General features: G+C 34.6%; 4 protein-coding genes across 4 annotated transcripts in view; 1 reads left to right on the top strand and 3 right to left on the bottom strand.

Annotated features, from left to right (window-relative positions):
• The window catches only part of LOC125838564 (uncharacterized), a 7,282-nt gene extending 772 nt beyond the window's left edge, over nucleotides 1-6,510 (top strand). The window contains exons 1-10 of the mRNA XM_049517616.1: nucleotides 1-7; nucleotides 181-273; nucleotides 554-655; nucleotides 1,362-1,594; nucleotides 1,854-1,985; nucleotides 2,216-2,338; nucleotides 4,384-4,512; nucleotides 5,094-5,311; nucleotides 5,672-5,825; nucleotides 6,009-6,510. The exon at nucleotides 1-7 is cut by the window's left edge and continues 772 nt beyond it. Of these exons, the coding sequence (XP_049373573.1) occupies nucleotides 1-7; nucleotides 181-273; nucleotides 554-655; nucleotides 1,362-1,594; nucleotides 1,854-1,985; nucleotides 2,216-2,338; nucleotides 4,384-4,512; nucleotides 5,094-5,311; nucleotides 5,672-5,825; nucleotides 6,009-6,227 (1,410 nt within the window). The 3' untranslated portion in view covers nucleotides 6,228-6,510. The remainder of the gene's footprint in view (nucleotides 8-180; nucleotides 274-553; nucleotides 656-1,361; nucleotides 1,595-1,853; nucleotides 1,986-2,215; nucleotides 2,339-4,383; nucleotides 4,513-5,093; nucleotides 5,312-5,671; nucleotides 5,826-6,008) is intronic.
• An 801-nt stretch (nucleotides 6,511-7,311) lies between these two features.
• LOC125838578 (floral homeotic protein FBP1) lies at nucleotides 7,312-11,246 on the bottom strand. Its single transcript, XM_049517634.1, has 7 exons — nucleotides 11,044-11,246; nucleotides 10,872-10,938; nucleotides 9,681-9,742; nucleotides 9,255-9,354; nucleotides 9,131-9,160; nucleotides 8,487-8,531; nucleotides 7,312-7,726 (listed from the first exon to the last, which is right to left on the bottom strand). The coding sequence occupies exons 1-7, from the start codon at nucleotides 11,223-11,225 to the stop codon at nucleotides 7,580-7,582; spliced, it is 633 nt and encodes a 210-aa protein (XP_049373591.1). The 5' UTR covers nucleotides 11,226-11,246; the 3' UTR covers nucleotides 7,312-7,579.
• A 9,832-nt stretch (nucleotides 11,247-21,078) lies between these two features.
• Nucleotides 21,079-63,180, bottom strand: LOC125838556 (endoribonuclease Dicer homolog 3a). The gene is made up of 25 exons (XM_049517603.1): nucleotides 62,966-63,180; nucleotides 62,700-62,880; nucleotides 59,580-59,693; nucleotides 58,379-58,513; nucleotides 58,198-58,267; nucleotides 48,352-48,416; nucleotides 48,108-48,239; nucleotides 46,155-46,307; nucleotides 41,776-41,905; nucleotides 40,331-40,436; nucleotides 40,032-40,224; nucleotides 39,753-39,913; nucleotides 39,451-39,669; nucleotides 37,755-38,014; nucleotides 36,268-36,539; nucleotides 35,648-36,168; nucleotides 35,460-35,554; nucleotides 27,635-27,867; nucleotides 27,348-27,557; nucleotides 26,333-26,809; nucleotides 25,937-26,197; nucleotides 25,424-25,750; nucleotides 24,458-24,686; nucleotides 21,668-21,779; nucleotides 21,079-21,569 (listed from the first exon to the last, which is right to left on the bottom strand). The coding sequence occupies exons 1-25, from the start codon at nucleotides 63,079-63,081 to the stop codon at nucleotides 21,362-21,364; spliced, it is 4,980 nt and encodes a 1,659-aa protein (XP_049373560.1). The 5' UTR covers nucleotides 63,082-63,180; the 3' UTR covers nucleotides 21,079-21,361.
• A 4,696-nt stretch (nucleotides 63,181-67,876) lies between these two features.
• Nucleotides 67,877-68,500, bottom strand: LOC125838623 (uncharacterized). The gene has a single exon (XM_049517673.1). The coding sequence runs from the start codon at nucleotides 68,498-68,500 to the stop codon at nucleotides 67,877-67,879; it is 624 nt and encodes a 207-aa protein (XP_049373630.1).
• Between the last annotated feature and the right edge of the window lie 3,589 nt (nucleotides 68,501-72,089).

Genomic DNA, 72,089 nt, shown 5'->3' with positions numbered 1-72,089 from the left:
TCCAAAGGTTTGTGATGCATTCTGCATACTATGGTGTTGGAAATTTGAGCTAAAACTGATGTGAATTGGAAAAGGAGATGAAAAAGATTGTTTTTAAAAAAAAAATATGAAGTTGATATTGATGTGTTCTCCATGTTATGTTCTATTGCTAATTCTTGTTTCTTCAATATGTTATACCAGAAGCTAGGAAGCAAGTGATGGAAGCAACAGAGAGATTAGGTGGAAAATACAGCCCGCATTTGCACCCTCAATGTACTCATCTGGTGGTTCAGATATCCTTTTATTTCTGCATTTCTTTTTCCTTGATCACTATTTTCCATAGCCACTTTCTGTTTCCAAATCTAGTAAATGATACTTTTTTTATTTTTTCCAGTTGACTACTTATCTTTCGCATACTTAAACAAGCCAGAGAAATGAAAATAGGATAGGTGGATCTAGTTAAATGTTTATAACTTGCTCATTAGATCCAGGTTATCGGGTGATTCAGGTCTAATGGTTGTGTTTTTTGGTTAAAATTTGTTGCTTGTATTTTTATTCCTTAATGTCTGCTACAGTTTTTCTGGACGAAAGTTTGAGCACGCCTCGAAACATGGTTTAAAAAACGGTCTACTTGTCGTTTCATTGGCATGGTTTGTGGATAGCGTGAGAAGGAATGGTAAGAAATGTTCTGTCTTGTATTTTGATTAGGGATGGTGCAGTAAGCTTCATAACTTGTTTTCTGTATTACTCTAGTATTCCAGGTTTTATGATCTTGTTCAATTGATTAATCTTGTTATTTCTTTTTTCTTGAAATGGACTGTTGAACATGCTGATCCTTCTTTTATTTTTGGCAACTTTTATTTCTTTCAATCTAAATAACTTGTCAATTGTGGTTCTTAATAGATTCTCTCCAGCAAATGCGGATACAAATTCTGCTTCCACTTCTCTTTTATGGCAAGGGATATGACTTGTGAGCATAATATGAAATATATATTTTGGAAAAACTTTCAAATACTTGTACATTGTTTAAGCAGAAGGAATATATGGGCTAGCTTGAATTACCTTAACTGAATGCATGGCGATTTGATGTTAAAATGAGTGAGATAATTACCATTATCCTTCATGTTTTTAATTTAGTGAGAAATAAACTGCTGTTGTAATTTCTTGAAGTTGAATTGTCATTCTTCTGATTAAGATTTAATACATGGATTGTCAATTGAAAGAGTTTCAAACATTGATGGTTAACTAGAATTTGTTTCCTTATGTTTTCAAGGTGCAACCCATATTTCTGCAGGTTCTTTTACAAAAGGTTTAGGGAATTTATGTCTTTTATTTTCTTATTTTTTCTATGACTAAGACAATATTGGTTATGTTTTCTCCAGTGAGACTGAAAGAATCCCTTTATAGTGTTAAAGGTGTTGGACAAGGTGGTTTCTCTGTAGATGATATCAGCAGTCAGCATTCATGTCTCCCTGTTGCATTGCCTGAACATAGCAAACCACCTGACATGGTTGAAGAGCCATTAATTCATGCTGAAAGAGAACCTAAGCGAAGAACTCTGTTTGGCCATACCTTTTATGTTGATACTGATGTTTCTGATGAGCTGCGTAGTAAGGTAGGTTGACGTTCTTATAAAAAGGCTCAAAATTGAATATTATGTTCAATTTATACAGGATTGTTTTGCTGTAGTACTGCTTATCTAAGTCTTATATTTGTTTCACTGAAAATCGGTGCTATGCCACTTGGTATTTTTCTTTGTTTGTTACAACAATATGAATTCCAATATTGCATCATATCTGAAGCGTATGCCATCTGAATCAATTCAAATTATTAAAGTTGCTTTGACTATTTCTCTGACTTGTTGTAAATTTTAGGTCATTGAGTCTGCAGCAGCAGAAGGTGCTAGTTTGGTCAATCAGTGGTTTGTTGGTTGCAGTGCGAGTCATGTTGTCTGCGAAGGAAACTCAATTCGGAAATACCTCGGCCATTCCTCTAAAATTGTTACAGTAAGTGTTCATTTATTTAGTGAGTATGCCTGAATTCTTTCTCATGTTTGCAACTTAATTGGAACTGAAAATTTAAGTTAGGTGAATTACATTTTTCTGATTCCACTTCTTGTCCCGGGCAAGAACTTACATAAGTCCTTCTATTAGTATCTCCTCGAGGAATGTTGTATCATTCCCCTGCCTCCTTCTTCATTGGAATTGCTTTTACAAACAATAAACCTTTTTGTCAGCCGCTCTGGGTTCTGAAGAGTGCAAAGGAAAAGCGCCTGCAAAGGCTTGTTCATATGTCTGCTGATTTGGCTAGGCAAACTGGAATATTACTTGATAACATTCAGAATACAATTTCTAGCAAGGTATGTATTCATGTTCCTTCTGTTTGCCCTCTTCTCTCCTCTTTCACTATCCCCGTCTTCTAATGGTTATTGATGAGCTTTCCAAGGTGCTTTCTCTATCATCTTAAAGATTGTTTTAGAATATCTTCCTCTTGTTTAAATCCAAGGATATTAGCTTTGTGGTCTCTATTACAATGTTCCATGAGAAAGAAAATTGATATATATCATCAGATAAATAGACAAAGTGTATTTGTCTTGTTCTTTTTCGCACAAGGACACCATACAAATTGAGGGATCTGGTTAATCTTTCTTTTGAGGTGGGTTCCACGGTGCAGTATATTCTCTGTAGTAGACTTTGGTGCTGTATCTGAGTTCATATGGATGTATGTGCCTGAAGGATTTTTAGTAAGGTATAGATGTGAAGTGACAAAATTCCCTCCTTTTTGGCAGTAAATTTATGCATTGTCTTTAGTGAAAGCTTATATAGTGTCTCATATGATCTTGTTCTAGTAAGCCTTTGATCCTAGATAAGTAGCATGTCTGTCACATCTTTTTCATAAGGCCCACTATCTTATCCAGAGATCAGATAATCTGGCTTTAATTGGGTCGGTGGTCCAGAGAAAATTTGTTAACTTTGGTTCAAGGATCCTGGCCTAGCATTTTGTCATTTGGACCATATGCTAGGGGTTTTAACTGTAATTTGGACCATGGCCTACTCATTTTTCTGGTTTTCCCACAAATCTCAATGATAAATACACATCATAAGGGTGTTCTGGTAATTTATCCAATGTCTTAAGGGTTGTCTTTTGATCAACCTAAGAACTTCAGATAGACCAGTATTTTTGGTTATGTACCTGTATAGGGTTTCCTATTGATGTTGCTATATATCCTTTCCCTTGACTATTATTAAGCTTGATCTCGGAGTAGTTACAGAATTTTGCAATTGGATCTGAGCTAAACTCCGTGAGATATTCCAAGTAAGGGGACCAAACATTGAAAATGAAGTTATTTACTCTTGCAACAACAACACCAACAACTATGCCTCAGTCCAAACAAGTTGGGATTGGCTATATGAATCCTCATTTCTTCATTAACCCAAAAATAGAAGTAATAGGAAGCAATCTTTTTTTGTTTGCTCTAAACTGATTACCACTATCCTTAAAGGAAACCTTCTAATACTTCTTACATAATACATAAAGTTCAGCGGGACCCTTCTTATACTCTTTTCAACACAACTTTTCCTCTATACTATTATCTCAAAAAAAAAGAAGAAAAAAGAAGCTAACTTGTGAGTTCACATGTTTAATCAACAAATATTGGTAATTCTCCATTTCAGACATATTCTTGATAGTCGGACTGAGGAAAAGGTGGACTATAATAATGGATGACTAGAGCAATTTATATTTAAAGAGAGTGATTCTTGCTTCGTGTGGCTATTGTAAGCTTCTCTGGTCTTTAGTTGATTGGAGGATATTTAGTGAGGCTGTTGGTTGTCGTTTAATACCTCGAGTACCTCTCTTGACCTGAACAACAGATATCATAGATGGATGCTAGGTGGGCGTAAGGCGATCAATGGATGCCAATGTAGGCGTTCCCTGGGTTTGTCATCATTTACCTTTCCTAAACTCAAGGTGTTATACCCAGTTTCTCTACTAAAATAAGTACTAAATGAATGATGTTATAATCTTGGATGGGATTATAATCAACTTTACATGAAACTTTTATCCTGCAATTTAGTAATGTGGATATTGTGTCCAGTTGAAAGGTGCCACATCTAGACAATGCTTGAAATTTCTCAAGGAATTGGTAGCTTTACCTGTTGAAAGCTGTCTAGTTTCTGGGGCTTTCTGTTAGAATAGATTTTACCATAAAAAATTCTGACAGTGTAGCAAGTGATTAGTTGGATGGGATGGCCTCCAGTGGCTGATCTCAAATTGGTCACGCACAGATACACATATTTACAAGTTTGAGTTATCAATTTATATATTTAATTGAATTTTTGCATTGTAGCACCATCTTTTGATGATTTTCTTGCTACAGTTCAATATTATATTTAATGAATATAGGAAGTCAACACTGGTGCTTATCATCGAGATGTAACAAGTTCTACACCTAGGGTGAGCCAGGAAGAAAGGAAAAATGTTGCTAACGTGGCCAAAGAGGGAGTTAGGAAGCGTCGTGGTTGGCGTATGCAGGTAAAAACACTTCCACTTGTCGTCATACAGCTAATTTTTTTGTTTAAATGATGCCACCAAATACAAATAGATGCATGGATGGTTTAGGCTTATAATACTTTTTTCTGTTATGGCTAATATGTCACTTGGCAATATAGTTTAACTATCTGTTGTGACATAGCATAACTCTCATTTTAGATTTAACATCTTAATTCAAGTTGCATTGTAATGAATTTCATGTTTATCTTCTCAATTGTGAGTGGTTTGGCCCAAGGTTGGGGCACTTGGTGTGAATCCCAATCTGCCATTCCAAAACACTTTTAGAGGGGAACAGGAATTGGGTACTTTAATTCTCATAGTCTTGGCCTGATTTTGGTTTTAAGAAATTATAGTTCACTGGTAGATTGCTTGTTCTTAGTGCTCTACCAAAATGATAATTAAGCATTGCCAGGAGTCATGAGGGTTTTAACTTAGTTAATTCTTTTCACTCCTGTTCTTCTCTTATTTGTGTGTAGCACTCAACCAACTATCAATTATGATCTTGTAAGTATATGACTATTTTCTATGAAAAATTTAATTGTACTTACCCATTTGATTTGCAGACTTGCCAAACCCCCCTACGTCACCTATCTCCAAGCAGCCTTCTAGATTCCATCTGCTGGTCAATATCTGATCCAACTTCGACTGCTTCTATTTACATGGATTCTTCTAGTGTGGAAGATACAAACCAACAGAACACATCTGTGTTTTTTGATGCAAAGGACGATCACAAAGCATCTGAAGCTTCATTTGTGAACCTATCCCGACCACTTTCAGAAAGGTTTGCCAGATTTCTTACTTTCAGTGACTGTTACAGTTTCAACTAGCAGACTTAAAACTTTTGAATTCTTGCTCATATCATTGTTTCGCGGAGCATATCATGTTGGTTCTTTTTGTGGGCAATGAATGATCAATCTTTTTCAGAACTGGTAATTGATTGAAAGTCATGTGTTGGTCATGTGCACTTGTTGGAATTTAGCATAGGACAATTCAAAGACCAATATCAAACTATTAGGTTACTATTGGCGGAACTGGTACACTAGGGACAGAATTGCTACTTGGCTCAATTATTAAGGAGTGTAGATGTAATTCACTTTTTTTTTCTTACTTTGATTGTCTTTTTGTGTTTGTTTGATTGCAGTGAGAAAGCTGAGCTGATATTGAAAAACAACTTCGTTACCATACTGTTTCCAGTTGATCGATTTTCCGAAATGGGTCCATGTTCCAGGACCTTTTTTAGTGAAAAAGGGTTCACATGTTTACAGGTGTTGGATTACATATATGCATTTTATCAGGTATTGGATTTATCCTTTGCTAGATTCACCTACTTTTATTCAAGAATGGATAATAACAGAAAGATTTCGTTTCCTTAAGTGAATTGGTTCAGTTTCACACTTCACTTTTACTCGGGCAAGTTTAAAATGCTCTCTCTAATTGAATTTGTTGTTCCTAAAACATTACATTTGTGATATTTCTAGGAAAACATGTCCCGTGGAGAGGTAGAGGTAGCGATTCACACAGATTCAAGGAATGCTGACCGACTAAGATCAGTTTATTGCAGTAAAGAGACTAGTGAGCGTGGTTGTGTAGAATTCAAACGAATAGAATTTCTTGGTAGCCGTAAAAGTTTTGAAATGTTGAAACGTGTTTCGGGTGATAATAACTGTAACGTCTATGAGTTATTGATCAGAGCATAAGTTCATAGGAGGAAACAGAGTTGGACGACATTCTACTTTGGTTTCGATTTGGCTGGTAACATACCTCTGGTCTTCCAAGTGCAGACTTGGATATGATGGAGAAGGTAAGTAAACACTGAAGAAAAACTGTACATATTCATCATCAAAAATCATTTTTGCAATGTGATGTTTTGTATATTTGTAAAGAAACAAAGGTTTACATACTAGCCAGATGTATTTTGATCTTTGTTTGGATTGGCTTATGACATATAAGCCAAAAGCCATAAGTTGGAAATTCTAACTTATGGCTTTCGACTTATTCATGTTATTGTGGCTTAAAAACAAGTGCTTATAAGCATTTTTTTTTTTAATTTACCCAATCACTATAAAACTGTTTAAGGAGGTGCCGAAGTGATATATATCTCGGGAAATTAGTGGAGGTGAGTGCAAGTTAACTTAAACACCATGATTATCACAAACACAAATTGAACTTTTAATTCTTTCGCTAGAGTTAATTACTCTTGACTGTGTGTTGTCGCACAGTATTTTTTTGTTGTCTTATTAAATACAAAATGGAATAATTCTTATTATTTCTATTTAATCTTACACTTGTTTATTCAATCAAATCAATAGAAAGATTTTTGTTTTTTTTTATGATTCCAAGATATTCCAAGAGCTAGTGGTGTAGAGTTTGAAATTCAATGGATAATGAGTCTCCGTCTATTCTTCTCTACTTAAATATCATACTTTTATTTGCGGCAAAGTATAAAAGCATTTTTTATTTAAATTAAAAAACACTTGACTTTTATAATAAAATATTACTATTATATAATGTGACCATTGTAGAAAGATTTGATCAAATATCTGGAGAATCTCAAGAAAGAATTTAGTGAGCTATGTTGTCCTATTGCTTGCTTTTCTACAGGAGAGATCATGTGGTTCGCAAATAACATTATCTTAGGATTATAATCTAGGGACTATTGATAAAATAGCATAAAGTTTGAAATATAAATTTATTTTCAACCAAACAAAATATAAATTTAAACCTGAGATATACACCTTATCTCATGAACCAAACCACCCTTCAAGATATGCATAATATATTATATATATAATGTCACTTAAAAGCATAGAGTAGAGATAAGTATTGATATTACACACCAAAGTTTGTTGAAAGCACAAACTAGAACAATATTACTAATAAAAGATGTTTCATTGATGAGCAAACATAGATATAGGTAGGGGGCAGGTCCATTATCCACCGTGTTTAGAAGACTGTGATTGGTTCAAAGGGCGGGTCACAGATGGATTTTTCGATTATAAAAAAAACAAAAATAAAACATAGATATAGGTAGATAGATGGGAGGTTTGATTTAGAACCTCTGGTGCAAATTAGGCTGCATTGGTTGGACTCTGAAAGCAAAGGGCATTTGCCCATAATCATGATTTTCCCTTGTTTGCTCAAACACTTCACCTACTTCTCCCATGTTCCTATTCATGCTTGCTATCTCTAGTTGTCTCTGTCATTAATTTGTCCAAACAAACTAAATATTAGTGAAGGTTAAATCACCAAATTAATCTTTGAAACTATAGATGTTAGAAATCTTGAAATGTGAATGAAAGGGTACATAGTTTGGTTGCTGGTTAGGAAGTGATGAGCTATTCATGTATTAAAATCAGCATAACTAGTACAACGTTTGACAACATTATAGTTGCATGCTACATATAAAGTTCAACACACCTAATTATGCGGTGTTTGGTTACCAATTTATAAATCTACATAACTAATGGAGTACATGTTGTATAAGTTAGAGTAAAATCTAGGTAAAAGATGAAATAACCAAGAAGTACATGGATAATTAAACTTACTTTATATAACTAATTCATACAATATTTTTAATACATGCATAACTAACCAGCAATCTAACGACCTAGGGATGTTCAATCTCAAATGTTTAGGAGCATATCTAAAATATATAAACGAAGTACGATTTACATCTCTTCATTCACAATTGTTCTCAACAAAACATCAAGATTTTGAGAAAGCTAGGTTATACATATCTAAATTCTTCGTGAGTCAACATATTATAGAGCTTTAGAAATATAATGCATTGATCAAGGCGAAATAATTAATTTGAATTCATAATTTTATCAGTTTAGTGCTAAGAATCTCGAAGATTAAACCTATCAAGTTCAAATTTTGGATTTGTCCTCTTCTGATGTAAAAGAAAAAAGAGAGCAAATATATGTGTTAAAATTAAGTTAATATGATAACCATACCAATTGACAGTTAAGTTGATCTTGCTCCTGCTCCATATTTTGAGTCTTGAGTAATTTCCATCCAAACACCACAGTAGGTCAAAAAAATAAGAAAGATATAATATACAACACATGATATAATTGAACATTACAGTAAAGTTAACAACAATATTATTTTTTATTAAATAAGAAAAAAACAAGAGGCTACTCCATCTCTCAAAAGAAAATAGTCACTCCCTCGATTAAAAAAAAAAGATCTAGTTTGATATGACATGTAGTTTAAGAAAATAAAGAAGATTTTTCAATTTTATGGTCCTAAATTGAAGTTATGTCAAATGTACCAAAATGTCCTTTAGTCTTGTGGCCTTAAACATGCCACGTGAAAAGCTAAAACCAAAGTGTTTCCAAAAAAGGAAAACGAACATTCTTTACGAAACAGACTAAAAATGAAAGCATGTCATTCTTTTTGAAATGAAAGGAATAATGTTTTTTTTTTCATTCTAAATAAATTTAGTTATTTTAAAAAATAATGTATACAAATTTAATAAAACGATGATAGTTTTGAAAGAAACACGTAATAGTTTAAGTATGAATACCGAAAACGATGATAATTTATGTATTAAAACTCATTGTACTTCAAACAAATTACATAGAGTTGGACATACCTTTTTCCTCACCATCCTTATAAACTCATTCTGTAACACAATCAAGGTGATAAATACTATATAAGAACACATTAATTATTAAATTCAATTAAACACATTACAAAAATATAAAAATTGTAGGTACCTGTTTGTCACGGATACCAGTGAGTCCATTTTCAAGAGCATCTTCCAATATCATGAGTTCTCTATAGTTCAAAGATGATATGTCTTCACCCTTTAGGTGCCTGAAATTAAACAATTCAACAATGGATAAACCATTAAACAAAACTTCTTTCCTACTACTAATATTTTGTTTTTTCTTTTACACTTTTTGCTTCGTTTCACTGACCTCCCTTCACGTTTTGCTTCGTTTCACAGACTCTTTCCTCACATTTATTTTGACTTTTTTGTAATATCAGTGAAACGAAGCAAAACCTTAGAAGTCTTTGAATTTTATTTTTAAATTATTTTTTTGGGAAAAGGGAGGGAGCGGAATCCAATAGCTTTTGCTCAAATCCGTATTAAGAAATCTTTTAAATATCAATAAAAGAGAGAAGTTTAATAAATTTACCTGAGTTCTATTTGCATGTTGTCATTGTCTTTCTTGACTTTGTTGATTTCATTGTCCAAGTTCTGTTTACAATCCAATCAAAACTAATCAAAAACTTTAAATATTTTATTTTTTAAAAAAACATAGAAATTAAGCTAGTTAATCAATCAATCAATATTGAAGACCATATAGGTAGCTAGCTAGTTTTGGGTGCTAACAACAATGAAAAGACTTGCAAACAAAAGGAAATAAGAGGGAAGAACTAACATTTCATTTTCTTGACTAGAAGAATATAACCATCACTCTTCCTTGTTAACAATTTTGACTAGGGATAACATAGCTAAAAAAGTACATGCTATTTTTAGATCTCTTCATAGAATTGATGTTTCTAATTTCTAACAACAAAATCACCCTTTTTTCCCAAAAGGGGGTCAGTCAAAAACCAGTTAAAACATTGATCTTTCATGTCAAAGGGAGGAAAACCCTAATTTTATTTTTCTTCCTAAAAAGAGAAGCTAAATAAGAAAAAACAACTTGCTTTTTCTAGATCTGTTCAAAGATTTTATGTTCCAAGTGAACTAACATTGTTTTTAGCAAAATACACATGTTTCTTTGTGTTTTTTTTTTTTTTTTGCATTTTAAAGAATAGGTTAAAGAAAATATGGAATTTGATCCAAGGGTTTGTTTGATTTTTTTTTCTTTTCCCCTTTATCAAGAATATGTAATTAAAAGATGGAATTTGATCCAAGGGTTTCTTTGATTCCCCCCCCCTCCCCATTTCAAGAAAAATATGGAATTTGATCAAGGGTTTGTTTGATTTTTTCCACCTTTTCAAGCATAGGTAAAAAAAAAAAGAAAAAAAGAAAGATGGAATGCTTCTTTGATTATTTTTTTTCCATTTTTGCCCTTTTTTCAACAATAGGTAAAAGAAAAATATGGATTTTGATCCAAGGGTTTATTATATTTTCTTATTTTTTTCCCTTTTTCAAGAATAGGTAAAAAGAAAAGATGGAATATGATCCAAGTGTTTATTTCAAGAATAGGTAAAAGAAAAATATGGAATTTGATCCAAAATTTGCTTGATTTATTTTTAAAAAAAATTCCCTTTTTTCAAGAATAGGTAAAAGAAAAGATGGAATTTGATCCAAGTGTTTCTTTGATTTTTTCCTTAAAAGAAAAAAAAATTGTTTTTTTAAAGGGTTTTAACTTTACCTCATGCTTAGCATCCCACAATCTTCTCCCAGTAAGCTTGTGGTATTGATCCAAAATATCAACCAAACTTCAAAACAATCACATCAAAATTTCTTAGACAAAAAAAAGAAAAGAAGGTTGAATAATATGATGATTAAAAAATAAACAAATTAAAGGAAGATATATAACATACGGAGTAGATGAGAACTCATGCATTTTTCCAGAAGTAGCAAAAATGATAACAGAAACATGAGCATCACAAAGAACACTAATTTCCTTAGCTTTTTTCAATATCCCATTTCTTCTCTTTGAGTATGTTACTTGTCTGTTGCTTGAGTTTTCTATTCTCTTTATCTCTATCTTTCCTCTCCCCATTTTTTTTTCTTTTTTCCCTTTTCTTCTTTGTATGTTGTGTTGTTTTTACCTTTTAGATGAATATATTGAAGTAAGTATATAAGAAGAAGAAGAAGAAGAAGAAATGAATGGGAGTGTCTATTAAGGGATTGACAGACTATCAACTTTCTTAAGTGGCAGAAAAAGTTTGTATTTTTTAAGGCATTTGATAATGCCAATCCATCTGTATCTTTACTTGTAACTTAGCACTTCTTTTAAACCTTTCTTGCATCTTCTTATCCTTTGGTTTTTCTCCATCTTCATTTCTCACTTGTTGAGCAGTATTAAGAAGTTGAAAGTGAAAAAATTTATTCAATATGAAATTATGATTTGAAATCATAATAAGATTCAGTAGATGTTTTGTTTGTACATGTAATTTGGACTTCTTATGTGGTATGTTTTCTTACAAACAAAAAAATTACATAAGTTGTAAAACTATTAAAATTGTCTCAATTCTTTATACAATCTTTACCAAATAAGCAAAAGTTTATAAAATCACATAATATACTATCACAAAGCTATTCTAAAAAAAATATACAACATTTATTGGACAAACATTAATTCAATAAAGAAATAAATTGAACATAAATTATAGTGTACTAGTCTTTAATATAATCCTCTCATATAGTACGAGCAGTCACTTGCATTTCTCGATCATATATGACCGAGAAGATCACAAACCAACGTTGTTACTTTGAGCCATTTGTTGATAAATAAATTTGATAAAAAAATGGTGGATATAAATGGTAAAGTAGGAATTGATTTGAAGTAATAATAAATTTTATGTTGGTGAGAATAATCGCTATATGAGTATAAATGGTTTAAAAAGTATAATGATATGAATCATTTTACATATGAAATAAATGGTTAGTAGATATAAATGTGGGGTTATTTTTACAATATATAAACTTTTGGGTCAGATTTTATATTTAAAAAATCTCAAATCATGATTTGAAATTCCCAAATCATGCTTTTTTGGAGAATTTGAGATTTCATCTAGGGGTGTCAAATGGGCGGGTTGGGTTGAAATTGGAGATATTAAAATGGGTTGAAATAGAAATCGGGTTGCGTCTTGACCTGCCCAAGTTTACTTTGGGCTCAAATGGGTTGGGTTCAAATGGGCTAAAAATGGGTTGGGTCTTGACCCTCCCAATTTGACCCGATGAATCTCAATAATTTTAACATAGTGATATTTAACTTTTATAATCACAATTCAAATTTCAGCTCAAGATTTTTTTTTAAAAAAGTAACAAATGGATAGATAAATCCTAAAGATGTTAAATAGATAATAATTCATACCTTTAATATATGAACATATCTTAGTAAAGAGTTTTAAAACGGGTTGAAATTGGAAATTGAATTGGGCTTAATTGAGGATTCTCTTAAAATAGGTTAGGCTTGAATGAGTTGAGATTGAACCCAATTCAAATTATCTTGAGCCCAACCCTTAAAATTCTGGACGGATTGGGCAGGTTATCTATGTTGGGTTCATTTTTGACACCCCTAATTTCATCTCATGATATGAAATTATGAGATGAAATCAACGTGAAATCGCATGTCCAAACGCTGATTTCATTTCATGATTTTACATTGCGATATGAAACAACATATCCAAACACATACTTAGATTTTCAAAACGGTATAATTAAATTTCTTCACGCAATTTAAGAGTAAGTGCGCTGAATTGACTAAATAATAGGACTGCAAAGAATTAACTTGTATGGAAAAAGTCCTGATATACCCCTCAATTTTATCATTTAGAGCTGATATGCCACTGGTTACAAAAGTGGCTCATATATGCTCCTACCATTACAAAATTGGCACACGTATACCCCTCACCGTTACAAAAGTTGTTCACGTATACCCCTACCGTTACAAAAGTGATAAAATTAATTTATATTTTTTTTTATTTTTATATTTAAAAAAATTATGTATTTGATCTTGTTCACACATAAATTATTTTTTGACTCTTTTTATTATTGTTATTTGAGTTTCTTATTCTTATCTCATTTTTTTTCATTCTTTAGTGTAAAATTTGAGAAATAAAAAGAAAGAAGTGTGAATGAAAAAAAAAAGAGAAAAGAAAAGTAAAACTATTCTTTTTGTTATTGTAATTAATTTAATATTTATATCTGTATTTTTTTCCGTATATCTATAGTAAAGATTATAAGAAAATAAGTCAAAAGAATAAATTTGACCATCAAAATAATAAATTCAAATTAGCCGTTGAATAAAAAAGTAAAAAAAAAACGCATGAGAAGGATAAAATATATTCCTATATGGATTATTTCTTTTAATAAAAAAATTAATTTAAAACTATTTTTTTTTACTTCCGTTAGAGGAAAAAGGTATATCATGTGAGCCATTTGTGTAACAAAAGAAATATATATATGAGCCACTTTCAGAACGAGGAGTATATCAACTCTAAATGACAAAGTTGAGAGATATATCAGAGCTTTTCCCAATAATATATGTAGAACAAATTATAATAGCATTGAGTTTCGAGAAAGTTAGCTGACAACAACGTTAGAGAGCGTAATGCTGTATCGTGTGGACAATTACTAATTTAATAGCTTCGAGAATTTTAGTATAACCACTATTTATATAGCTAAGTTAATTAATTATAAGAGACAAGATCCACAAATTATGCCTAAATAAATCCCATTTAAAGCCACATTATTACAACTAATTGTAACTATTTACATAGACTCATATATGTTTGATTTGTCTTCTTGCTATGTATCTCCCTTTAGTTCATCCATCTATCAAGTTTGAATTTTATCCTATAATGATGAATTCCTACTTATCCAAAACATATTTAAATTGTGTTTTCTTCCATTTTCTCTTACTTAATCCCCTCAAACTCGAATTGTCACAACTCTTGATCCTTTCCAAGTTTTTACCGACAGAAAATATCTTTGTCTTCGAGCTAGGATATATAATGTCACTTACAAGCATAGAGTAGAGATGAGTATTGAATATTGATCATATTTACACACCAAAGTTTGTTGAAAGCACAAATTATTAGAACAATATTACTAATAAAAAGGTGTTTCATTGATGATGATCGAGATGGAGGTTTGATTTAGAACCTCTGGGGTAAATTAGGTTACGTTGGACTCTCAAGGCAAAAGGCATTGGTTGTTTGCTCAAATACTTCCCCTATTTCTCCAATGTTCCTATTGATGCTTGCTATCTCTAGTTGCCTCTGTCATTAATTTTTCCAAAACAAACTAAATGTTAGTGCACCAAATTAATCTTTGAAAATATATAAATGTATCGAGGACGTTAGGAATCTTAAAATGTTAATGAAACGGTATATAGTTTGGTTGCTGGTTAGAAAGTGACGAGTTATTCATGTATTAAAACTAGTATAAGCATTGTTTGACAACATTATAGTTGCATGCTATGTATAAAGTTCAACACACCAAATAATGCGGTGTTTGGCTATCAATTTATAATTCTGCGTAGAAGATGGATAGCTAATAAGGAGTACATGAATAAATAAACTCTATATAACTAATTAACTAGCAACCTAATGACCTAGGGACGTCCCATCTCAAAATGTTAATGAGTATATCTAAATAAACGTACACGAAGTATGATGTTCATTAGTACTTCATTCAAAATCGTTCTCAACAAAACATCAAGATTTTTGAGTAAGCTAGGTTATACACTGATCAAGGCGGAATAAGTAATTTGAATTTAGGTCTATAAGAATCTTAAAGATAATTAAACCTATCAAGTTCAAATCTCGAATTTTCCCTCTAATATACATGTGTATTATGTCTTTTATGAGACATTTAAAGTGTTAAAACTGTGAAAAAGAAAAAAGAGAGCAAATATATATTTATGTTAAAATTAAGTTAATATGATAACCATACCAATTGGCTGTTAAGTTGCTCCTGCTCCATATTTTGAGTCTGTGGAATTAATTTCCATTCAAACACCACAGTATGTCAAAAATATAAGAAAGAAAATGTACAACACATGATATAATTGAACATCACAGAAATGTTAACAACAATGTTTTTATTAAATAAGAAAAAAAAAAACAAGAGGCTACTCCCTATGTCGAAAGAAAATAGCAATGTTTTTTTTTTTCATTCTGAATAAATTTAGTTATTTTTAAAAATAACATAAAATGGTGATAGTTTATAAGAGAGAAACACGTAATAGTTTAAGTATGAATACTGAAAATTAACGATAATAGTTTAGCTAGGGAGAACATTTATGTACTTCAAACACATTACATAGTGTTGGACATACCTTTTTCCTCATCATCCTCAAAAACTCATTCTGTAACACACAATCAAAGTGATAAATACCATATAAGAACACATTAATTATTAAATTTAATTGAACACATTACAAAAATATTACTCATTGTAGTACAAACCTGTTTATCACGTATACGAGTGAGTCCATTTTCAAGAGCATCTTCCAATATCATGAGCGCTCTACATGAGTTGAAAGATGATATGTCTTCACCCTTTAGGTGCCTGAAATTAAACAACTCAACATCAATAAATATTAAGCCAAACTTCTTTCTTACTATTATTTGTATTAAGAGATCTTTTAAATAACTATAAATATATAATTATGAACTCATGAGTTGTTGGTGTGAAGGTATAATAATCCTGATGCACGACTATTTTATACTGCGTTTGATTGAAGGTATTAGGCCGTCCTGGAATTATTTATTCCACCATTAATATACTTTAGTGATTAGATAAGTTATCTCATATACATGATGAAATAACGTATCCCGAAATAATTAATCCTATTATAACTTTTTTCCAATCAAATGAACTTAAAGGTCGTCCTAAGAGCCTAAACTAATAAAGTAAAGAGAGAAGTTTAATAAATTTACTTGAGTTCTATTTGCATGTTGTCATTGTCTTTCTTGACTTTGTTGATTTCATTGTCCAAGTTCTGTTTACAATCCAATCAAACTGATCAAAAACTTCATAATTTTTTTTATAAAAAAAACATTTAAACCAGTACTAGAATAATAGTACTCAAGCTACTTAATCAATCAATCAATCAATATTGATATATATTGAAGACCATATAGGTAGCTAGGTAGTTTTGGTGCTAACAACAATGAAAAGACTTGCAAACAAAAGGAAATAAGAGGGAAGAATTAAGATTTCATTTTCTTGACTAGAAGAATATAACCATCACTCCTTCTTGTTACAATTTTGACTAGGGATAATATAGCTAAAAATGTACATGTTATTTTTAGATCTCTTCATAGAATTGATGTTTCTAATTTCTAACAACAAAATCACCTTCTTCTTTTTTCAAAAGGGGGTCAGTCTATAACCAGTTAAAAGATTGATCTTTCATGTTAAAGGGAAGAAAATCCTAATCTCTTTCTTTTCCTAAAAAGAGAAGCCAAAGAAGAAAAAACAACTTGCTTTTTTCTAGAACTATTTAAAGATAACCCGTTTGGCAGGAAGTATTAATCAAAATAGTTCCTGTGTTTGGTTACTTTATTTGAATTAATCCATGAATTAGTTAAACCTCATACAAGGTCTTATTTATCCCTAGAAAAGGGAGGGATAACTAATCCAATGTTTCACAAACCTTGGATAAGACCCCTAAATGACTAAACTATCCCCCAAACTCTTTTCTTAAATTTCTTTTGTAATTTAATATCCTTTTTTATTTATATTGGAATAATTATAAATGTTCTTTTTAATTTTCCAAATCCGCTCAATGTAATTTGATGATTTCACATACTAAATTTTTTTTCTCCATGTTTGATTTGCTATATTGTTTTTTTTTTTTTTTTTTTGGGTTTTTTAAAAATGTAGTTCGTCCATTGACCACTTGAACTATTTTTATTTTTTTAAAATAAGCTTTGTGTATTTGAATAATTTAAGTAGCCTTAAATTTGTGTTAAGTTTAAGGTATATTTGACCAATAAAAAATTTGAAATATACCATGCTATCAAGGATCTCTATAGTGGCACATCACACCTCAAAATTAATATTAGTATTTAACTTGACTATTAAATCAAATAGAAAATCTCATAATAACTCAAAGGTATAATAGGAAAAAAGCATTTTGTAGAGTTTTTAAACCAAATACAAAATAAGGTGGGAATTAAGTAATGAATCAAACACTTAATAAAAACTAATTCCTATATTATTAAACACTACATTATTAAATTATTAATCTTTGTACCAAACGGCCATGTTTCAAGTGAACCAACTTTGTTTTTAGCAAAATACACATGTTTCTTTAATTTGTTTCTCCCCCCCCCCCCCCCCCCCCCCCTTTTTTCCCAAGAATAGGTAAAAGAAGATGAAATTTGATTCAAGTGTTTCTTTGATTATTTTTTTTTCCTTTTTATCCTTTTTCAAGAATAGGTAAAAGAAAAATATGGAATTTGAACCAAGGGTTTGTTTGATTTTTTTTTCCTTTTTCAAGAATAGGTAAAAGAAAAGATGGAATATGATCCAAGTGTTTCTTTGATTTTTTTTAAATCTTTTTTTTCCTTTTTTAAAGAATAGGTAAAAGAAAAATATGGAATTTGATCCTAGGGTTTGTTTGATTCCCCCCCCCCCCCCCCCCCCTCCCTTTTCAAGAATATGTAAAAGAAATGATGAAATTTGATCCAAGTGTTCCTTTGATTTGTTTCTCTTTTTTTTCTCCACCTTTTCAAGAATAGGTAAAAAGAAAAGATGAAATTTTTAAAGGGTTTTTAGTTGACCTCATGCTTAGCATCCCACAATATTCTCCCAGTAAGCTTGTGGTATTGATCCAATAATCACACCAAAATTTCTTAGACAATGAAAAAGAACAAGGTTAAATATGATGATTAAAAAATAAACAAATTAAAGGAAGATAACCTACGGAGTAGATGAGAATTCATGCATCTATCCAGAAGTAGAAAATATGATAACAGAAACATGAGCATCACAAAGAACACTAATTTCCTTAGCCTTTTTCAAGATCCCATTTCTTCTCTTTGAGTATGTTACTTGTTTGTTGCTTGAGTTTTCTATTCTCTTGATCTCTATTTTTCCTCTCCCCATTTCTTTTTTTCTTTTTCTTCCCTTATATGTGTTGTGTTGTTTTTACCTTTAGCTGTAAGTATATAAGAAGAAATGAATGGGAGTATGTCTAGTAAGGGATTGACAGACAATCAACTTTCTTAAGTTTAGAAACAGTTTGTATTTTTTAAGGCATTTGACAATGCCAATCCATCTGTATCAATAGTATACATCATTCTACGCTGCATCTTTTAATGATGCAGATTCAGATATTCAAGATCGACAACAGACACATCATTAGGATCACCTTCATCCAATTTTGGTGAGACCTCCTTACTTTCGGAGGGCTCATGTTTATCTTAAGTATTTATTAGTTAGCATATGATGTTAGTAAAATATTTAGATTGCCTAGGATTTTGTCTCAGTAATAACCTATCTTTAGTAGGTTAGAGAGGCTTCATAGACTAATAAGTTGAGTTATGAATATCACCATTGTTTTACAAGTATATACAAAGTATACATATATCAAATTTTCAACAATAAAGTTATTGAAATTGTTTTCTAAGTTATTGCATTGCATGCTCATATTTAAAAATTTCCGCATTAGTTAGTATTCGGTCTTATACTATGCCAGAACAAGGGTTCGCTAAGGCCAACAATGATTCAAAGGGCCGAAATTTAACCCCTTGTCTAAGTCCTTGTCTAAACCTTTTGAATAGATTCATCATCATCTTCATCACCACTATCGATTGAAGCACCAATTCAATTTCGAAAGCTTCTTCTAGGAGAATTTTTTTATCCTCCATTAGGCTATGCACTAAGAACAAACTAAAGCAACAAAATTCATGTAAGAAATCAACGAGATTCAAAGAAATGTTGAAATGAGAGTTAGTCCGGCACCAAAATGGACACTTTTTGAATCATATACACCAAAATGGACCCTCTCTAAAAACACACACCAAAACGGACAGTTCCCCCATTTATGGGCGAACTACAATTCTTTTTGTTAACCCTCACCTGAATATATATATCTCTTACTTCCTCACGTGAAACTATATCTCTTTCTTTAACAATAAATATGGGTTATTCACTCCACATTTTCTCATTCATCTTCTACTTTTTTATACTTTATATTTTGATTTTTGACATTTGATAGTCATGTCTCAACAATCCGAAAAGTCTGTATATTCAATTGAACAAGATGATTATAAATGCAAAGAATATTGTAAAATAAAAACATCGAGGACTCCAAGAAATTCCGGTCGTAAGTTTTGAAGTCGTGCACGTTTAAAGGTAAGAAAATTAGGTTGTTCACTTACAAATATTTGGATATTCACTTGATTTCTTGTTTTGTTATTCTAGAAAAATGATGGATGCGATTATTTTTTGTGGGCAGAAAACATGCTCATAAATGAAACTAACACCATTCTTTCACGGGTGAGGAGTCCCTCTTTCGACGGTGATACAACACACACATCAATAAGAAATTTGTAGAAGATAGAGATCTTTTAAGGAATTCATTTTATCAAATATATCAATTGGTGTGTGAAGTAGCTATATCACCGTCGAAGGAGCGTCTCCCCATCCGTGAAAGAATGATGTTAGTTTCGTTTGTGAGCGTGTTTTCTGCCCACCGAAAATAATTGCACCCATCATTTTCCTGTAATAACAAACAAGAAATCAAGTGAATATCGAAATACTTTTACGTGAACAACTTAATTTTTTTTTTTACCTTTGGACACGCACAACTCCAAAACTTATGATCGGGATTTCTTGAAGTCCTCGATGCTTTCATTTTACCAAACTCTGTGAGTTTACAAACATCTGGTTCAATTGAATATATATACTTTCTTGGAATGTTGAGACATTGCTATCAAATTTCAAAAATAAAAAAATATAAAGTATAAAAAAGTAGAAGATGAATGAGAAAATGTAGAGTGAATAAATTGTTGAAGAAAGAGATATAGCTTCATGTGAGGGAGAAAGAGATATATATCCAAGTGAGAGTTAACAATAAGAATTGCAGTTCGCTCGTACCTTTAAGATTTGTGTAATATTTATTTGGGTGAATTTGGAGTTAACGGAGACTACGACGTTAAAAGATGGAAGATGTAGTTCGCCTCTATCTGTTTTGGTGTGTATTTTTAGAAAGGGTCCCTTTTGATGTTCAGAATTCAAAAAGTGTCCATTTTGACGTCCGACTCAAATGACAGTAGAAGGATTAAGCCAAAAAAACCCTTAAAATGTAGAAAGAGTGTAGGAGATGATGCGCGGCTCTTTTCCCCCAAATTGGAAAGTGTTTTAAAAAAAATAAAATAGCATGTATATTTTCCCTATTAAATAAAAGTATTGTAACGTATCGCTATAGATGATACTAAAATAATTATAAGTTTAAATGTAATGAATATTAATTTAAAGCACCTAGTAATTTTTCCTTAAATATTTACCTTTGATCTCAACTGACAACTAAACACTCAAACTTGTTCCTATTATGTTTCATGGACATCCGACATTGATGCATGACACATACATTTTAGAGGTGCCTAGATAATCATTTTACTAGTTGGAGTGTTTATATGACTCGGTTAAGACGAGTTGAGGTGTCTAGATATACATACTCAAAGTTGGAAGTGTTTCCTGAGGCCAAGCTTGAGTAGCGTATGAAGCAACTTAAAAAGTGGCAACAAAGTAAAATGTAGAACTGCAGGAATCCAACTTCAGACGATGTAAGAATTGAACTTCAAACACTGTCCTAGAGTTCACTAGGTACAGGTTTTGAACTCTAGGACACGATCCTGAAGTTTCACTTGTAACATAAGTGTAGCACATGAACAATGAAGTCCCAATAGATAAGTTAAATCAAGGTTTAAATAGGGGACATAAGAACGATCCCCGTTATACACTTCAAAAAGTTCATCCCTATTTTCAATTGGATTTCCAATAATGGCTGGAACAGAAACCATGCCCGCCTGATACGCAACTATTAAGTTTGTTACTACTTTTCAATGCAAATATACACTGCAATTTCTGGATTCCCTTACCGAAGAGACCTAAAATGCTAAAAATTTTACGCCTTAGAGCAAGATTGTAAGAATTTACACTCACGACAATTCATTGATTTCCAATGGCTATTTTTCCCTGTCGTTCTAGCTCATATAACATGTGAAGTGCCGCTGAATCAAGTGAACTTTTCTTATCAGCTCTTTCATCCCCGGTAAGCTCTATCAAACCATAGTCAGGTATTGTCAGCGAGATTTGAGATGCAAAAGTGTTGTAAACCTTCCTTTTATCAGAGCCTTCACCACATTCAATAAGTGATCTGGCCAGAATTTACACTCAATAAGCAACAATCTAAGAAACAGTTTGATAAAAACTAGAAGGAAAGAACTGGTTAGCACATAAACTGGTTTTACTTACTTGGATGTACGCTCTATTGATTCAAAACTAGGCATTGGCCACTGCAGTTTCTTGCATAGTTCAAAGAGTGATATGCGAGGTCCACCCCTTTTCATGTTGATTGGCCCAATTACTGCCAAGTAAAAGAGAGAAGACCATTAGATCCAAAAGTGTTTCAGGTGATGCACATCAGCAGACCTTCTGAAAACTAACTTTTCTTTAATTATCTAACTTTGGCATATATTCTGTCAAATCAAAAGGCGGGGAATGGTTACAATGGCTTAAAAACATATTTATGAGTTTTCATGTTCAGAGAACTATGTACATTGTTAAAAAGGAGTAAGATTCAGGAGCAGAAACTCAGGTCATTCTGAACCACACTTTCCTTTTCTAGGAAATGGAATTAAGGTGAAGCAGTGTGGATATTCAAGGTTAAGAGACTCAGAAGCCCCATTATGTGTTGGTGAAACTTATCGAACTAGGTATTCCAATTACTTCGAACTTTCAACTTCAAGGACTTATTTTCCCTCATTATGCAACACTTCACTGGCGAGGGACTGATTATTTTACCGAAAGAGTGACATAAAACAAAGAAAAGAAGGAAAACAAACAACCATAATAAAGTAATGCATGGTTACATTAAAAATTTAAATCTCTAAGATAGATAACCATTATTTTTACACAAGGGAATTATAAGATTCTGGAAACTGCCTCGACAAAAGTTTCAATCCAAGTTTTTGCTGGATTCACAAGGAGACAGGTGCAAGATTCACCAAGAAGACAGGTGGATGCTGGGGCTTTTCACATTGTCACAGAAAGAAGTTGATAGATAGCTGAAAAACAGGAAGCTCTGGAGAGGCTTAAGGGAAAGACTTTGAGCACTATTGCTTCACGATTCTGCTGCTCAGAGGAGCAAATGGGCATTGGTACCTATACCATGTGCCTCAGATTGTGATACTTTGGGAAGGGACTCTCATTGGACAAATCTGACGAAGAAGACTGATTTGAGAGGTAAGAGGGAGCAAAGTATTCGTAAGGTGAAATATTTCGAGAAAATGATGAGGAAACTGGGAATGGAAGGACCAAGGCAAGTATAGAAATAAGAGGTAAAAATGATCCTGGGAAGCAGAAATTGACCCATGACTAATGAGCTAACCTTTTGATATCCATGCAAAATGAAGAACAGCAAGGGAGACGAGTGAGGGTATTGAGGGGAGAGACAGCATCAAAGGGAGATTGAAATCTCAGGAAAAAGGTATTAGCAAATGGTTTGAAGCACTTGTGGCAGTCTAGTTAATGCAGATGTTTGTCAACCTTCTGCAAAAAATAGGATACGTATATTCTATACTTCTGTATGGATCCTTTAGGCAGGAAATTCTCTCTTCAATCAATAAGTCTTATTACCTTGTAAATAAAAGAAATGCATAAATAGAAACTTTAGCATATTCAGAGGAAGTCACTTCTCAGCATATAATGATCTAAACAGAAATGTAGCAAATTGTAATAGAACTATAGGAATTATCGCTTGATTTTTATTGACAAAGCTATAAATCCTCAACACTTGATATATATTCAGTTGTGACTAGAAAATATGATCACTCTCTACTACTATGCAATCAAAAAAGGTTTCCTTTGCTAAAATTATGTCATATCACTTTTTTTGGGAGGGTATATTGTCTGAATAGTGGAAGGTGTAAGAACAAGAGGGGACGACCTTGGGTAGGATTTGAACACAACACCTATATATACAGGGCAGAGCTGCGACTATTAGGCGTCAACGTCAATACAATGCATCATACTCCCTCCATCTCAATTTGTTTGTCTTACTTCCTTTTTAGTTTGTTTCAAGAAGAATGTGTCTAATTTCAACTTTCCACATGATATGTTTAAGATCACAAGATTAAAACACATTTTGGTACATTCTATGTATCTATAGTTTAAAACCACACGATTCAAAAGTTGTTGTCAAGTCAAAACCAGACAAACAAATTGAAGCGGAGGGAGTACTTGATTTCAAATCTGATGGACTTTTTCAAGGATACTGATTGTTGTTTGTGAAGTATCATCTTGCCACCATATTAGAATGGTAGTTTATTCCGCTCTCAAACAAGATAATAAGTGTAACTACAGAATAATATGTACTTCGCCATTCTAAAAATATTTTACTTAATTACATATAGCCCTTTCCAAAAGTGTTTGGCCCCTTCTCCTCAATTACATATAAAGTTAAAATAATAAAACCTGACTCAAAAACTTAAAAAGTTCATCTAATGAGATTGAAATAGTGTTGCGCTGAATTTGATAAGTTGATATAATGATATTAAAACAATATTGATTGGTTGCAGTGCTTGACATTTAAGAAGACACCAATTTTATTTTATTTTGATCTTTTTATAATGACATAATAATATATTTTACAAAATGCAAAAGGTCTGACCATTTGGGAGACTTAGAATAATCAATAATGAGAGAATTAAAATAGTGAAAGGGGAATAAAATAGGTAAATATAAGAATACTAATGTGGGTTCATGATAATCGCTAGGATATAAATGAGACAACAAAATAGGTAGTCACTTAAGAAAGGATGCTACAATTAATTAACTACTATTCCATTTCTCAATTATTACAGCAACCCACCCATTAAATGAGGTAAAAAGTTACTAAATTTTCCACCCAAAAAATCATTTCCAAATTTATCAATACATGCGATTTATATATATAAATAATACATCTTTAGAAAAAATGGCTCCCCCAATTGTCATAGAAGAAATAAGAATTTTCGTTTTGCTACAGTAACTTCGAGCACATACCTTGGATGTCCTTATTTGTATAACTAGCACTGGTGGAGCAGTCACTGGGAACAGGTTGAGCTTCATCTGGCTTTAAATTCAAATATACTTTCTTTCGCTTTTTGCGTGAAGCCATATCAGGACACGAAGTATTTGCTTGGATGCAGATGTCACCATCAAAGTCTAAAGATTGTGGCACATCAACAAAGCTGGCCTCTTCTTTTTTCTTCTTGGATGAAATTCCTTTTTTCTGTTGTTAGAAAATGAGGGTCAATGTGAGAAATAACTCAATTGAAAGCTTGGATAACCGGCAATACATAATTGAAAAAGAATTCACCCAGTCAATTCTAGATGGGAACTTCTAAAATCTAGTTCAACATTAATTGTAATGGTCATAACAGAGAATAAAGTAGTGTTATCAAGCAAGATCACACCATGTAATACAGATCTATGGTGAGTTAGTCACTGATCTTTCAGCAATATATAATGCATGCAAGCACATAAATTATTATCAACAAAAATTGTTAGCAACTCAAGGGAATCCATTAAACACAGAAAATTCTCTTTCCAAATTAGGAAAAACTGCAAAGAATAACTTCCTTCATAAGCTAATTTTGATTAAAAAATAATAATTTAAACACCTAGTTATTTCCGCATTCTTTTTCTAGCTATAGTACTTCGATAGACATCAGATGACTTGGAAGGCAACCAACTCATTAGTCTCCACTTGAACCCAGAAAAGAAAAATCAATTTCAGAAACAAATGATTAAAAAAAAGAGAGAATGGCCTGCTGACAAGAAAGTTTAACATTACAACACCAGTAGTTGCAATGGTAACTTTCACGAACAAAAGTACCAAAACGCCTATCATGATTTTCTTTCTTCTCATCTTTCTAAGGATGTTCCTATCACACGAATTATGGCCCATTAATGTCAGAAAAAAGTACCATACATAGGATGAGAATCATCTTCCTGGCTATGACATACCTCTAAGTTCTTCAGTAACTTCAGAGCTGCTTGCGCCTTTGCATTTTTTCTAGTTTGTCCAGATCCCTCAGCGACCAGCAGATCATCTTTCAGCTGTAACCTAAGCTCAGCATTCACGGTATCCCCCTTCACCACGCAATGTTCTTTCCAGAAGTAGCCAAGTGAGTCACATAATTCTATGAGCTCACGCAACGGAGGTAGTTCAAGCTTATCAGGAGTCACGATGGGAGACAATAGTGGCTTGAAGATCTTCCAAACTTCATCCAGGTCAAGTTTGGTATCAATAAGTACTGCACCAGCAATACTCTCCACCAAGTCTCCAAGTACCTATGACAAATTAATATCCCATGAATACAAACAGCCTGCTCTAAGCATGTGACAGATAATAGTGGATTAATGTGGCATATGTTCAACAATGTTGTATCCTAGGGACACATTCCAAGTCTACAGTTGGCATTGAGATCAATAACATATGGTAACAGTGACATGTCAGTGGAGCAACAATAAAAGAACCTTTGGGGCTTTGTTTCCTTGGAGTGAACAAGAATTAGAGACTGACTTCACAAACAATGATATTTCACTTTCAAGATATCCAGAATGATGTTGAAGGTGGACATGAAGATTCCTTCTCACAGCAGCATAAGCGAAATTATCATTATTGACAGAAGCAGAACGCAGATCTGTTAGTTCCCCAGGATCAATATCTTTATGCTTCTGGTAAAGGTACCAGGTAACGAGAATGTCCAGTACTGAGTCGCCAAGAAATTCAAGCCTCTGTCACAGATTTGACAAAAAGAAAAAATGTAAGCTGACAACAATGTAATTTCTTAAGAGAAACATGTTTAATATGATGTATAATCAGTATTACTTGATAATTATATCAAAATTAGGGATTACTCTTCAACTAACCTGATAACTGTACCCAGCGTCCAGCTCTTGCACAGTAGCATGTGTTATAGCTTCTAGAAGCAGTCCCTTAATAGAAAATCTATAGCCAAGTTTCAACTCAAGGTCTTCAATATCTTTAGCTTTAGGGGTATAAGAATAAAGAGATGCAGTATTGATCGCATCCTCTACTAATGAAGGTTCTAGCTCAGCTTTAACACCAAGCCATTTCATCAATTTGAGGGCAGCAACAAACCCACCACCAACGTAATATGCACCTATTAGCGCTTCAACACAGTCAGATATTGTTTTTGAACCCATCCATCTGTGTCCTCTATCACAGTGCTTCCCAACTACTTCTTTGGGATCTTCAGTCAGAAACTTCTTGTCCAAAGGCACTTGTGAAGTTTCAACCCCGTGCTCACAAGGACAAAGCCGCAGGGAAAGCTGCCCAGGAGCAGTCCATCGGCGTGGATCAAATGCACCATCCCGTATATAACCCTGTAATTAGACAGGTAAAGCATGATTAAAAGCAGACGAGTGTAAAAGGTAAGCTTCAGTCAAGTGGAAAGGATACAACATCCACGTTTCTTTGAAGAATCATCAACAAAACAAGAAGGATTCCACTAGCACAAGCAAAATAAATGTTGCCGTTGAAGACTATCCACGACTGAAAGAATGAAATGTTGCCAACCATCCACATTGAATTTGGACAAACTGAACCAAACAAAATAAGTTATACTCCTCGCCCCACACACACACACCAAAAAGAAGAACCCATCTCAAACAAGCCTGATTTTCAGTAAGTTTGTTTGCACTACCTGCAATAGTGTCGTCAATATCTTATACTCATACCATACATCAGTGACCATTTTAGCTGGAGAAGGAAATATATGACACCTAGTTTCATTTTTACCTCAAGAATAAAGTTAAAAAATGAACTAGTTAAGATATTATATATTTACATTCTTGACTGGATTTAAGAAATTGTCTTCAAGTAGTTCTTTTTCCTGAAGTACGGAGGCAAAGCTTTACATACCTGCAAATGTTGATTAGTTCCCAATTTATGGAGGGCTGAGTTACTAATAGCCTGTGAACGTTCATTAGTTAGCTGCCCTTCATGCTTCTTGGGATACTTAAGGAAGAGGTGACAACTAACAGCATACTTCAGAACTGAATCTCCAAGCAACTCCAGACGTTCCATGGAGAAACTCTCATTGCATCTGAGAGTTGTAAGAGCTTCCAGAATCTGACCGTGAAAGACATTTAGTTAGAAAAATGCCAAATGTAAGTCATCTAATTAGCTGAGCAAATGATAGGACGAACCAATGAGCTTGATATATGTAAGTCGCCTGAATGGCTTGATATCTCTTTCCTCAACTGGCTAGCCAACATCAGGGACTCCAGGCGGTGCATTAATGATGGTAGCAAGTAGAAGGATTTCAAGATGTCTAACCGAATGTCAAAACAGACCAGAAGTTCTGGTGGCATGTGAACATTATTCAGTGGCTTTTGAACCACCATTGTACTATCTTTTGATTTCGGTCCACATGAAATGCCTGCTTAAATAATCTCCGAATATCAGATTCATGTAATCCGAAACATTTAGCCCAGTGCACTCACTAGGTAGCTAGCAGTGACAAGTTCAATGTAGATCAATTCTTTCTAGAGAACTCAGGTAGAACTTTAGCAAGTTGAGCTTGAAAGGTTATCTTCAAGTGGTGAACTTTTACTCCCAATTAAAAATGTAAAATGTATGATTGTAGAGATGTTTTAACAAGAAGTTCTGTAGCAGATGTTTACAAATTACTAATCACACAAGACTTTTCAGCAGAAAGTCCACAACTGCCTAAAGTAAATTCAGTTGGATATACTACAAGACCTAATTTATTTAAATGATTAAAGCTTTAGTGACAACGGCAAAAGAATAGTAATATCTAATATATAGAAAGAGATTATGAAGGATGCATGATAATGTCTTTTTGCAGTTGCTGAATTCAATTAGCCTATTTGCAAGCTTCTTCCACAAAACAGCAAATGCACACAGAAGAGTCAACAGTCAACACTGTTGATAAGATTAAAGTCTGGGAGGAGCTAGTGACAGAGCCTGCTGAGATACAAAAGGAGATCATAGAGTACTATGAGAAGTTATATGTTGAAAATGAGGACAGGAGACCAGACTTAGAAATGAGAGAGTATCCTATGATTGATGAAAATGACAATAACCAACTGATGGCCCCTTTTGAAGCACATGAAATCCTGGAAAGCATCAAAGCGTGTGCTGGGGACAAGGCCCCTGGCCCAGATGGCTTCTCCATGGCTTTCTTTTGCCAGTGTTGGGAGTCATCAAAAATGAAGTGGTGGCAGTAGTTCAAAATTTCTATAAGGTAATTGAGAAGAGTATAAACTACTTTTGTGGCCTTGATACCCAAGAAGACAGGGGTTGTGGAACTAAATGACTTCAGACCAATTAGTCTAGTAATAGGAGTGTACAAGATAATTGCAAAACTATTGGCTGACAGACTGAGAAAGTGATACATAAGCTAGTGGACAGACAACAAATGGCTTTTATCAAGAATAGGCAGATCATAGATGCAGTATTGATAGCCAATGAATGTGTTGACTCCAGGGAGAGAGATAAACAATCAGGGATCTTATGTAAACTGGATATCCAGAAGGCATATGATCATTTGAATTGAAACTTCCTGATGAATATGTTGAAAAGGATACGATTTGGACCAAAATGGCTAAAGTGGATTAGACAGTGCATAAGCTCAGTGAAATTCTCTATTCTGATCAACAGAAGCCCATGTGGCTTCTTCTCATCATACAGAGGTCTGAGACAAGGGGACCCTTTATTCCCTTTTCTCTTTATCTTGGCCATGGAAGGGCTGAGCAACCTATTTCAGACTGCAAAAGTCAAGGGCTGGATCAGAGGTTTCCAAGTGGGGAATAATACAAGTAACAACCAAGAGATTACTCATCTACCGTATGCAGATGACGCTCTAGTATTTTGTGATGCAGTAGAGGAGCAGATGCTGATTTTGAGGGTCATCTTCAAAATTTTCGAGGCTATTTCAGGTCTGCACATAAACTAGAGCAAGAGGTTCATCTATCAAGTCAACACAATGATAAGTATTAAAGACTTTAGACAACAAACTAGAGGGAAAGTGGGTGAATTACCAACAACCCACTTGGGAATGCCTTTGGGGGCTAAAAGCAAGTCAACAGAAATATGGAGTGGAGTAATTGAATGTGAAAGGAAGCTAGCAAACTGGAAGTGTCAATATTTATCTTCAGGTGGCAGACTAACTCTAGTTAATAGTGTCCTGGATGCCCTTCCCTCGTACATGATGTCATTATTCCATATACAAGCCAAGGCGACCAAGAGTTGGATGCAATTAGGAGGAACTTTTTATGGCAAGGAAGCGAAGATAAGAGAACGTACCATTTGGTCAAACGGGAGGAACTGCTGTAAGTAAGAGCGGGGGTGGACTCAATATCAGAGAGTTGAGTACCCAAAACAAGAGTTTGATGATGATTAGAAGAGAGTTGTGCAGTGCAGTGTATGCTTCCTGTGATACTGTGACTAGAAGAGAGTTGTGGCAAGAGTTGAGCAACATCAAGGAGGTATGTAGTGACCCGTGGGTATCTTGTGGTGACTACAATGTCACAAGGTACCCAAATGAAAGATCAGAGGGGCACAGAATAACAGGGGACATGCAGGAGTTCACGGAATGGATAAATGCGATGGAATTCATGGATCCCCTTCTTCTGGGGGATTCTTTCACTTCGAGAAGAGGAGATGGCCATAGCTCAGCTTCCAGAACTGATAGGTTTTTGTATTCATCTCAATGGGATGAGTCCTTCACTCAAATCAAACAGAACTTGTTGCCCAGAATAGGTTCTGATCATAACCCCATCATGCTTGATTGTGGGGAATTGAATTCGAACAAGTCATATTTCAAATTTGAACAATGGTGGCTGAGGGTGGATGGTTTTGCTGACAAGGTTAAGGAATGGTGGTTTTCTTTCAATATAAATGGCACAGATTCTTACATCTTAGCTACTAAACTAAGGATACTGAAACAAAAATTGAAAGAATGGAGACTGACACATAGAAATGATTGGAAACATAAGGAGGAGGAAATCTTTCACCAGTTAGCAGAGATGGAAAAGACTCAAGAGCTGAGCTGAGATTACTCTCAGAGGATGAACTACTCCAAAAGGTTCATGTAGCTATGGAATTTGAGGAGGTTACTAAACAAGAGGAAATAGCTTGGAGAGAAAGATCTAGAATACAATGGCTTAAAAAAGGTGAATAAACAAAAAATTTCCATTGGGTTGCGACAGCTCACAAAAGGTTTAATTCTATTGACACTTTGGTAGTGGAAGGAAACTCTATCTCAGATCTAGAAGAGATTAAAGGAGAAATCATGATAAAAAGTTGTACACAGAGACTGAACCGTGGAGACGGAGTTTAAGTTGCAAGGCTTGGAAACTATTAGTGAGGAAGAAAGAGATTGGTTGCAAACTTACTTTGAGGAGGCTGTAGTTTAGAAGTGCATCAAGTCATGTGCCAGTGACAAGGCTCTTGGCCCTGATGGCTTCCCCATGTGCTTTTATTAGAGTTTCTAGGAGGTGCTTAAGTTTGCTTTTATGAATGCAGTAAACCAATTTCATGAGAGACACGAGTTTGAGAGGAGCCTCAATGCCACCTATGTGGACCTTATTCCAAAGAAGCCATGGCAACTGAACTTAGAGACTTTAGACCAATAAGTCTTATTGGTGGAGCTTATAAAAAATTTGCCAAGCTTCTGGCAGAAAGAGTGAAAAAAGTAATCAGCAAGCTAGTCAACAAACATCAATTGGCCTTCATACAGGGCAAATAGATCCTAGATGCAGTGTTAGGACCGAAATAAGCAGGTGTAATGCGGAAGCTAACAAAGCGAACCTCGAAAGACCATGAGTAAGAAGACACATGAGAAAACACACCAAAAGACACAAAAATTTAACGTGGTTCGGTCAATCGACCTACGTCCACAGAGGAGATGAGCAATCCACTATAAATATGAGAGTACAAAATATAGAGAGAAATAACCTCAACCAATTCACTCGGAATACAAGGAGGTTCACAAATTCTCCCCTATAACCGCAACTCTCAAAACCCTAGGACTACATTGTGAATGTTGATTAAGTTAGAAGGAACAAACCTATATTTATAGAGTCCTAAAACCTTTCCTACAAGAAAAGGACTAGTAAAATATTAAAACCTTTTCTTAAAAGGAAAACTTATTTATGATAAAAAATCAGGGCAAATAAAACCCAACATGCAGCTCTAATAGCTAGTGAATGTGTAGATTCAAGGATTAAAGGTGAAACCCCAAGAATCATGTGTAAGCTTGATATTGAAAAGGCCTATGATCATGTGAACTGGGATTTCCTTATTAACATTTTGAGACAAATGGGGTTTGGAGAGAAATGGCTGAAGTGGATAGGATTTTGCACTAAAACTGTCAGGTTCTCTATATTGATTAATGGAGAACCTGCTGTTTTTTTTTCCCTCGGAAAAGGGGTTGAGGCAGGATGATCCTCTTTCTTCTTTCCTCTTTATTCTAGCTATGGAAGGACTTAATAGCATGATAAGGGTGGCCACTTAAAAGAAATGGTTAAAAGGGTTCAAAGTGGGCAACCAAGCTGAGAAGATCTATAAATTTGCCAATTACTGTGATCTTTTGTGAGGCCAAGGTTGAGCAGGTGTGTTTCATCAGAATAATATTAGTAATCCTTGAGGCAGTGTCAGGGATTTTTGTGAATTGGAGAAAAAGCAGCATGTTTCAAGTCAAGGAAGTAGCTAACATCCGGTGTTTAGCAATATTTTGAGTTGTAAGATAGAAGATCTCCCAACTAGATATCTGGGGATGCCACTGGGTAACAACCACAAAGAATTAGAAATATGGGATGGAATTGTGGAGAAGATTTGAGAAAAAGTTAGCCTCCTGGAAGACACAATACCTATTTCTGGGAGGAAGAATAACAATGATCAATTTTGTCTTGGATGCTCTCCCTACTTATGTTATGTCTCTCTTCCCCTTACCTACTAAAGTGGAAGACAGATTAGATAAACTAAGGAGAGATTTTCTTTGGTTGGGCAACAAGGAAGGAAAGGGAACTCACTTGGTCAAATGGCAAACTGCTCAACTAATCAAGAAATCGGGTGGTCTTGGCATTAAGAATCTAGGTCTGCAAAATAGGTGTTTACTGTCAAAATGGCTATGGAGGTTTTGAAAAGAGGGGCAGGCTCTGTGGAAGGATGTTATCGTTAGCAAGTATGGACAAACAAATTCATGGACCTCCAACATTGTGACCAACACCTATGTGGCCTCAGTTCAGAGGTCTAAAAAAATGTGGCCAAAACTAGCTAGGAGCTACAAGGTGGTTGAGGGGACTAGGATCCTTCTATGGAAAGACAAGTGGATAGGACAGAACTCCCTCATGGAGAACTTTCCAGATTTGTACTCTTTTTGAAACAACCCTGGAGCATCTATTGTTGAGATGTGGTCTCGGCAAGGGAGGAATATAAAGTTTAGAAGGCTCTTAAATGACTGGGAGGTGGATGGAGTGGCCAACTTACTGCAAAGGTTGGAAGATTTTCCGGGACTCAACACTAATCCTGATGCAATCAAATGGAAACATGATAGGGATGGGGAATTTTCTGTTGGAAGAATGTACCAAAGAGACCTGGCAACACATCCGAGGGGATTTTTGGACCTTGAAAATAAATCTGGAAGTCCAGCACTCCAACCAAGATAAAGTGTTTCACATGGTCGGTGTGCAGAAGAGCATGCCTAACTCGGGAGAGACTGAAAAAAAGAGGATTTCAGATTGTTTCTATGTGCTTCTTCTGCCATGAAAAGGAGGAAACAAACAACCATTTGTTCCTTCACTGTAGAGTGACTGCCCACTTATGGTTTAAGTTTCAAAGCCTTATCCAAGATCCTTGGGTGGTGCCTGAGCATACTGCAGACCTACTAAGCTGTTGGATGAAAAGAGGGGGGAGTAAAACATAGAAAAGTGGAATCTAGTTCCATCTTGCATATGGTGGTCAATTTGGAAGGAAAGAAACAATAGGTGTTTTAAGAATATTACTAACCCAATGCAGAAAGTAAAAGAAAACTGCATTAATACTCTATATTTTTGGTGTAAAGAAGAGGCTATATATGAAGTAGATCAGTTACTAGATTTCCTAGGCTCTTTGTAATCATGACTACTTTGCCTTGGAATTTTTTGTTTGGTTGCCAGCATACCCTCATTGCTGATGAATACAACTTTACCATTCTCAAAAAAAAAAAACAACAAGAGTTTGATGATGAAATGGCTGTGGAAATTTGTCTCACCAGAAGTATCTCTATGGAATGTAGTAATAATAGAAAAATATGGCATAGAGAATAAATGGATGACAGAGGTGGTGACCAACCCTTACAATTGTAGTGTATGGAGGTCTATCAGGAACCTATGGCAACTGGTCAAGGAGAGAAGAAGTTGCAAGGTGGGCAATGAAGAAAAAGTAGCCTTTTGGAATGACATTTGGTGTGGACAAGAGGCACTCAAACATGCTTTCCCTATACTACATAGTCTGAACCAAGCACAAGAAGCAACAGTGGCAGAATTATGGACAGGACAAGGGTGGAACCTGTTTCTGAGAAGGAACCTAAATGATTGGGAAATGACAACCATATCAAAATTTCATGACACAATGCATACGGCTACCAATCTGACAGGAGAGTAAGATAGACTAGTATGGAAGGGGGAGAGAGGGGGAGAGTTCACTGTAAAATCAACATACAGAGAACTCAGGTCTACAGAGGTGCAGCATGCAAGATGGCCCTGGAGGATGATCTGGAGAACAGAAATTCCCTACAAGGTGAATTACTTCACATGGCTCTTGGAAAAGGAGGCAGTCTTGACACATGAGAACTTGAACAAGAGAAAATCCAATCTATGTTCTAGATGCTATCTATGTGAAGAACAGGTGGAGACAGTTAACCTTCTCTTTTTACACTACAAATGGACAGATCAATTGTGGCAGATGTTCATCCACAAGAGGAAGATCAAGTGGACAAAGCCTGGGAGAATTATAGAAGTCCTACAATGCAGCCATGCAGGAAAAAAGGAGAAAAGATGTAGGACTGTCCCAGCTTGCATTTGGTGGACAATTTGGAAGGAAAGGAATCAAAGATGTTTTGAAGGAAATAAGAACAATATCCAGAAGATAAAGATATTGCCTAGGGTTTACTATTTTTGGTGTAAGCAAGTAGTGATAGGAGATACTTAAAATATATTTAATGTTATTGACTGGCTATAACTAGGAGATCTTAGGAAAGATGTAAGCAAAACTTTTTGGAGGGGGACTACACTTTGATGTGGTATACCTGTGGATATATAGAAGTAAATGTTACCTTCTCAAAAAAAAAAGTGTGAGTGTGGAGTTTAATGTGCTCCAAAGACCATCATATGATGCTCACATCAGGACATGCAACAACTACAATCTGATTCATCTAGAGAACACGCCTACTTATGCCTAAAGGCAATACGCATTTCTCAAACAATATCATTTGTTCCAAAAAGTTGACACAAACACCAGTGCACGTGCTTTTTCACTGGACGTATGTAGAACAACTTTGTCGGCCAATTTCAATACTCTCTAACCTATCTCAAACTTGTTTAGAACCTAGTTAGGGGTAAAGATGTGGATCAGTCCAATATGATTGGGGATGTATAGAGAACATATTTTAAGAACTAAAAACTGTGACATATAAAAAACTTAAATGGCACAACAACATACCCGGTGTTATCCCATAAGTGGGGTATGGGGAGGGGGTAGGATGTGCACAACCTTACCCCTTACCTTCGTAGCATATTAAAGGTAATATACTAAAATTCTGTTTTAAAAAAAAAGAAAAAAAAACTAAAATTCTGTTTTCTAGTTCATTTTGTTGTTTACAACAACAAAACCACCTAGAAGTTTGTAATTGTTAAGTTTAATATATGCTAGTATGTCTTAAACTTCTAAAAACGATATAAATTTTCAAAAGAGATGGCATATAGAGAACACTTGGAATGACTAGGAATTGGCAATAACTTGACAAACCTTCCTTTTTAAAATCCACGAGAAGATTGTATGCATTATGGCTTTGCTTCAGTAGCAACAAAGCCTGTCCAGGATACACTAAAACAATCCCGTACCTATTAAACAGACAAAACAATATAAATTTAAATTATGCGTGACTTCTCAAACATTAAACAAGAAACAGTAATTTACGTAAAAACAAATCCCACTTTTTATGGAAGTAGTCAGCAAATGTTGAGAAGGGTGCTACAGTAGCTTCTGAATCTACTTCGAAGGGGCTCTCTGCGGAAGTATTGGCAACAGCGTCCAGAACAGAATAAATTCTTCCAGTATGAATGGCCACAACAACCATGTCCGTAATATTGCTTCTTGAGATTGATATATTGGCAAAGTGAATCAAATCTGTTTGATCAAGATCTTCCACAAATGATGCAGTCCTATCAACTAAGGAGTTCTTCCGTTTAGCTTCAGATTTCTCATTGCTTAACCACGCATTTTTTTTCAAAAATTCCACAACTGAAACAGAAGATTCAATTGCTTCCCAATCAACTCTGTAGGGTTCACAACTTGAATCTAAAGGATCCAGCGGTAGAAGCAAGTACATGTTCGATGGCTCCCACAAAGATTTTTCTGTATCAAGCAGAAATTTCCTTCCACCCGATGATTTAATAAATAATTTACCAAACAGCCCATTAAAGAATAGTTCTTGGAATATTTTTGCTTTTGCCACCTGACAATGAAAATGTTATACTGCTTATCAGATACGAAATGCAAATGCTAACATGATTGAATTATAAAAAGCTCATAATTAGTTTGACTAGGTTCCAACCTGTTGGGAATCCAAATGTACTTTCCCACAATGCGACACGGAGGATTCGACAAACTTGGAAACTAAGAAAAGCTCCACTTCCACATTTCCCACATCGTAATCAAGTTCTGATTGAAGCAAAAGGATAAAACTGGAATATTTCACTTCCTTGATGTTGCAAGGGAAGTTCATTTTATACACTTGATATACTTCTCCATTAGGATCATTTCCCCATGACCCAGATAATGCACTAATACAAGCTGTCCCATGTAATTCTTTCAACTTTGTTGTTCCTAAAAATTTATTGATAAGAAAAAATAATTATTTAATCACAATAAGTTGAAAATCCACATTGAGCATCTATCAGACATGACAGCAGGTGCAGCTTAACGGTGGTCTAAATTTTTAGAGTCTTTAAGGGTAAAAACTTACTTTCTTGTTCCTTGATTTCTTCCATGACTGCCTACTTATTCATAAAAAAGAAATAAATTTCACTGAGAATGCATATAGAAGTCTCCAATGATATGTGAATTTTAATTGCTAGAAGGCATGAAAGATTGCTGGGCGAATGTAGATGCAGATTTCATAGACGAGCAGACTACAAGCTAGGTTGCTGATTCCCGAAGTTGATTTGGTGAGCTCTGTCCTTGACTGTTGGGTTGCTTCTCTTTCAGTTAGACAATTTCACTCATTAATTCAATTATTCATTTATCCAGCATTTGTTTTGGGGATTAGCTAGGAAATCTATGTCCTGTGCATTCCTCTTAGCACTCCAGTAGAAGCTTCACAGACGTATTTTTAGTTGGGTTATGGTTGATCACGTTACTTGGGATTATTTTAAGTACATTCCAGTATTTATATATTTCTATCTTTATTTGGATTATTTCAAGAATTGTTTGAATTGGAATTTCTAACAAAGAGTGAAGTTATTTATTTTTATATGCATGCGGGGTATGTGATATGAAGGTACAGGTTAGAACAGTCAGGCCAGTTTGCTCAGTCAAGTAACGCATCGGGTGTCGGTCAAGGCTTTGTTTAGAGGACGGGTCATGAAAAAAACACCTGGCTTTAAAGAACCTTTTGAGTTTGCCAAACACTGAACAAGCCAAAAAGTGCTTTTAAGCTGCTTGACCAGCTTTTGAGCCAATCCAAACACTCTCATTGTCCTACAATTGAAGAAATATCTGCCTATTGTTTCTCACACCGATAAAAGGTGCGTATCATCAAGTCATTAATGCATCTCCATTTTTTACAAATACTATAAGAACCCACGAGCTGTCATCCCTAAAAAAGTTGTTCTAAGATTGGCCGAAGTTCGCCCACATTTCAACAAGAAATAGATTTGTCAACTTATGTTTAACAACTTGATAAGGAAGAATAAATACAAGCACCTTGTCAAGTGCATTTCAGATAGCCTCTAGTCCCATTAAGTGCTGCTACAGTGTAATGTGATGAACTCAAAAGCAGAGAAGACAGAGGTCAGAAGTGGAAAGCTTGTTCTAGTTTACCTGCCCCTAATTTTCTGTCCTGCACATCAGAATCACCTCGGGGAGGCTTTTCATTGAAAGGAAGAAGATGATCATTGAGAGCACCAATCTGGTGCAGCTTCTTACATGCATCCAAGCAGACAAGCTGTCTTGATAGTTGAGAACTCCTGCATTCTGGACCAACAATCGTTTGGAAAGCTGCATTTGGAGGTAATGTCAACTTACACCGGTACAACTCTCCAGACAAAATGTACTGAAACAATGGCTTTGGAGAGAAGAACCTGTCGAGCGAAACAATTATCATATTTAGACAACAAACAGATAAAGATACCATCCTTTCATTTTATGTATACCCTTAAACTGGAATACGAGAGAAAAGAAGGGACATGTGAAGAAGTATCAAATTTGTTAAATGTAAAGAGAAGAACTTAAAGCCAAGAGAAACATTTTCACACAGCACGGAGCAATTAAACCTGATGACTCCCATGAAACAAACATTTACTGAAAGCACGAATTACCCCTTGCAAATATGAAACATAATTGTGCTGTATGCTTAATACAGAGAGCAACTATGACATCCATAATCCATTGGCTGAAAATATAACACCTTGTTGGTGAAGAAGTGTCTACATGATGTACACCCACAAATTTATTTGGAGAGGATCCAGTAATTGAGGTTTGAAGTGGTAAGGGGGCGAAATTCAGTACAGCAGAGAGAGGAGGAGACAGACAGGTGAATCTGTACTAGACTTTTGTTTGTGTTTTGTATATGGATATGACTAAAAGGTGTATGATTCACCTTGACCCTTAAAATAGGAAATGTTGACACTGCCAAATGATAGGAACATGACATAGAAATCTGATAAAATAATAGAGTACATCAAATATGAGGATCAAAATTAATATTGTGGTTAAACTTTAGTGGTAGTACATCATTAGTACACAGTAGTGAGTAGTCTGGAGCTACAACCCATAATTCCCTTTTCCATTATCACACAACCACTGATTTACTGTTATAATTTTCTTTAAGTTACTTTCTCGTTTCTTTTTTTCCTTTTCAGATTTGTAATATGCATCTTAAAGAAGCGTAGATTATGATAAGCAGAAAACTTGGTTTTTGCACAAGCTGTATTGTTGTATATGACCCCTTGAATCTGGGAAGTCTTTTTGAACATGAAAACACTAGTATCACCCGACGATGGTCCAATATGAGATGTAAATAGACCATATCCAACCTAACCCCATACACAAACCTCCTATGCTCCATGTACCACTTCACTGGCTAAGTTGATAGGACTTTGCATATGACAGGCCAAAGCATAACTTACTGATCCTAGGGTTCATGTGTGAGACAGAAGGAACTGGGCCAGACATTGGAAGCCAACAGCTATCTCATACAAAATTTTGAAGCAAACAATGAATGAGGAAACTGAAGGTTGACCGTGATTGATGATAATAGTGCTTCAGCCTAGATCCTGCTTGAACTCAATACCAAAACAATCACATCACATATCCCATCTGTTCTAGGATTAATTTCTATATCCTTCCAAAACGATTCGTTCATTTCCAAACGGCTCTGAGCAGGTAACAACAACAAAACTCACTTTAATCTAATAGGGGATCCTGGATTCCAGTGTTAACCATAACTTGGTTTGTATACATAAAACAAGATGCACCAGTGAACACAATATTTAGTTGAAGACATGAGAATCCATACTTATCTCCAGGGAGCATTTCACAATATTTAGTCAAGACACTGACACTAGAATCTGCAGTCACTGATGCTCCAGTTGCCTCCACATAATATGCTTTAGTTTCCTTCACTAGACAAGGTTTCACCACAGAATCATCAGGGTCTCTCTTTATAGCTGTATCTGTCATAGAATATTCACTCCTAATTATATCGAACATCTGCTCCCTCTGCTTCTTGTTTCCTCTGAAATCATTATGAAGGTTATATACTTGAAATAAATAGATATATGAAAGCCAAAATCAGGTCAGATATGCAAGTTGCTTCACCTCTCAAGCATTAGTATATACTGAGACTCAGTCTGACGAGCACGTCCCCTAGATTGGACATAACTACGAACTGTCTTTGGTAAATCAAATCGTATTACAGAGGAACAGTGTGGCACATCAATTCCCTCCTCAACCACATCAGTGGCAAATAATAAATTGACCTGTGATGATAAGGGAATGGGGGGAAATATTACATTAAGATCAAAGCTAGTTAAAGGGACTCGCAAGAAAGTATTTATGTCAAATATAATGTAATGTATTATGTATAGATGTAATTACCTTTCCAGAGAGAAAAGATCCCAAGGTTTCTTTTTGCACTTTTGGTGTCAGAGCATCGACAGATGTGTTTGTTCCAGTCAAATATGCTATTGTGAAATGTGAAAACCGGGTCATTTTCTTCATAACTCTTTCAATTACCTTAGCTGTTATAATTCTTTCAACAAAAATGAGACAGCGTACTTGTGTGGCTTTCCTGCATCCATGAATCAGAACCTCAAGTTTGTACAAAGAGCTACATAAAAGATGCATCTAACGACAGTTACAAGTTTGGTGATAGAATCAGATGTCGAGTTCATTACCTAAGGAATTGAAAAATTTCAAGAAGTACTTGCAGTTTTGAAGATATATGGCCCATTGACAGAGTTGCTGACGAGTCATATCCAACATCGAAGAGACTCTCACAGTCTGATGAAATGAGAATAAATCAACACTTGCAAAGAACTCAAAAGTTGGAACTTTTACTGTGTTACTATAGTAAAAGTCAATTCAGCTGGATTGACAGGAAAATTCAAATGCTATCTACTGCATAACAAACAAGAATTAAAAAGTCCGACCAGAAGCCATTCTAGCAGTGTTCACACTGATTGCGCCACACAAGCATGACCAATCAACAGAAAATCACACATCACAGGAAACCGACCAAGTTACAATTTTATCATTGCTCAGAATAAATTGTAACACAATGATACTTAAACAGTAATGTGTTTAAGTTTTAACTACTTTTTTTCAGGAACGAATAAGGACAAATAGATATCAAGAGAATGAATATAGCATATATAGCTGTACTAGCTTGATAAATTGTTTGACATAGGAGAAACTTCTGAAAACAACATAATGATCTTGATCCAATGATGTCCACAGTATAGAGAAAAGAAGTAGCATATAGGGATAAAAGATCTGTGTGTAAATAGAAAGAAATATGTAAATTATGGCATAATAATAGAGAGAGCAAGAAATGACCTCGTAATAGGTGGTCTATTCGAAAAAGAAAAGAGAACATTACCATACAATCAATTGAAGAACCTTATGAGCTCCTGATACTAAAATGTAATGTGTAACAGATGCAAGGCAAACTGAGGAAACAAGAAGGACTGAATGAATACTCCCACTACAACTACAACAACATACCAAGTGTAATCCCACAAGTGCGCTCGGGGAGGGTGGTGTGTATACAGACCTTATCCCTTCCTTGTGAAGGTAGAGAGATTGTTTCCAAAAGACCCACAGCTCAAGTAAAACAATTCAAAGCAGGTTTGAAAAGGAAATACAGCAGTAAATAAGCCATGTTGAAAATAATAGAGAAAAGAACAATGACAACACAATACTACGATAAAACCAAAGCCAAAGGAAACAACAAGTGGTAATAAAATTGCAGAGATAATAGAAGAATAGTAATAATACAACTGGTAAGGAAAACCAGCCAATGCTCGACTGCCTACAAGCCTTCTACCCCAATACCCCACCTCCATACCCTCCAATCTAGGAGCATGTCCTCAGTAAACCACTTGAGATAAAAAGAAAAAGATTCTTGACGAGAAGTATGGCAACCCCTCACTCACTGCAACAAACCTTCACCAAAAAGAATGGTAACTCAAGATCCACTAGCCGGATGATCAAATATGCAGATTTGCAATTGGAGAACCCAAAAAATGAAACATCAAAATAAAATTGATAAAGATAACAACAAACAGGTCAGCAATGGTCACATATCTGCATAAGCAATACATAGAACAAACTCAGGTACCTTGTGGCATTGATTCCTGGACAATTGACAATGCCTCCTCCAAAAAGTATCTATGTTGTAGAGAACTTGTCCTTAGAATCTCATTTTCATCTTTGTCATTAGGCACATTTTCCAAGCAGATTTTAACAGCCTATATTATGAGGGGGAGAAACAGCCAGAAATAAGAAATTCCAACATAATATTAGATAGATCTAAAAAGAGTGTCAGACATGATATGCAGAACTGTTGAAGAAAACATAGAAATTGGAAGAGATACCCACAGCTTAGAATATAAGTTCTGATAGTCCGGAATAGACCCAAGCTTAGAACCAATTAAATGTTCCATAGGTAGCCACAAAACACAGAAATGCTGAGTTCATCAATTGAATGGAGCCCAAGCAAGCACATTCGTGCAACAGTGAAAAAGACTTCAAGTACATTAATCGGAGAAAAAGAACACCTTCCATATGGTTTTGGTGAAGACTTAACTCTTTTAGGCTTTCCTAATTACTTACTTTTGATTTGCTACTTTGGAATATAAAGCGTCCAATTGTTTTCCTAAACTTTCTATGAAGAGAACTCCACTTCTGCTTTTGGACAGAAGAAGATATTAGTGATAAATGATGGTAAGAGAAACAAGGATGCTCATTGATATAAGTCGAGATGAAAAAATCAAAAAACACCAGCTTCTGTTTTTTTAATTAGTAAATGAAAAGGCAGATTTTGAGCTGGGATTCCATGAATTAACTCTTTGAAGAAACCATACCCGACAGACTTACAGGAATAAAGTGTTTTTCACGCAAACAAGAGAAGATGTAAAAAGGTCAATCGAGCACAATTTGAAAGGAAAAAAAATCCTTCTTTCCTTTTGAAATGAAGATTACGTGTTTAGCCATAAAAAGGAATTCTTTCCTTTTGAATAAGTAAATTTTAGTCACAGATGAGCACTAAGCTAGTGCTGCATATATGCACAAGTGGCTATGGTTCCAAGGACCTCAGAATATATGAAGCTACCTACTCCTTCGATATTCACATAGTTACACCAAAATTCAAATAATAAATCCCTCAAAAATACTACTAATTTGCTCCTTCCATAAGGTCTATCTGTTGTTAGTGGGTGTATGCAGTCAAAGTTGGCCGGATGGTAAAATTGAATGACTTGAGGCATTTCTTGTGGCCAAGGGTTATACTCAAACCTTTTGGCTTGATTACAGTGATACATTCCTTCCCGTGGCTAAAATTGCATTTGTCTGCCTTTTCTATCCATGGTTGTTCGTCATTGGCCTTTTTATTAGTTGGACATCAAGAATATTTTTCTTTTTTTTTTTATCAAGTAATAATATTCATATTAATAGGGGATAAAAAGTGCTTGTATACAAGAAGTACACAAAGAAATAGAGAACCTCATAGCTAAACATGGTTTTCTACAAAAGCCACCCAATCCTTTTTATACCTATAGGAACTTCATGGGTGCATCAAAAAGAAATAAGAGCAAATAGATTTTTTTTCAGATTAGCAGAACATTTCCTACGCCCTTAAAAGCTCCCCTATTCCTCTCTCTCTCAATACAGTCACATGAGTGCCAAGGGAGCAACATCCCATTTTCTGCTTCTTCTCTTCGGTCTTCTAAGGGCCCAACTAACATTGAGTCTTTCACAGTGCTCGGCATCACCCACTCAACTCCAAACCATCTCAGAATTCCCCCCCACAAAGAAGAGGCTAATCGACAATGTAATAAAAGGTGGTTTACGTCTTCTCCAAATTCTTTACACCTGAAACACCAATTGACACATGTGATCTTTCTCTTCCTTAAATTCCCCAACGCCAAGATTACCCCCCTCACAGCTAACCAAGTAAGAAATAAATTATTAGGGATATCCTAGGGTTCCATATCAAACTGTGTGGAAAAGTCGATTCCTCCCTAGATAGGAGTTTCTCATAATAAGAATTCACTGAGAAATCACCACTTCTTCTGGTCCCCCGTCTTCATAAATTAACAGTATCCATAAAAACTTTTGTTGGTGAAGCAATCCTTTGAAATTCTCTAACCTCCAAGTCTTGTGCATTCCTCCTAAACCTCAAACCCCAACAAACTTCTCCCCCTTGCATACTCCATAAGTGATGGACTGACATCTTCTTTTGACAAGAGATGTTATACATACTAGGAAATGTGATTCTCAAGAATGTTTTGCTCTGCTATGATTTTTAGGATGACAAAATATATGAAGCAACTACCTGATTTTGCAGTGGTCTTGTAAGATGATTGGGCTGGTCTTTATAGTCTGAAATGGTTCCTTGAGCATGGTTTGGTAAGTTCATCATGGTTATTCAGGAATTTGACACGACTCCAAGTGAGGCTGACATTTTGTATTCTATCAACACACTGCTCCAAATTTGTGTATCTATTTGCTTGTTTATGTTGATAACATCACAGACAATGATCAGACTTGTATAGTTAAGTTGAAGCAACATCTCTTTCAGCACTTCCAAACAAAGCCTTTAGGCATAGTGGAGTATTTCCTAGGCAATGAGATCGCTCAGTCCAAATCAAAAAATTTCATCTCACAACGTAAGTATGCTCTAAACTTTCTTGAAGAGACAGGAATGACAGATTGTAGACCCACTACCATCCCCATGGACCGGAATGCATCAGGGGGGGAGTCCCCCCTCCTGGTTGGTAAGTTAATTTACCTACAGTGACTCGACTTGATATTACTTATTCGGTGATGTTGTAAGTCAGTTTATGAACTCCCAATGTGATAGGATTAGGATGCATTAGTAAGTATTCTTAGATACATAAAACTATCCCCAGGGAAAGGATTAGTCTTTGAGGATCGAAGCCATGAGAAAACTATTGGATACACAGATGAAGATTAGACGGGATCACATTTTGATAGGCAGTCTACTTGTAGATATTGTATTCTCGTTGGAGGTAATCTGGTGTCTTGGTAACACATGAAACAAACTGTTGTTGCACATTCTAATGCAGAAGCAAAGAGTCAAATGATGGATGTGGCAACTTTTTGGATAAAACAATGCTTAAAGAATTGAAGTTTGGACAAATTAACGAGATTGAACTTGTGCGTAATAATCAAGTTGCTCTTCATATTGCATTGATGCGTGTTTGATGAGAAAACTAAGCATAGTGATCAATTGTCACTTTGTGAGAGTAAAGATACTCTCAGGAGACATTCTCACAAATTCGTGAAGTCAAATGATCGGTGTGCAAACATTTCACCAAATCTCTTACTGGTTCTCGAATTAATTACATTTGTAATAAGCTTGGTACATACAACTTATATCACCATCTTGAAGGGGGAGTGCTAAGGATATTGTGTATATAGTTAGAATCAATCACATAGATATTGAGAATTCAAATTGTGTGGCCTTGATTATAGATGCATGTTCTATTTCTCACAGTGTCCAGTAAAGTAGCAGGTAGTAAGATCATATTTTATGAAATGGACATCCGCTCTTAGGTCAGGCAGAGAAGATGATCAGTTGGACAAAGACCAATCCAATCTGCAAGTTCTAGCTTCAAAATAGATAGAACCAGCTAACCAAAAGTACACCAAACTGCCTAGGTCTTTATTATTTTTGGTGTAAGCAAGTAGTGATAGGAAATTCTGAAGATGTTTCTAATGTTATTGACTGGCTGTAACTAGAAGATCTTAGGGCTGTTGTAAGTATAATTTTTTGGAGGGGAACTACACTTTGATGTAGTATACCTGTGGATATATAGAAGTAAATGTTACCTTTCTCAAAAAAAAAAGTACACCAGTTTTTTTAGTAGTAAATAATGCAATTCAAAGCGCCACGTAGATGAATTAATATTAGTTGGATTCCAACCCTGACTAATAAAGTGCTTCTCATTGTTTCATGTAAGAGAGGCCTAAGTGTCTCTTACTCTTAACAGAAAGGTATGAATAATTATGCATATATATATTTGTGTGTAACATAAATGTGTATGCTTCAATAAATAGAAACAGAAAATGAAAGTATTCTCACCATAGGTGTAGCTAGTTGCACGCCTTCCCTTCAATTATTTTGTATATACTCCCTCCGTCCCTATTTACTTGTCCATATTTCCTTTTTTAGTTGTCCATTTTGACAAATCAAGAAAGGACAACAAATTTTTTCCTATTATACCCTTATTTACACTTCTTGAAAATTGTAAAAGTGTATGTTGTTTCCCTCCAATTTATTTCACTTGAATTCAAATAAGTGGTTGTAATTTTGAAGTGAAAAAGTTGTCATAAGGGTAAAATTGTAACTTCACTGTGATAATCATTGTTGCCTTAATCTGTGTGCCATTTCTAAAGTGGACAACTAAAAAGGGACGGAGGGAGTAATTACCAAGAAATGAATAGAAATAACAGATCATGAAACCTTAATCATACCTCATAAGCACAAATGACGCCTAGATTTTCAAGGCAACACAATATCTTTGCATAACAATTGGACAATCTCTTCCGAAGCTTCTTATACATATCATCTATATCTTTGTACTGACTTGGCAGTGACAGTTTCAATTCAGCTAATGCAGCATCAAACTGTTCATGAAATTGTGGTGAATAAGTACAAGGGCTTGAGTTTAGAGAAACATTCTATCTCGTCACGTTCCAAAGAAGCATATTATTCATATGGGGAACTGTGTCAACAAGTACTACATAATGCAGAAAAGCACTCAAGATTACTAAGTAAGCAAGCTTTACCAATATCTAAGTACATAAACAAGGGCATCACTACATCACTCCGGTAAACGAGAAGAGAAAAAGTAAGACAGAAGTTTGACGTTTATGGACCTGAGCTTAACATTCCTGGAGTTCAACAAAACAAGATGTCATTTAAGTTTTGAAAACACTACCATCCAAACCTACTGAAAGCATAGAAAGAACTGTGCAAGGAACACATGAAAACTTCAAGATATTGAGGACCCTTATCATTCAGTAAACTTCAAGCACCCAAAACCATCTAGTAGGTCTGCAATAAGACCCCATCAAGAGAAGTTAAGATAAAACCTACAGACAACTTCCCAAAAATTAAACCCAACTTGCAAAACTTTATGCTTTTTTTCATTGTCTTTCCTTTTACCGTAACATGTCAAGTAAAGTGTCCACAATGCTCCCTGTTTTTTTGTGACTGTTGAGTCCCACATCAGAAGGATGAGGATAATTTGGTCTCTTTATATGATCTTTGGCAATCCTCACCCCGTGAGCTAAATTTGGAGTTGAGTTAGGCCCAAGATTCATAAAATGATAACAGAGCATTTGTGGGGAACATCAGGGAAGAAAATTTAGTCAAGACAGTCGTTGTGCGTCAAATTTTGGCAACTTTCTTGGGTTGTTTTGTGTCAACTCCATGTTGTCAGTATTGGACCTAAACCAACACCACCAAGGAGTCCCTCACTCTCCTAGCAACAATAACCCACAAAATCCCACAGACAGAAACCTTGCATGCGCTCCCACACGCCATCAGAAGCAATCTTCTCCGGCGAGATCTACATCATGCGGCAGACGCGTGAGCCAGTTACCAGCCACCTTTTCGATCAATCCTTTTTCCAATCAGGGTCGTCGGGAGATTTCAAGCTCACCCATACAATTTTCTTCAAGTTCCGGTAACTTTCAATTTTTCGGTAGGTTTTCTGGCAATTTTTTCAGCGAGTTCCAACAGGTTTTCCAGCTCTGTTCCAGCTTGTGAGTCCTTCCTTTGAGACAGAAGCTGGGTGCTCCCTTTTTTGGTCAAATTTTCTTGAAGTTCTGAGTCGGGCTTCATGTTGCATTGATCTTGTGTTTTATAAGAGGACCAAGCACGTCGAAATTGACTATCATTTTACCAAAGAAAAATTACTGTCATGATACACTATCACTAAGTTTGCCTAGTCAAATGACAAACTTGCAAAATATTCACCAAGTTCCTTGTTGGTCATGAACTAATTATATATATAACGGGTTAGGTACATACAATCTATATGCACCAACTTGAGAAGAGCAGTTAGCTATTAAGAATGTACATATATAATAACATGTGAAGTCTCCTATTGGATGTATATATTTTTGTAAAATGTGCATAAATGCTTTTAGGTGTAAGAGAATTGTCTTTACACATTCTCTCAATTTTTCTTTCCCATTTCTAAACGTTCACTTCTCCCTCAAAATAATATTTTGTTCATAGTGAACAATGAAAAGAGGTTGCCCTTGATTTCAAAATCTAAAGAATTGGGGATATGAAAGAAAAAAATAAGCATTAAGAGCAAAATGGAGACAGAGTAAAATGTAAGGGGCATATCAGTTATTTAACAACAATATCCTACACTGTCCTATTTGATATGATATCTGCATATGGGCTTTTACCTTTGACCATGAAAACTCCAACTTTGCCTTTAATTCTGTATTTGAAAACACTATTGGATCATAGAATTTGCAAGTCTCCTTAGCAGAGGGAACAAATTCATCCAGCTCCACCCTGTTCTCGAGTGTATATACCTATACAAGAAGAAAAACAATATACTGATACATTAGGAACCATTACTCAAACTAGAATTAAGAGACCATTTACCCAGCTGCAATAAAGTGACAGGGTTCGCCAGAAGATTACCTGGGAATCAAGAAGACTTTCAAGTTCTGATATTTGCTCCTCGCAATCTGTTGAAGATGAAACACCTGATCGAGCGGGTATACTTAGTAAATCCACAAAAGATCTAAACCCATATATATCACATTAGAATAAACTAAGACAACTGAAATCAAAAGTATTAGCATAAATTTGGAAGGATGACTAACCAAAGCTAAGGCATCTAAGTTGCTCAGACTCTTCACTTTCGGTGCCGCACCCGTGTCGACACGACATGGGTGTGGGTGTGGGTGTGGGTGTGGATGTGGGTGTGGCTGTGACTGTGGCTGTGGCTGTGGCTGTGGCTGTGGGATTCGTACCCTAGTTGGTCAACCAATTTTGGATACTTTGACCAAATTAGGGAGAAATTTTGGACAGATTTAATATTTCTATAATCAAAACTTTTCTTTTATATATTAATTGAAGTTGATGAAAATGGAAAACCTTGTATATATAAATTTCTATTGTCACTCCCTTTCCTTTTATCTCCTTCCAAGATTCTCCTCTTGATCATTATTTTCTCCTCGAGTTCTCTACATAATATCTCATAATTTTGGTTTTATAACTCTATTTTTTGCCAAATCCCCGCACCCGTATCCAGACATGGATCCGTATCCCTGAATCTTAAACTTTAGGTCATAGAGGATCCGACCACTAGATCCGCACCCATATCGGACACCCACACCGAGTTCAAGCAACTTAGTTAGGCATAGAAACGGAAAAGAAAGTGAGTAATTTTGAGAAAGAAAAAGTCAATACAAAAGCTCTAAAATGTGTATAAGAAACTCTTAAACCAATTAAATGACAATGGGTCCCGGATACTCTTTTTAAAATCATTGTATCTCTTTTTTTTAAGAAAGGTAACACTACATAAATCTTCACAGAAGCCATATTTACAAGTTTAAAACAAGCTTAGTATACATCCTTATTCTTCTAACAACAACAACAACATACCCCGTGCAATCCCACAAGTAAGGTCTGAGGAGGGTAGAGTGTACACAGACCTTATCCCTAGCTTTTCTTATAGACCCTCAGCTTAAAATTAAGCATTTCCAAGCCGTTTGAAAAAGGGAATACAAAAATGACAGCAGTAAACACAACGAAATAATGTGAAATGAAAGCAGTACACAACATACACCGAGGAAAGAACAGTAATGACAACAAAATAATGTGATAACCGAAGCACAAAAAACACAGGTGATAAACGAAATCAAAAAACAAGAAGCTATGAGAATAATGCTAATACCACTGGTAAGAAAGAAGGTCCAAGTACGACCATCAATCCTATCCCGCAGGAAAGCAAGAGCATGCTCAAGTACCAACTAACCTACTACCCTACTTTGCGCCTCTAGATCCTCCTATCTAAGGTCATGTCCACAGTAAGCTTAAGATGTGTCATATCTAGTCTAATCACCTCTTTCAATACTACTTCGGCTTGCCTCTATCTATCCTGATGCTCATCACTGCCAACCTCTCTCACCAACGAGGCATCTATACATCTTCTTTTCATATGGCCAAACCATCTCAGTCTCGCTTCCCTCATCTTATCCACCTCCCCCATCTTATCCACCGCGAAAACCACTCCCAACATCTCCCTAATATCTCCATTCCTAATTTTATCTCTCTTAGTATGCACACACATCCACCTCAACATTCTCATCTCTGCAACATTTATCTTCTGAACATGTGAATTCTTGACTGGCCAACACTCTGTCTCATACAATATAGCTTATCTAACCACCACTATCTAGAATTTACCTTTAAGTTTTGGCGGTACCTTCTTATCATACAAGACTCTAGAGGTGAGCCTCCATTTCACCCATCTCGCACCAATACGACATGTAAAGTCATTGCTGATCTCCTCATTACCCTGAACTAAAGACCACAGATGCTTAAAATAGCCTCTCTTAGTGATGACCTGAGCAAAGTACAGATAGCAACCCTCGACCCCCCAAGGTATGGCCTACCGGCCCACAGATGTAGGAAGGCGGCCTACCTTTCTTGAGCGATCGCCCTCGCTCGTTGGCAACATGCCTTGATGCGTGCGTCTAGTTTGTTGGGGTGACACTCGGACTGCTCTTCAATCTTCCCGAATCACCAAGCATGAGTCCTTCTGCTCGAGCGCATTTTCTTACCTTTCTTTTTTAGACAAGTAACAATTATATGCAATGAAAACTTAGCCACCCCAGAAAAAGCTGCTAAGTTGGAAACTTTACAAGCATCAAAAAGGTGCTTAAACCTCTGCCCAAAACCCTACACAATTTATATTGCCAACTTTATATACAAACTCTCCTACTTCCCCAACATATTCTGTTTACACCAAAAAAAGAACAAGCTAAGACAATTCATCCTAATTTTCTCGATAGAATTACTAGTGTCTTAAAAATGTCTACCATTCCTTTCCTTCCACACTGTCCACCAAATGCAAGCAGGAATGATCTTCTACCAGTCCTCCTCCCCACCTCTATTCCCAATACTCCACCAATTGTTCAGCATTTCCAAAGTAGAACTAGGTATTACCAAGTTATTCCCAAAATACAAAGGCAGGCACATGTGCCACAGATTTATAGTTGTCCTACAGTGTAGGAATAAGTGTTCATTGTTTTCACTCTCATGTTCACACAAAAGACATCTTGAACAAATTTGAAGACCTCTTCTTTGTAACTTATCTTGAGTTAGGCAAGCTTTCCTAATCACCAACCAGACAAAGAATGACACCTTCATAGGGATATTCACTTTCCAGACTTGTTTCCAAGGCCAATTCTCCTGTACAGGACCTCTTTGATTTAACTACCAGTACATTGATTTTACTAAGAGCCCGTTTGGATTGACTTAAAAAAACTAACTTTTAAAAAGTAGCTTTTTAAAGTGCTGGAACTTATTTTTAAAATAAGTAGTTATGTGTTTGGATAAAAGTGTTGCATTTGAAAAAAAGTTGTTGATGTGTTTGGCAAATAAGTGCTGGTAAACACTTTTTTTATCAAAATGTTTGAAATACCCTTTAAGTTGTTAACATGATGAAAAGTTGATTAATTTAAGGTTTTTATACTTTAAAAAAAATTAAAACAAAATTAATTTATATTTTACATCCATAAGTAATAATATTTTCCTATCATTCACATATTTCTTTACCACCACAAATTATTTATAAGAGGAATAATAATAATAATAATAATAATAATATAATAGTAATAAAATAATAAAATAATAATAATAATAATGATAATAATAAAATAATAATATAATAATAGTAATAAAATAATAATGATAATAATAATAATAATAATAAAATAATAATAATAATGATAATAATAATAATAAAATAATAATAATAATAATAATGATAATAATAATAATATAATAATAATAATAAAATAATAATAATAATAATAATAGTAATTCAATATGGGCAATTTGGAAATTGTATAAAAAAATTAAGGGCAAAAAGGTAATATACTTGGTCAACATAAAAGAACTTTTAAGTTAAAAAAAAAAAAAAACTCCCCTCACCTAGCTTTTAGCTTTTGGCTTAAAATAAGTCATTTTTGACTTAAAATAAGTCATTTTGATAATTGTCAAACACTCTAATAAGTCAAAAACTGGCATTTAAGCCAGTTTGACCAGCTTAAAAGCCCATCCAAACAAGCTCTAAGAAGGCCTCTTTACTGTTAAGTTTCCACTTGAACCTGTCAGTAATCTGTGCACCACCAAAAGTTCCCAATATCTGAAGCATTGTGACGAAACTCTCTACTTCCCCTTCATAGAGAGCTCTTCTAAAGATTAGATTCCACCCTTGGTGACTCCACATTTGGTTGATCATGTCATGTTGTTGGAGGCTTATAGAATAAAGAATTGGAAACATAGAATTGGTTGATCATGTCATGTTGTTGGAGACACATTTTCTTGCCTTTCAGCGGAAGCGATTCCCAAGCAAGCCAATAAGATCAAATTGCTCTTGTTGAACCAGCTACTAATCACCAAGTCCTTTGTTTAGTCAAATCATTGGTGAGAAAATTTTAGCATTCATTTGATTGATAGATGCAAAGAATTCACCTAACTAGAACCCTGCGAGTGAACACAAAAAAGCAAAGCAAACTAGCATCAAGCCTCACTTCCACGCTGACCTCATGTTTAGCATCACTAAACTTAACACTCTTGAGTATTTAGTCTTAATTTTGCTCAGCCTAAACCCTTTAGACTCGTCTCTAAATCTCCACCCTATTGTTAACCCTGACGTGATTCTCGACAATCAGCACTATATCATCTTCAAATAACATACACCATGGAACCTTACCTTGGATATGTCGCGTCAGTTCATCTATAACCACTAGCCAATCCAAAAAGAAACGAACTAAGAACTGATCCTTGGTGCAACCCCATTATGACCGGCAAGTGCTCCGAGTCTCTAGCCTCGAAGCATCTCCAAAAAACTTCCCTTGTGACTTGGTCATAAGCCTTCTCTAGGTCAATGAACACCATACGTAAAACACTCTTCCACTCCCCCATACTACTCCACCAGTCTCCTCACAAGGCGGATAGATTCTATGGTAGATCACCCCGGCATGAATCTGACATGGTTCCCGAAAATAGACACTTCCCTTCTCAATCTCATCTCCAACATCCTCTCCTACACTTTCACAATGAGGTTCACCAGCTTGATACCCCTATAGTTGTTGCAATTTTGAATATCATCTTTGTTCGCGTACAATGAAATCATCACTCTACCTTTATTTTTCGAGCATTTTTGTTGTCCTAAAAATGACATTTAACAACCCCAATAAGCCACTCCAAGCCTGCACTGCCTATGCTCTTCCAGAACTCCATCAGACCTTGTCACTCATCCCCTGCTCATCCTACGAATAGCACCTTTAAGCTTGCCAACCTTTATACACTTGTAATACCCAAAATCTAATCGTCTCACAAAGTGCTCTAACTCTCCCAGCATAATGCCTTTGCCCTTTTCTTCATTCAATAGTTTATCCCCACGAGAGTTGATGATGAGGACTATTTTCGGTATCAAATTGCAAAACACCAATTATCCACTTGCACAGCCTAACCTGGTGTAACTTGTTTGCCTGTCACACAATCTTCTTCCTTTGGTAGTTGGTTTCTTGATTCTGGTGCTTCTAATCAAATTTTTAGTAACTAAAATCTTTTTCACGCTATTAAACCCTCTACAGTGTCTTCTACACCCTAACTTGTGAGAAACATAAGTGAAGAATATTATTGAATTGTTGTCGTTTCTACAATATTACATTGAGACCCTATTTATAGACACTACAATACAATCCTTTACCAAGTAGGATACTATTTAGTATTCCTATTTCTATTTCTATTCCTATTCCTACTCTAATAGAATTGTATAAACTTAATCCTATTCTAATAAGATTGTATAAACCTATTCTTATTCTAACACTCCCCCTCAAGCTAGTGCATACAATTCATGTACCTAGCTTGTTACAAATGTAATTAACAGAAGGACCGATGAGGGGCTTGGTGAGATATGTGCAAGTTGATCAACCGACTTCACAAAATTGACAATCAATCTCAATGTGCTTGGTCTTCTCATGAAATACTGAATTTGACGCATAATGCCGTAAAACACAGAGTGATAAAATTACAATGTTGGAACTTCCCAAACTAAGCTTGCAAAGACTATTTCAGACCATAGAGTGACTTACGTAATCAACATACAAGGCTACTAAATTCCCCTTGAGCAACAAAATTAGGTGGTTGCTCCATATAGACTTCTTCATAATGCAGCAGTCGTTGTAAGTGCTCAAAATCTAGTGTAAAGTATATGGATCATGTTGGAATCAATAGACGAGTCGATATTAAACAAGTCATCGAAAAATTGGTTGGAACATGCTCATATGCCGGAGTATTAGATTTGATGGTTAAAAGTGGTTACAATCTATGAAATAAAATTATATGGGTAGGGTCGGAATGATGTCAAGACCCAACTAGAAAATAGAAATTATATAGGATAGTTCGAATTGATGGAACGACCCCATTGAAAATGAGAAATAATATGGGTAGGGTCGGAATGATGGCCCGACCCTACTGAAAAAGAAAAAATATATGGGTAGGGTTTGAATGATGGCACAACCCTACCTCCTCAACGAAAAGACGAATGGAACTATGCAAATCAAATCTGAGGAGTCACTGAAAAGACACATGATGCTATGCAACTCAGATATGAGAAAATAGTTCGGAAAAAATCCACGGTACTACACAAATTAAATATGAAAAGTAGTCCGGAGAGATGCACGGTGCTACACAAATTAAATATGAAAAAGTAGTCACCGGAATGATGGCACAGTGCTACACAAATTAAATATGAAAAAGTAGTCACCGGAATGATGGCACGGTGCTACACAAATTAATTATGAAAAAGTAGTCACCGGAATGATGGCACGATGCTACAAAAACTAGATATAAGAAAGTAGTCACCGGAATGATGGCACGGTGTTACACAAATTAGATATGAGAAAATAGTCACCAGAAAGATACACGGTGACCCAACTTTTGCTAACATAATCATTAGCCGGACGGGCGGCATATATGGATAATAGCCGCCCGCCGACAGTGGAAGCTCTTTGATTGTTTACCAAGATCGTAGAGGCTCTTATACCATGTGAGAAATATAAGTGAAGAATATTATTGAATTGTTGTCGTTTCTACATTATTACATTGACACCCTATTTATAGACACTACAATACAATCATTTACCAAGTAGGATACTATTTAGTATTCTTATTTCTATTTCTATTCTTATTCCTACTCTAATAGAATTGTATAAACTTAATCCTATTCTAATAGGATTGTATAAAACTAATGAATCCAAAACAATAGTAAAAGTGATAATGGAGCCCACCCTATCTTTAATTGTCTTTAACCTCAATTCTTTTGTGCTAGAATGTCCACATAATCTTATAACCATATTAACTAACCGTAAACCTTAATTATGTTGTTACCTTTTTGGATTACTCTATTATAGTGTAGGACGAGGAATGCCAAATTGATGATTAGAATAAGGCATAAGTCACACAGCTTGTACCAATTATCCAATCAGAACACACCTATCACTTTTAGTTATGCTACCTCTCATGATATTCCTCATAATTGTTGAGGACATCCAACGGTCTTTCTCGTTTGTCTTCATTAGAGTATAAATCATGTCAGCTTGGGAAACACTCACAATTCTTTTCTGAAATAAATTGACAATAGGGTTGTATCTCCATTATTGTCCATTCAGATATATGGGATCCAAGCCGTGTCAGTCTACTTCAGATTTTCAGTATTGTAGCTTTTGATAACGAATATTCTTAGCGCACTAGGTGTGCGCAAGATGGCCCAGACACCACGGTTATCAAAAAAATAAAATAGAACTGAGTTGTTTTCTATCTTTTAAGTCTTTTGTGTTGAAATTTGTAACCAGCCTAGTGTTTCTATAACGAAACTAACCAGTGACAATCCACAAGAATATTTTTCTTCACCTATCTCTTCCCTTATGCCTCCACAAGATACTCTACCTATATCATCTTGTGCATATACTCCTCATCAACATGGAGTTGCTGAACATAAAATAGGCATGTGATCGAGACTTCTCGAACATTAATGATTAACGCTCATGTTGAGCTTCGGCTTTGGTTGATGTCATTCTCACAGTTTGTTAGCTAGTCAATCACATATCTTCTTATATTAACGCAAGAGTCCTTACTCTATATTTTATCAGGATCAACCTTGGTTTCCTCTATCTCCACGAGTGTTTGGGTATACTTAATATGTCCAAGATCTTGAACCAAAAATGACAAACTTCAACAAAGTCCATCAAATATATCTTTTTGGGTACTCTCGTCCCAAAAGGATAACAACTGTTATGATCCTACTACACATAAGTACTTTGTCTTAGCAGATGCAACCTTTTTCAAGATGTATCGTACTTCTCACCAAATTCACTAATTCAAAATGACATCCCCACGAGTCTTGATGTCTGATGTCACTATTCTCTTTTCATTCTTATAATATTTACTGTGAAAAGTTAAATGATTGCAAATTATACCTGTGCACTTGTTACAAATGGAATATCATGTAGGAATTAGCATGTAACATTACCTACTTCACAAAATATTTTACTATTAGTTAAACTATGGTATGACATAAGATATTTTACATCATGTCTATTATATATGACATACAGGTTTATCATTTATCTTTACATGTTTAAATTAGTTTATCCAAAAAAACACATACATTTTTACAGGCATCATTCAGACAAATCATAAACTTTGATAAATGTAATCAAGGATAAGTAGATTAGACAAAACAACAATAATTATTTATCTATGAAGCAAATATATCACATCAATCATGTAAGTAAATAAGATCTTTTATACACACTCATCACAGGCTTTGGACGAAACGTTAGGAGTCCAATCCTTTGAAGAGGAATACATCCTGAAGAACCTCACAAAGTTTGATAGAAAACGTGGCCCAAGCAAGCTCAGAGAATAACTAAGTGGAAGTCAAAGACTCCGGTATATATACCAAGTGATTCAAGGGTTTCTTTTATTAGCTTAAATAATAAGAAATTTTTTAATTCAATATAAATATAACAAACAGAAGCAACCACCAACAAGATCTTCGGTCAGCTCCTCAATAAAATTGAGAACTGACTACATCCCACTACAAGTTGATGCAAGTATGCACACATGCAGACATGTGTATAATTTCAGTAGGCAATTTTTCTTTTGATTTTTCATGGAAGAAAAAACAAAAATAAGAAAATAAATATAGTACTTTAGTAAAACGAAGAATTTATCAACAGATGGCAGAGGAAAGGCAGCGAATTCTTCTATAATGAATGTGAGAAATATTGGAGAAGAATATTATTGAATTGTATCTCTACATTATTACATTGAGACCCTATTTATAGACACTACATTAGACTCCTTTTCCAACTAAGACACTACATTACAATCTTTTTCCAGGTAGGATTATACATATTATTCTTGATCCTACTCCTATTCTAACAATAAAAGACACAGTAAAAACGCAAAAACTAATGGGAAAGTGAAGAACGAATAGATGGCAAAGTAGCAAGAGCTATGGGCCTATGGCATGTAAGAAGTGGTTAAGAACAGCAAAATTCTTCCACTCTACTGCACTTGGACAAAATAAAATAGGGATCTCAAGCATCTAATTTCACTTCTGCAACATCTACATTGATACACATAAGGAAAAATGTACTCCCTCCGTTTCAAAAAGAATGTCCTAGTTTGACTTGGAACGGAGTTTAAGAAAAGAAAGAAAACTTTTTAATCTTGTGGTTCTAAATTAAAGTTATGTCAAATGTACCAAAATGCCCTTTAATCTTGTGATCTTAAACATGTCATGTGGAAAGTTGAAGTTAAAGTGTTGCCAAAAAAAAAAAGGGGGGGTCATTCTTTTTTAAACAGACTATAAAGAAATGAGGCCATTCTTTTTGAAACGGAGGGAGTATCAAACTAGAAAATGGTGAGCAAAGGAAGAACAAAGATCTCTTCTATATCTTTTGAGATAACTCCAGTCACCAGAAACATAAATATTTGTCACTAGAGCCATCATGTGACACATTGATAATTAAAGAAAACACTGAATTCCACAGGTCTAGATCGCAGGAAAGAAGAAATGATTGGGGGGAGGGGGGTTACTGTACCCTTTTCGTCATAAGCATTATAGAATTTATTTTGCCTTGAAACACCTTTATCCATGTTTTAGTTATTTATTTATTGATGTGTGAGTGATTTGGGAAAAGAGAAGTAGGCAGAGCACGAGCCAAAAGTTACCTTTTCTAATCACAGGGGAAGCAGTCATCCCAAAAATCTTCGATCTTTTTCTGGATAGATGATAGAATTCCTTTGTTGATTATAGAGAGTGCACGGGAGCATGTCCAACAGGATGACAATAAGATGAGAAAAGTTTGAGAAGAGAAATAAGGAAAAGTCACATGAAAGAAGTGAGGCTTACCTTCATAATCCTAGCATAGGGATGGTTACCACTGGCGCGATGGCACTCGTCTAGTATCAGAAAGCACACTGTATCAAATTTTATGTAACCCTTTCTCAGTGCATCCAAGAAAATTTGGGGTGTCATAACCAAAACCTATAGTAAATGCATACCAATTAATATTTAAGACCCATCCATAAATTACTTTGAAAAGCATGGGTAGCCTTGCTAAAGAAGAAGTCAACATAAAGAAAAAGATCGCAGAGGTTTCAAGTCAAAGTAGTATGACCGAGTCCAATGTTGGATCTGATAGAGTCTACAAATTTCTAGTTGGATGCAGACTTAGAAATAGGATCACTCTCACCCCAAATTTTATCTCCTCCAAGCACATAAAATGTTGTTTCATTCTAACCCAACCCACTTAAGAGACCAAGAAAGTTGCTTTTATGGATAATAAGAGAAAGAATGTGTGCCAGACTCACAAATAATCTAAATGAGAGGAAACAGAAGACTTGTGTAATCTCGTACAATCAGGCATGCACATTTTTGCTAACTAAGATTGACTACTAAACAAATATCTAATTTCTGGTTGCCAAGATCGATCACACGAACCATTTTTTCATGTGATCAGCAAAGAAATTGGTCAGACTAGTCTGAAATTCTATGCGGCTCAGACCTGATCAGCGAATTTGGCTTAAATAGACTTTCCATCAGACTAAGATGACAAGTAACACGCAGAGAACATTGAGTGTGGCACTAAATTTAAAATATTAATCATAGATATCAGAATCTACAACCAGAAAGCGGCATGCTAGGCACAGAGTGTTCAAGTTAAATATGTTCTTGTGTAGACCAAGAAATCTAAGCACTACAATCATAAAATCATTTTTTTGTCATTCATCAACAAGTTACTGCAGTGCCCATAACCTCATAAGGGAAATAAATAACTTTTACATATAAAAATTTGAATCAAGAAAATGAAGATTTATGCATAGTGTAACTTGACCTGTTTAAGGGATTTACTTCAATGATCAACGGAAGCTCTTTGATTCTTACACGTGACTATTTGTCAAATGATAATATCTTGACTACAGAACCACAGATGAGCTAGTCATCTTGAGATTGTAAAAGTTAACTTTGCTTGGCACATATCGATTATCATACAATTATTTCAGCACAAACACCTTTAGTACAGAAAACCAAGAAAAGGGGAACCACTTACATCATTATCATCAGTTTCTTTTTTCCAGGATTCTGCATTCCATTCATCAACTCCTTTGGCCCCATAGTATTCTTGAACAGCAAGGTGTGTATGATGTTGTATAACCTCATATTGCTGCAATAATGTTGTAAATAAACAAGGATTAGCATCATCAACAATTGAACACATTCCAAAGTACCAAACTGATACAGCTCAAACTCAAACTTTAAGTTGATGCAAATCATTTAGTGCTCAAAACCCCTCTAAAGGTTATAATTTTGGGAAAAGGCATGCTCATTTAGGAGTTTAATGAATACAGCACCGTGGAAGCTCTAAAAGTTTTGAGTTCTTGAATTGGAAACAAACAAATTGCTTGTTCCAAGTTTGCTGGCAAACTGGATATGGGTCAGACAAATTAGGGTTACCTACAGTAACATCCTGGCATTGTTCGGAATCAAGTACTTTTCCTTGCAAGACAAATTCGATTACTATTTTCTTTTTCTCTCCTTTCATATCTTTTAGAGACTTCTATTTGTGTGAGTCTATAGGAGCTAGGAATACATCAATCCCGCTGCTTCATGATTGGGCTTGTCACCTCAATAAAGTGGGTGAGAACCATGAGGCCTCAGGTTCAAATCACAATAGAGACAAAAACACTAGGTGATTTCTTCTCATCTGTCCTGCCCTTGGTGGACAGAGTTATCAGGTACCTGGTGGGAGGTGGCGGGTATCCCGTGAAACTAGTCGAGGTGCATGCAAGCTGGCCCAGACACCACGGTTATCAAATGTATATATTCCTTCTTTTACTAAAAGTATCATACATTCATACTCCAATATATGAACATGGTTTAATGAAGTCATTTCTCAAAAAGGAGATAAAGACAACGGAGGGGCAGGCACATTATCCACTTTGTTTTCCACTGTACGCCACTAGCCCTAAAGGATTTCTTGGTTATTGGATAAACAAAAAAATAATAGCAGTAACACTAATAATTATGAGATAAAGACAGTGAAGGGTCATGCTTATCTAGAGACATTTTAGCAAAGTAGACATCAATGTGATTGCATTCCAGCCATTCCTTCCATGGTTAGAATGTTTTGTTTACAACATCCATTTCGATTCAACTAAGCTGACAGTTGTTCAATTTGGCCAACATGCAGATTGTCAATATTAAATTAAGGTCTTACACTATTAGCTGGTAAAATTGGAGAAAATTCTTTACTAATTGAACCTTTTTTATTAGTCATTAATAAAGCAATTGTTATGATATTTCACATACAGGTTCAAGGAAAAGGAAAGAAAGAAAAAATTGTAAGGTTCAAGGCAAAACAGGTCAACATTTAAAAGAACTCCATTGAGAGACATGCTTGCTAAGAAAAATAAACAGAGTCATTATTTTTATTTTTATTTTTGGAAACCCACTCCTCAATTCTTACCTGGACTCCTCAAGCTGAGGAGTGAAAATACATACGCAATAACAAAAAGTTACCAAGCAGAATAATGACCCTTATGGAGTTGGACCTTGGAAGTACATTAACAAGCTAAGGGAGGAATTCTTCCAAGAGGTGTCCTTCAGGATCAGAAATGGTAACTCAGTTAAATTTTGGAAAGATAGATGGCTTAACAATCAATCTCTCAATGTCTCCCACCCTGTTATTTACTCAATAGCCTCTGATACAGACTCTTCAGTGGCTCAAAACAGAGAAGGTGGAATATGGGCACCTCGCTTAAGAAGGAATTTTCGGGACTGGGAGCTTAATGAGCTCTTTGATTTTTTCATAACTCTAGAAGGAGCCTCAATGACCTCTCACTTGCCTGATCGCTTAAAATGGGGCAACTCTGAAAAAGGAATACATACAGTGAAGGAAGGATACCACAAGTTGTGCTCTTCAAATGACATGATAGACCAGAGGCCATGGAAACTGATTTGAAGTCTAAATAACCCCCTGAAATCAAGTGTTTCACCTGGACTACCCTCAGGAATGCTATCCTAACCTTGGACAATCTAAATAGGAGGAAACTTCAGCTCGTAAACAGATGCTTCAAGTCCCTCAATAGCCTGGAATCGGTGAATCATCTGTTTCTGCACAGTCCAGTGGCAGCAGCTCTTTGGAATATGTTCATTTCAATTGCTAGTATCAACTGGATTCTCCCACAGAGTGTCAAAGAAGTAGTTGGAAGTTGGAGTCTTAGAGAAGTTGATAGCCCCATCAAGAAGACCTGGCTGATGATTCCATCATGCATTTTTTGGTGTATTTGGAAGGAAAGGAATCTCAGATGTTTTGATGGTGTCTCTACTCCAATTAGCAGTTTGAAATCCTTTTGCCTTATTAACCCTTTCCATTGGATCAATTTATACCCTGTAAATTATATATTACCCCTCTTAGATTTCATTAGCTCCCTCAATATGGCTTAGCGACCATTCTTTTGCTTGTGGCTAACTCCCTGATTAGATTGGTGTTTTTGTTCTCATGAGTTAATCATGTTTTTGTGAATGTAATTTGCATCTTCTTGATGCCTTTCTAATACAACATCTTACATCATCAAAATAAAAAAACAACTTTTTGATAATTCTAGGCAGAAATCAAAGTAACTGCTTTAGATAATAGAAGTAAAAAAGAAAAAAAAACTATCCAACAACAACAGAGACTGTCTGCAATACAAATGCACATTAACTGTACAGTGTAAGTGAAAGGGGTGCTTGAAAAAATACCTATGAGATTTAGTATTGCTTGACGAAGAGAAAAACATTTGAGTATTACTTGACCAGAGAAAGAACTGAACTTTACCTAATCCAGTTTTCATCCGAACCCCCTTCAGCAGAAAACTATACTAATTATACATCGTTAAAATTACTTTTTAGGTATATGGGAGCTTCATGTGTTTACTCCCTTTGACTAGATTTATTTTTAGGTACTGATTTATTTATGTTTTTTCCAAACCATCAAAATTAAGGAAGTATGTCATATACAGGAAAACAGTAAATTGATCAAGCTTAATTGGACTTCTTTTCTTTTCCTTTTTGAGAAAAAAGGGGGGAAAGGGCACTCATTACATATACCAATCCTCCATAATCAAGAGTTTCTGAACCACATTCTCTTATTCATCAACCAAAATTCTTTTAGAAAAAAGATACATACCTGATGAACAAGATGAACAGTTGGTGCCAAGAACACAATCAACTTCTTCTCATCATCATTCCTCAACGTTTTCCCAATTTCTCTAATCATCATCACTGCTATATTAGTCTTCCCAGCCCCTGTATCCAGTACAGCAATGGTGTTCCTTCTCATAGCCACTTTAAACACCTTCAACTGATACCTGAAAACAAAAAACCCCAACATGCAATTTCAACTACATGTTTTAGCACAAAACAAAAAATTAAGAACCAAATAGTTTTGCTTACTCTCTGGGTATAAACTCCTCTATCTTCTTCTTCTTCTCTACATCCATCTGTTCAGCTTCACTACTAAAAGCTTCAAAGTTTCTCTTCAAAGGGTTTTCTTGCTTCTCCTCCTCCATTTTGTCTTTCTTCTCAAAGAGAATCCTGAAAGTCTCAACAGCAATGCCGATGGCGTGAAGAGCTAAAGTATGTACTGAGAGATTCTCTACATATACATTATATATATTTGTTAATTGTTTTATTCATCCCAATAAATGAATTTTTTGAGTTTTTGTGTAAATATGACTCAATTAATTTATTCCTTAATTTATCCTATGCTCTATTTTTGGTTGTAATAATCTATAGTCTATTTATATCAATAATAATTTATCATATGCTCTATTTTTGGCAGTAATAATCTATAGTCTATTTATGTCAATCTAATTAAATTACAAAATGTGATTAATTTGAACAACAATACTATATCAAAAAACTTTTTTTTGGTTCCATGTTATATGATTAAATTCTATTATACAAGAAATTAAAAATATTATATTATTGAGGAAAATAAATTATTTTTGTTTCTTTCAAAATTCTTTCATTTTATCATTTATTATATTTTTAGACCATTTATACTCTTATTATTAATAAGTGTATTTTGATTATTTGTAAATTATTGTCATTAATGAAACTCCACTATAAAATATAGCGAGGAAATATTCTTTTGTCTTTAAAGCAGATATACTCATCATTAAAGAAATAATGTTTGTATATATATTCTCAATATTTAATAAACGGTGCATGTATATCTTCATCGTCTAACAAATGACGTGTTTTACCCTTTTAATTAATAGACTGAATCAAAGAAATCCTAAAATTATTTATTTTTAATTTCAAATGTTATGTATCTTTAAAAAAATTCCTTACCTATTTTTTTTACTCATCCAAACTCTAGCCAATTAAAAAATCATCTTTTATTCGGACCCGACTCAGAATCATTTTATTTACAATTGAGTAGAAGAGGGTTTGGAATTATTTTTTTCATTTGGTTCGAGTCTAGGCGGATTAAATTTGGGTCTTGAATTCTTTTTTAAGTTATGTGGTATTTTTTTTAATTAAAAAAATAATTTTATATTTTTATTTTATTAATTCAATAATAAGTATATTAACAAAAAGGATAAATGTGGTTAAACAGTTGGATATATATGTGGTATTTTTTTAATAAAGGGATGTCTGGTTTAAATTGCAAAATTGAGTTAAACGGTATATTTGTTCATTTTCTTTAAAATATTTTCAAGTAGTATTATAAATTTGTATAATATATAAAATAAATGTTAATTCTACTATAATAATGAGATTAAACATTTGAAAAGTTGTACATTTTTGCATTAATAAAAGGGAAAAGGGTCAAAAATACCCCTCAATTTTGGTTTATTGTTTGATTTTACTCTTGCCGTTAAAATGAAGTTAATTTTACCCCCTTTCGTTACTAATTCCACCATATTTGCCCCTCATTTGACGGAAAGCCCAAAAGTGACCCAATTTTTTTTTAAAAAAACATTCCCTATTTTTAATCCAATGCCCCGACCCCTCTAGGATAACCCGATTAACCTGTATAACCCAATTCCCTGTTACCCATTCTCCCAATTTTTCCATATAGACCTTTACCCATTAACTTCTCCTCCATCGTTCTTCCAGCATCTCTCTTTCGGTCACCTCTGATTTTTCTTCTCAGAAAATGTTACAAAATAGTTATTCGTCTCAAAGAAAATGTGTTTGTGGTTTGGTGGTCAAAACACTAATTTCGAGTACTACATCTAATTCGAGAAGAAGATTTTTCCGATCTCCTCGTCTGGATGTAAGTATATGAACTGATTTATTCCTATTATTGAACTGATTTCATATTTCTTTGTATGAATTGATTTTGTATTTCTTCGTATGAGTTGATTTCGTATTTCTTCGTTTGAACTGATTTCGAGTATTCTTATGGCAGTTTTCTTCATGTGGATATTGGAAATGGGAAGACCAAGCTTTTCCTGAAGTAGCTTACCTACGTAAATTAGAGTCGTCGTGAAAGATGTCAAGATGAAAATGGATAATTCGAAGATTGAAATGGAGAATTTGAAGATTGAAATGGAGAACTTGAAGATTGTTGTGGAAAATTTGAACATAAAAGCAGGTCATTTGTCGGAAACAATTGCTACATTGGAGGCATCGAATGATTTGGTAGTGAAAAAAGTTAGGACATTTGAAGACAAATATCACAATATAAAGTACAAAGTTATGATTTCATGTTTTCTTTTAGTTGGATTTGTTGCACTACCAGTTCCTTCGAAATCGGTAGTCAATCATATTTTCGATAGGGGCAGTTTCCAATTGAATCAGATTTTGATCGTTGAATTCCAAAAACCTGCGAGAGGTTCCCCACTCTTCTTTGATCCGTCTTAGGACGGAGTGGAAGCCTCGACCCGGGCGAAAGTGCGATATGTTTGGAAACTCTTTCATAGAATTCCAACAATTTCTCCCGCTCCTCAAAAGCCCACAGAAACGGAGTTGATGCTCCTACATCCATAGCATGAGTAGTTAAAGTAAGTGAATGATTTGAAATCAAGTGACTTCCTTTGTTAGTGTTTACTTTCAACATCAGTTGTTAGTGTTTTGTGAATTCAGTTGTTAGTGTCTTTTGTGATGTTGGTTCCCTTTTTGTTCTTCATTTTGGTGTTGTAATGGAAGGACCTAAGTACTGATATAATATGAATTAATGTTTAGTAGTTGAAGTAATGTTCATATATTTACAGAATCTGAACAAAATTGCACATTTACAGAACCTGAACATTTATGATCTCTCTTTTACACATTTACAGAACCTGAACATTTATGATCTTTCTTTTACACATTTACAGAACCTGAACAAAATTGCAATATATCTGATATTGAAAGAAACTGATTTTGAACATTACATATATATTGATGAACACAATGAACACTTCATATATATTGACAAAAAATTGATTTGAACATAGAGAAGTTAGTTCAGTACATACCCCAAAAGAAGTTTGTGCAAATACAAAAAGCTTTTAAACACATAAACATGTTTGTGTATGACATTAGTATCTCAAAAACATGCAACAAAATAACAAAATATTGTCTTCATTACTGAACTTGTCATTGTTGTGCTTTGCCATTACCCTTTTTTGTCTTAAGTTTTTCCACTCTTGATTGCTCCAACATTTTTCCAGTAATAGATGCATTTCCCTTCCATTTAGTCCCTTTGGTGCATACAAGTCACTTAGTACACTCGAACCATCTCCAAGGAAGTTGATTTGTCTTTCTGTACGTTGTGCTTGTTTCTTTTCCTTGTTGGATCGCATCTCCATCTGATAAAAAGACCAAAATTATTATACTTTAAGCATCACACTATAAAATAAGTTACTAAATTGGCCAACTTTCATACCTTTTCCTTTCTTAATTGCTTTAACATTTTTCCAGTTTCAGATGCATTCCTCATCCATGTAGGCCCTTTTGGTGCATAGTCTTCTAGTATAGTCAAACCATCACAATCAAAGTTGATTCTTCTTGATCCAATAGGTTGTGCCTGTTTCTATCTTTGTTGAATTCTAGACTTCAACTCTGAAAAATCTCTTGGCTTCCATGGCATGTCATCCTCAACATCAAGACTAAGATCTTCATATTCATCTGATGCACAATCTTAAGTAGGCTGTGGAGTTGTCAAGGGAAAGTCCTCAACATTTTCTTCATCAATTAGTGGTATATGCCTCTCTTTTGCTTCTTTATTTTACTTGTTGGATCACATATCCATCTGATTAAAAGACCACAGTGATATACTAAGCATCACTCTTGTAAAATAAGTTACTAAATTGTCTAACTTTCATACCTTTTTCTTTCTTAATTGCTCCAACATATTTCCAGTTTCAGATGCATTTCTCTTCCATGTAGGCCCTTTTGGTGCATAGTCTTCTGGTATAGTCGACCATCACAATCAAAGTTGATTCTTCTTGATGTGCTTGTTTCTGTTTTTGTTGAATTCTAGACTTCAACTCTGAAAAATCTCTTGATTTCCATGGCATGTCATCCTCAACATCAAGACCAAAATATTCATCTTCATCTGATGCACAATATTGAGTAGGTTGTGGAACTGTCAATGGGAAGTCCTCCATTGTTGCATCAATCGGAGAACTGTCAAGGGAAAGTCCTCCACAATCTTGAGTAGGTGTTGGATACTCAACATCTTCTTCATCAATTAGTGTCATATGCCTCTCATTTGTTTGCTTTTTTCCTTTGTCACATTGTTTATCCATCTAATATAAGAAAAAATATTTCATCTTTAACATATCACAATACTGACTATACCAGAAAAAATTGTCCAGCCTTCTTACCTTTTACTTTTTTCTCTTTAACGGTCCAGCCTTGGAGGTGTTTTCACCCATCATTTGGTTCATCTGAAAAGATGGAATACATAGCAATAAGTGAGACAATTACACAAAACTGAAGTGAGACATGTAAAATAAGTGAGAACTAAAAAAAGATAGATTTTACCTTTTGCTTCTTACTCTTAAGTTGTCCAGTATTAGAAGTGTCTTTTTCACTATCTGATTAAACTGATAAAATAACAAAAAAATCACAATTACAAGATAAACTGATAAAATAACAGAAAAGTTACAATTACAGAAAAATCATAATTACAATAGCAATAATTGATTACATAGCAAATGAAATGTTTACCTTATGACAACCTCTTGCATTCTGTCCAGGAATTCCACAGTTTGAACATGCCATTTTTCTCCCTCTTCTTGGTGCAACTCATTCAGTTTGTCTCTTAAGTGCTTCATTTTTATATCTTTTCCTATTCATTCTAGGTCTGCCAGCTAAGTTTACCAATTCTGGTGGTTCCATTGCTTGTTTTGCTTCAATTTTTTAGAACTTTTGACTAGGCACTGGTTGTAGCTTACAATGGTAAGTCAAAAGATATGTCTCCTTAGAGTACCACCAATGAATCTCTTCCAATGGATCAAGATTCTTGTAAAGAAAAACCTTGATTGAATGGAGACATGGTATTCCAGTAAGATCCCATACCCTACAGGTGCATTTATTAGCTGCCAAATTGACAATGTGTCTGCCATTTTCTTCACTTACCTCAAATTCATCATCTCCATTGAAATTTAATTCACACACATTAGCAATCTTCAAAAATTCATTGTACATTTCAATAGTTGTAGGACTCCAATCACAGTTCCAAGTCATCAGTTCATCTTCATTTTTGACAAACTTGGTCATAACTTTTATTATTATATCCTCAAGCATATCAATTATTGTCTTGTGTCTTGCTTCCAATATCCAAGAGTTGAATGATTCAGCCAAATTGTTTTCCACCTTATTATTCTTGCAAATAGTGTCAAAAAATACTCTACACCAAGTTTGTATTGGAAAATGCAACAAATGATCCTTTGCTTCCTCAGACAGTTGACCTAATGTCTTCAAATGATCATCCAACTCCTCTTTGTAGGTGTTCCATGCACACCACCACAATACTTTAGTCATTATTTTAGATCTCTTACATTTTTTTTTCTCCAATTGGCCTCTATGTGTCTCACACAAAATCTATGCATAGCATTAGGTAAAATATTTTTAACAGCTTCAATTAATCCATGTTTATCAGTCATAAATATATATAAGACAAATGAAAATACATAAGACAACAAATAAAGATATACAAGCTAAAGATACAGTAAGAATGAATAAAGAAGTGACAAACATGAGAATTTACCTTTTGCATATCAGACATGAATGTGATTTCTTCTCCACTGTTGATGTTTAGAGACTTTATGAATGTGATTTCTTCTCCACTATTGATGTTTAGAGACTTTTGAAGTAATTTCAAGCCTTGCACTCTCTGTCCACAATGGCCCAACCAATATGATAGAAATGGTTCATTGAGTCTTAACCAATAGCATATAACAGTTGACCTTTAACTTTACCCTTCAAAAATGTACCATCCAGTCCAATGAAAGGTCTCAACACATTCTTAAATCCATTCTTCAGTGCTTCAAAACAAATGTACATCCTCAAAAAATTTCTTTTTCCAACTGTATTTTTTGAAACCTTAAGGACAACATCAGTTCCTGGATTACTCTCTTTTAAAACATTTGCATACCCAACAAGTTTCTTATAATCATCACAAAAACTGCCTTCCATGTCCTCCAAAATCATTCTTTTAGCTCTCTTACATTTTTCAAAATTAGCATTAATGTTGAAAGCAGTTTTCAGATCAACTCTCATTTCCTTTATCTTGTATTTGGGATTAACCTGCAACTTCTCCTTAAAGTAAAAAGCAATTGTAGTTACACTAACCTTGCAGTTACCACATGGATCATCACATTTATGCTCTCATTTCAATGTTTTCACTCTAACACCGGCATAATGCTTTTCACCAGAAATTAGACATACAAAGTTGTATTTTTCTTTGCAAACAACCCTAAATCTTTTTTTAATGGTTAAATTATAGACATTTGCCCAATGAATGCAAACTAATGTATCTTCTAGCTTCAGCTATATCCTTAAATGTCATTGACTTGTGTAAATCCTTGTAATCACACAAGATACCATCAATCACCCTCCTTCTTTCTTGTGCAAGAACCTCTAATTCTTCAGAATTATAATCAGAGTTATCATTGAAAGTACCACTATCATTTTCAGTACCATCATAAGTACAATCAGTAGATACATTATCAATAACTACCACAGTCTCTAACATTTTGGTTATATTCTCTACATCAACATCTAACTCACTATCATCAACAACAAATAAATTAATTACATCAAATTTATCATTAACAAAGGACAATAATGTCTTAATCCCCTCATCACCTTCTATTTCATAGTATTTTCCAGAAGGGACAAATACTATTAACTGTTGCACACCCACATAGCCTATTATATTAATGTACTCATTAGTAATATATATATATAAGATAAGAGATCAGAATCATCACATTCCCATTTGTGAACAAGCTTCCTCTCATAGAGCATTTTAGGTTCTCTTATCCATTCCCCACCATAGTAAAATACTAGATCAACCAAAATAATTTTAGGCAACCTAAGGCACACAAGAAAACAACATTAACAACTTCCAAAAGCATGAATGAGACAAAATAACTAAGAAGGGAAAACAAAACACATAAAAAGGCACACAATCAAGGCACACAAAGACAACATAAACAACTTCCAAAAGCAGTAATAACATTAACAAAACTCCTAAAAAGGCACAGAAAGACAACAAGGGACACATTCAATAAGAATAAACATTAACAAACTATAAAAAAAAGTAAACAAATAACTAGGAAATTTGGAGAAAAAAGAACCACATTCAATAAGAATGAATAAAATATTGGCCCCACATCAAAAAGGGACCATATTCAATCAAGAATTTCCCAATAAAATATTGGAACCAGAAATCAGCCCATACTCAATAACATCTCCAAAACTTAAACCACATCCTCCAAATTCATACAATACCCTAAAACCTACCCACAAACCCTAAATCGTAAAAAAGCAAACAAGTAACTAACAAATCGTGAAATTTTAGATGTAAAAAGGTAAATCCATAACTCAAAAACCTTAACCCACAACATCAACACTCGTAAATCAACAACTAAAGTAACAAATCATTAAATTTTAGATGTAAAAAGTCAAACAAATAACCCAAATACAGATATCTACAAACCCTAACAAACAGATCGTAATATATATCGGTAAAAAGGCAAACAAATGAGTCAGAAAGACAGATACCCACAAGCCCTAACTAACATATCGTAATACATATCGGTAAAAAGGCAAACAAATGAGCCAGAAATTTGGAGACAAACCCTAACTCGTAATCAACAGCTAAATGGTATCAAAAGACAATAATCAAAGAAGATTTGTTCAATTTGATACCTTAACAACGATTAGTACAAATTTTGATGGAGAAATTGGGTTGTCTTTTCTTCAACTCATCGTTCTTCGACTTAGCTTATGATGGAGAGAAGGAGATTATCTTTTCAAAGAGAGAGAATGGGTAACAGGGCATTGGGTTATACGGGTTAACCGGGTTATCCTAGAAGGGTTGGGGCATTGGGTTAAAAATAGGGAATGGTTTTTTAAAAAAAAATTGGGTAATTTGGGTCACTTTTTGGCTTTCCGTCAAATGAGAGGCAAATATGGTGAAATTAGTAACGGAAGGGGTAAAATTAACTTCATTTTAACGTCAAGGGTAAAGTCAAACAATAAATCAAAGTTGAGGAGTATTTTTGACCCTTTTCCCTTAATAAAAGAGTGAAAAAATTGGGCAACATACACCTGCTTATCATGCTTCAAGACACTTGGGCTTTGGGAGTAATGTGATTGTGATAAATAATTAGAGTCGGTTTAGATTGATTTAAAAATTAATCAAATATATTTTTAATTTTGAAAGTGTTTGACAAAATTAAAAATAACTTAAAATAAATTAAAAATCAAAAGTATCATTACTTTTTATTTTTTTTGTCTTAAAAAATATTTTAAGTTTAACTTATTATTTTTTTGCTACTTTTTTTCACTCAATCCAAACAGGCTCTAAAACAACTCCACTCTCTAGTAAAGAGAGTGGGAAGCACAACTCAATATATGACTACCACGTAAATGTGAGACTATTTCCCTTCTTTTTTATCTTCATTTTTTTTTGCTAATATCTAGTGAGATTGTTTTTAAAGTACAGTACTTGATGAGAACAAAACTAGTTGATAGATTTTCGTGTATGATTTTAAAATGGCCAAACTCATCGGTGGCCCCCTAAAGTTGGCAACAAGTTTCACTTAGACACCTTAACTAAGCGATGTTCATTTTAGACACCTCATGTAGGGTCCCGTTATATTATTTTGACACTTTTCTGACAATAAACAAAAAACTGAAAGGAGAGTGTAATACACTCATTGATGACGTGACAAACAATCAATTAAATGATTACATGTGTTATTTTCAGTTAAAAATTATTTTAAAATCTATTTAGTAAATAAAATAAAAATATTATTCTAAAATATCTCTTTTTTCATTACACTCAAAATCTCTTTTGTGCTTTTTTTTTATAAAAAAATCTTTTCTTTTAATATTTTTC

Source organism: Solanum verrucosum, unplaced genomic scaffold (assembly GCF_900185275.1).
Source record: "Solanum verrucosum unplaced genomic scaffold, falcon-dt-bn FXZP01000182.1, whole genome shotgun sequence".
NCBI lineage: Eukaryota > Viridiplantae > Streptophyta > Magnoliopsida > Solanales > Solanaceae > Solanum > Solanum verrucosum.
This window is presented reverse-complemented; position numbering and strand designations above follow the sequence as displayed.

Coding starts and splice junctions, on each gene's coding strand:
- LOC125838578 (XM_049517634.1), bottom strand. CDS start 11,225: ATGGGGAGAGGAAAGATAGAGATAAAGAGAATAGAAAACTCAAGCAAC. Junction 9,743..10,871: donor TGTGGGATGCTAAGCATGAG/GTAAAGTTAAAA, acceptor GATTGTAAACAG/AACTTGGACAATGAAATCAA. Junction 9,355..9,680: donor AACATGCAAATAGAACTCAG/GTAAATTTATTA, acceptor GTTTAATTTCAG/GCACCTAAAGGGTGAAGACA.
- LOC125838556 (XM_049517603.1), bottom strand. CDS start 63,081: ATGGAGGAGGAGAAGCAAGAAAACCCTTTGAAGAGAAACTTTGAAGCT. Junction 48,417..58,197: donor TTCCCCTGTGATTAGAAAAG/GTAACTTTTGGC, acceptor CCGCTCGATCAG/GTGTTTCATCTTCAACAGAT. Junction 39,670..39,752: donor TATATACTAATGCTTGAGAG/GTGAAGCAACTT, acceptor TAATGATTTCAG/AGGAAACAAGAAGCAGAGGG.
- LOC125838623 (XM_049517673.1), bottom strand. CDS start 68,500: ATGACTAAAGTATTGTGGTGGTGTGCATGGAACACCTACAAAGAGGAG.